The sequence below is a fragment of the Heterodontus francisci genome, unplaced genomic scaffold (genome assembly GCF_036365525.1).
Source record: "Heterodontus francisci isolate sHetFra1 unplaced genomic scaffold, sHetFra1.hap1 HAP1_SCAFFOLD_860, whole genome shotgun sequence".
Classification (NCBI taxonomy): domain Eukaryota; kingdom Metazoa; phylum Chordata; class Chondrichthyes; order Heterodontiformes; family Heterodontidae; genus Heterodontus; species Heterodontus francisci.
Genome location: NW_027142078.1, coordinates 6,495 through 78,583, shown reverse-complemented (window position 1 = coordinate 78,583; position 72,089 = coordinate 6,495). Strand labels below are relative to the sequence as shown.

The following is a 72,089-nucleotide window of genomic DNA, read 5'->3' as shown; positions in this document are numbered from 1 at the left end:
GAATCCAAGGGAAAAGTGACCCCATACTCCTTCAGTGAGGTAAGCAAGCCCTAGTCATACTCAGGGATAAAGGGGCCAACCAATCCCTTCTGCTGGGAAAAGGCATGACCTTTCTCGGGGAGTGCAGTGAATGCAGGAGTGTTAGCGAATGGTATTGGAAGACAGTATATGTCCATACCTTTATATTGGGTGCACTTGGAGTGCGACCTATTTTCAGGACCAGTAGCCATGGGGACCTGCTCCTGGGTATTGTTCTGGCAGGGAAAAGGTTGCAGCTTCCGCAAAGGTTCTGGAGAGACCACAAGAGATCAGGGACACAGAGCAGTTACAGGAGAAGGTCCCTGGCATTCGCCCTGATTCTGTGGTGACTCGGTCCATGGCTAAACAACCCCCATCAGAGGTGGCTGAACTGACACTGGAGACGATGACCCTACTGTCTGGTTGTCTGAAAACTTCTTTGGGAAGGTAGAGAACACAAAGGATGTGTTCAACAGATCTTCCTTAGTTGAGGCTCAACAACTCGACCCAGTGTTAAAATATAGCACAGACCGTCCAAACCAAAACTGAAGCAGAGGGAGTTGCAGAGTGCCACTATTTAAAGAATGAGGTGCTGGTGAGGAAGTGGAGACCTCCTTACAAACCTGCGGATGAAGAGTGGACAGTGCTTCACCAGATAGTGGTGCCGCTGAGGTCCCTTAAAGAAATATTAATGGCCCACGAACTTACAATGACTGGACATGTTCATGTATGAAAATTTAAAGCCCACATAAGACAGCATTTTGACTGACCACAACTGCACAAAGATGTGGAGGAGTTCTGTACAACTGGTCACACCTGCCATGTTGTGGGGAAGCCCCAACCTGCAATAAAACCTTCACCCTAACACCCATACCAGAATTTGTGGAACCCTTCAGCAGAATGCTGGTGGATTATGTGGGACACCTGCTGAAAACAAAACGGGACAACCAGTATCTTCTCACCATTATGAATGTGGTGACCCGATTCCCAGAGGCCATTCTCCCGAAGAACTATCTCTGCCATGGTAGTGGTGAAGGGGCTAACCCGTTATGGGCTGCCTGCTGAGATTCAGATGGATCAGGGCACACATTTTACGTCCAGTATTTCTGAAAAGGTCATGGGTATTCTAGACATAACCCAGCTAAAGCCTACCACCCACTGTCACAAGGGGCTTTGGAGCAGTACCACCAGACCCTAAAGACAATGATCAGGCCATACTGCTATGAGTAACCCCATGACTGGGACAAAGGGATGGCATTTCATCTGTTGGTTACCAGGGACTTATCCAGTGAGTCCACTGGCTTTAGTCTCTTTGAATTACGTTATGGACACGAGGTCATCTTAAACTAATCAAGGAGAAGTTTTTGGGACACAGGGATGAGTCCTCCATGTTAGACTACATCTCCATGCTCTGGGAGCGGCTCATGAGTGCCTGTGTAATGGCTCAGGAACACCTAAGGACCTCCCAGGCAGCTATGAAAATGTAATCAGGCAAAATTCCAAGGTCAGAACATTTCATCCCAGCGATCATGTATTGTTACTATTCCCACTGCAGGGTTAATCCCTGAAATCCCAGTCCAGAGTTCCATATCGAATGGCAAAAGGAACAGCCAGGTAAATTATTTAAATGACCCCCCAGACCAAAGGCAAAAAAATAAAGGCTGTGGAGGGGACAGACAAGTATAGATCTGGCAGACTGTCAGGAGGGAAGGATTGAAAAGGACAGTGAGGACAGGTTAGAGGAGGGCCAGGAGGATTCCCAACTGGAATCCCCTACTCTCCGATTAGCCAACCCTGAAATGTTAGATAAGTTAGACCACACACTCTCCTTCTTAAATGCAGGTCAATCAGGCAACCTAAAAAGTCTGCTAACAGCATTTACAGAAACATGCAATGACAAAAGAAAGTTCCCAAAAAGGCAAGCCAATAGTGAGGGAGATGCGTCACCGAGTCGAGGTGTCGCAGGAGAGTGCAGTGAAAGATGGACAGCCACCTGCGAGCCATAAAATCCCAGAGGACATGGGGCTGGTTAGAGAAATGAGTGTCCCCGTAGTAGGGGGAAAAGGGAAGGGAAAATACCCTAAAGTAAACAGCACTTGTGTACCTCACCAGAAAGCTAAAAGTAAGGTCAGTGTGGATCTACCCACTGAAGAACCCAATGATCAGGTCCCAAACCCAAATCTAATCAAACCCACCAATTTCAAAGCCGAACTCAGCAAGAACAAAGGCCCAGAGGAAATCTCAGACACCTCACAGGGGCTAAAAAAAAACAATTTATTACACACTGTCGGTTTAGGGAGAAAGATTATCAAGGTGAAGGAACCTGAATGGTTTAAGCTTCATTGCAGGAGAGAAAAAAAGATACAATGGAATCGCTGATGCAATGTCCAGGGTCGAACCCGACACATCACCATCCCAGACAAAACACCAAAACATTAAATCAGTACAACTTTAACAGACAATCTCAGCTGCAGTAATTCTAAGATTAATATGTCAGTTTGGGAAGTGATTATTGAGAATGAATGTGTGCTTTCTTCTTTTTATTCCCACAATCCTGCAATGAAATGTTCTTGTTATCAGATTTTTTCCACGTGTGCTGTGGCGGTATCAAGATCACACAATATGCCAAATTATAAAATTTAATTCATAGTTTGGAAACTTACAGTAAAAACAAAGAACAAAAGAACAAAGATAATTACAGCACAGGAACAGGCCCTTCGGCCCTCCAAGCCTGCGCCGATCCAGATCCTCTCTAAACATGTTGCCTATTTTCTAAGGTTCTGTATCTCTTTTCTTCCTGCCCATAAACCTTAAATAGAAAAAAAATCTTGCCGTTATCCTTGAAAAAACTGGCAGCCAAGATGGCCACCGCAATTGGCATCTGACACACCTTTTCACATTCTAAAGCCTACAACAGGAGACATATGTCTGATGAGCCTGGACCCAAATCATTGGCTTGCTCCAGTGATTGAATTACCTGAGATTATATTCATGAACACGGCATACAAGGCCATCCTGACACATTGACTTTGAAAGAGCAAACTCCTCCAAGAGTAAATACTGGTATCCTGAGCCCTGGGGAGATAGAAGGTCCTAACCTTGAATCTCATTGTAACAGTCCAGCGAATACACTGAGTCAGACTGGAGACTGTCTATCCCTGCGAAAGCTGAGAGTTTTCCCTGGACAAAAACAGACAAGTCAGTGATTCAAAATGAGCTGAAGCAGGAGGGCTGTGTTCCCCCCACACCCCTCCCTTTCTCTCCATCTCCCTCTCCACATAACATCCCAAATTTGAAAACCACATGCGAATATGGGCCCTCCAAGCCTACAGATTGCTACAGGCAGAGTAACCAGGGGAAGAAAGCCACCTACAAGTGTGCCTCAAAGAATTCCCAGAGCCATGTGGACCAGCCACAAACTGCACATTGACCAGAAAAAGACTTCAAGGATACAACTTCTGCAGGAAGACGACGGAATGGTCAAACCTCACAGAATGAGTTTTAAAAAATATATTTATTCTGGACTCCAATCCAACCACAAATTTACTTCTCACTCTGTAATGTATTTCTGTGTGATTCCTGTGTGAGTGTGCGCATAAATGTGTTCTATTTATTTTAATGATTTTATTTAGATAGGGTTTATATTGTTAAGTATAATAAACTCACCTCTTTCATGTTTAAACTCAAGAGAACCTGTCCAATCAATTCCTTCATCATCATACGAAAGGTAAAATGTAAAACACTCACTGAGACGTTAAGCATATTCACCGTTTATAAAGGACAAACACTGTTGTGATCAAATAAAGCCGAGCGACTTTGACCCCTCCTCACCTGACCATAACAATTGGCAGGGTTGGGGATGGAGAGAATATGGGGATGAACTCAGCTCAGCATTAAATAGATACCAGAGGTTGTAAACTTCCTGGTTCCAACTCAGACAATGGCCAGCGAGGGGGATGTAGATCATGGACAGGGAATGGAGTTTGTGACAGAAACTGAAGATAATGGTTTCAGTCTTCTCACGATTTAAATGACAAGAACACTAAATCAGTGAAATATGGTTTATGAATCCAATAGTTGGATACAGAGACTTACCAGGGACACCAATAATAGCGAGGATGGGATAGTAAATAAATTGAATCATCTTCAGAGCATAAACGATCCGCAATTCTAATGTTATCCAATAATAATCGGCAGTAACCAGGTCAAACCAATCGGATAAACTCCTGTCCATTGTTGTAACATTCCAATCTATTGTTCTCAGATTCTGACCCATTGTTGTAACATTCCAATCTATTGTTCAGATTCTGATCTATCCTCTCCCTCTCTCTGCAGCCGCTGATCTCTGTTAGTGCCGGGGTTGATGCTCCCGCTGACACTATAGGATAACACATTGAAAGGAGTCCCTTCTTAATAGAAGAGGGAAACCCTCCAGTGACACCATTAGGGTCCATGGAGACTGGCATTAATTACAGTCACTGAACAAACAGGTTCAGTTAACACCTTTCAATCCAACATATTTTGTATCGCAGTAAAGTAGAACATTTATCCAGTCTGGATGGGATGTATGATAGTTACTGAGGGAAGGAATGGTGAAAATAACAGAGGCACTGGACAGAATATTTCAATCCTCCTTGGATATGGGAGTGATGCCAGAGGACTGCAGGGTTGTAAATGTTACACTGTTTAAAAAGTAGAGGTTGGATAAACCCTGTAACTATCAGTCTAACGTTGGTGGTTGCAAAATTCTAGAGGTCATAACCCAGCACAAAAATATATCTTGCTTGTAAAAACATGGGTTAATAAATGACAAGTAGCATGGATAGGTTAATGGAAAATCATTTCTGATAATCTTGATCGAATTCGTTAAGGATGTAACTGTGAGTGTTACTGAGGATAGCGTGTTTCATGTAATATAATCATAAAAAGTTTAAGACACAGGAAGAGACCACTTGGCCCATTGTGTCTGTGCCGGCCGATACATGATCCACCTATTCTAATCCTACCTTCCAGCATTTGATCCATAGCCCTGAAGATTATGGCACTTGAGTTGAACATCCAGACTCCTTTTGAATGAGTGCAGGTATTCTGCCTCAACTATCCTTACAGGCAGTAAGTTCTAGAACTTCACTAAAAACAGGGGACCCAGGACTGAAACCTGTGGAATGCCAATGGAAGCAGTCCTCCGGTCAGTAAAATACCCGTCAACAATTACACTTTCATAAAAATAAGAAATGCTGGAAATACTCAGCAGGTCTGGCAGCATCTGTGGAGAGAGAAGCAGAGTTAGCGTTGCAGGTCACTGACCCTTCTTCACTGACCTGAAACATCATCTCTGCTTCTCCCTCCACATATGCTGCCAGACCTGCTGAGTATTTCCAGCATTTCTTGTTTTTACTTCAGATTTCCAGCATCTGCAGTATTTTGCTTTTATTATAACAATGACCCTTTGTTTCCTGCCACTGAGCCAATTTTGTATTTTTGGGTGAACAAGTTTTTCCTCAACTCCCCGCTAATCCTTCTGCCAATCACTTTAAGTCACTGCCCTCTAGTCACTGATCCCTCTGCTAAGGTGAATAGACTACTTCACCTCCACTCTATCCAGACCCCACAAAATTATGCCCATTTCAATCAGATCTCCCTTTACCTCCTCTGTTCCAAGTAGAACAACCCCAGCCTATCTAATCTTTCTTGATAGCTGCATTTTTCCAGTCCGGGCAACATCCTCATAAATCTCCTCCATACCCTCTCTAGTGTAATTACATCCTTTGTGTAATGAGGTGACCAAAACTGCACACAGTACTCAGGTGTGACCTAACCAATGATTTATACAGTTCCAGCATAACCTCCCTGCTCTTGTTTTCTATACCTCAGCTAATAAAGGAAAGGATTCCATATGCCTTCTTAACCACCTTATCGACCTGACCTGCTACCTTCAGGGATCAGTGGACATTGACTCCAAGGTCCCTCACTTCCTCTACACTTCTCAGTATTTTCCTATTAATCGTCTATCCCTTTGCCTTGTTTGACCTCCTCAATTGCATCACCTTACACTTATCCAGGTTGAATTCCATTTGTCACTTTTCTGTCATCAATATCTTCCTGCAGCCTACAGCTATCCTCCTCGCTATCTACCGCATGACCAATCTGTGTGCCATCTGCACACATCTTGATCATGCCCCCTACATTTACGTTCAAATCGTTAATATATAGTACAAAAAAGCAGGCGACCCAGTGCTGAGCCCTGTGGAACGCCACTGGAAACAGGCCTCAAGTCAGTGAAACACCCGTCAACAATCACCCTTTGTTTCCTATCACTGAGCCAATTTTGCATCCAACTTGCTGATTTTCCCTGGATTCCATGGGATTTTATTTTTTTAACTAGTATGCCACATGGGACCTTGACAAAAGCCTTGTCAAAATCCATGTAGACCATATCAACTGCACTACCCTCATCTATCATCCTTGCTACTTCTTCGCAAAATTCAATCAATTTAGTCAAACAATATCTTCACTTATCAAAACCAAGCTCACTATCCGTGATTAACCTGTGCTGTTCTACTTGACACTTTATCCTGTCTTTTAGAATAGATTCCAATAATGTGCCCACGACTGAGGTTAGACTGACTGGCATGCAATTATTTGGTCTATCCTTTGCTCCTTTTTTAAATAGGTACAATGTTAACAGTTCACCAATCCTCTGGCACTACACCTGTATCCAGTGATGACAGGAAAATGATGGTCAGACCCTCTGCTATTTCCACTGTCACCTCTTTTGACAGCCTAGGTTACATTTCAACCGGCCATGGTGATGGATCAACTTTCAAGGATGCTAATCCCATTAATACTTCCTCTCTCCCGATGTATATCACATCCAATAATTCACACTCCTCCTCCTTAAACACAATATCTGCATCGTCCCCCCCTTTTGTGAAGGATGATACAAAGTATTCATGAAGAACCATACCAACATGTTCCGCCCCTACTCGTGTATATCCATTTATGTATATAGACTTTCAAAAGGCCTGTGAACAAATAACATTTCATAGACTTGTTATGAGAAATGGAAGACATGGATTAATGTGACAGTGATGGTGTGGATATGACAGTGACTCAGGGACAGAAAGCAGAGAGAAGTGGTGAACAGTGATTGTTCAGACTGGAGGTGGAGGGGAGAATACAGTACTGTTTCTCAGGGTTCGATTCACTCCCCGTGATATCAAGAAACGACTGAAGGCACTGGATACTGCAAAGGCTATGGGCCCTGCCAATATTCCGGAAATAGCACTGAAGACCTGTGCTCCAGAAAGTGCCGCGCCCCAAGCCAAGCTGTTCCAGTACAGCTACAACACTGGCATCAACCTGGCAATGTGGAAAATTGCCCAGGTATGTCCTGTAGACAAAAAGCAGGACAAGTCCAACCCGGCCAATTACCGCCCCATCAGCCTACTCTCAATCATCAGTAAAGTGATGGAAGGTGTCACCGACAGTGCTATCAAACAGCACTTGCTTAGCAATAACCTGCTCAGTGACGCTCAGTTTAGGTTCCGCTACAGCCACTCAGCTCCTGATCTCATTACCTCATTATCTCAAACCCTCAGCTGGCTGGAGTCATACCTAGTGCAAAGGAGGATGGTTGTTGTTTATGGAGGACAATCATCTGAGCTCCAGGACATTACTGCAGGAGTTCCTCAGGGTAGTGTCCTAGACCCAATCATCTTCTGCTGCTTCATCAATGACCTACCTTCAATAATAAGGTCAGAAGTGGGGATGTTCGCTGATGATTGCACAATGTTCAGCACCATTCCTGACTCCTCAGATACTGAAGCAGTCCGTGCAGAAATTCAGCAAGATCTGGACAATATCCAGGCTTGGGCAGATAAGTGGCAAGTAACATTCGTGCCACACAAGTGCCAGGCAATGACCATCTCCAACAAGAGAGAATCTAACCATCTCCCCTTGATATTCAATGGCATTACCATCGCTACATCCCCCACGATCAACATCCTAGGGGCTACCATTGACCAGAAACTGAACTGGAGTAGCCATATAAATACCGTGGCTACAAGAGCATGTCAGAGGCTAGGAATCCTGAGGCGAGTAACTCACCTCCTGATTCTCCAAAGCCTGTCCACCATCTACAAGGCACAAGTCAGGGGTGTGGTGGAATACTGTCCACTCGCCTGAATGGGTGCAGCTCCAACAACACTCAAGGAGCTCGACACCATCCAGGACAAAGCAGCCCGCTTGATTGCCACCCCATCTACAAACATTCACTCCCTTCACCATCGACGCACAGTTGCAGCAGTGTGTACCATCTACAAGATGTACTGCAGCAATGCACCAAGGCTCCTTAGACAGCACCTTCCAAACCCGTGACCACTACCAACTAGAAGGAGAAGGGCAGGAAATACATGGGAACATCACCACCTTCAAGTTCCCTTTCAAGTCACACACCGTCCTGAATTGGAACGATATCGCCCTTCCTTCACTGTCGCTGTGTCAAAATCCCTTCCGAACAGCACTGTGGGTCCACCTACTCCAAATGGATTGTAGCGGTTGAAGAAGGCAGCTCACCACCACCTTCTCAAGGGCAACAAGGGCAATAAATGCTGGCCAAGCCAATGAGGCCCAAATCCCATGAATGAATTGAAAAAAGAGCCAGTGTGTGGGACTAACTGGAAGATCTTCAAAAGGGCCAGCACTGACATGTTGGACCGAATGGCCTTCTTCAGTGCAATGTTATTCTATGTTTCTATGATTGTTCTTGCCTCTACTTTCCTAATATTCCTATCCTTTAAACAGGCGTTTGATAAAGTACCACATAACAGCCGTGTTACCAAATTAGAAACACATAGGATTAAAGGACCAATGTCAGCAGTGGCTCAGTTTGTCGCTCTCTCCCCTTTCAGTCACAAGCTTCTCGGATCAAGTGTCACTGCAGGACTTGATCACAAGAATCAAGGCTGACACTGCAGTGACATTACTGAGGGAGTATTGCACCGTCAGATGTGCCGTCTATCGAATGAAACATTAAACCAACATCGGCCCTCCCAGGTGGATGTTAAAGATCTGATCATTATCACATTGCTGCTTGTGGGATCTTGCTGTGCGGAAATCTTCTGCCATCTTTCCTACATTACAATAGTGACTAGGGTTTAATAAGCACTCACTGATTGTAAATCGCTTTGGGACATGCAGTGGTCATGAAGGCGCTACATAAATTGAAGTTTTTTTTAAATTTACAATGGCAGCCTGCAGGGAATTAGTTATGTGACAGAAAGCAGAGAGTAGTGGAGAATGGTTGTTCTTCAGTCTGGAGGGAAGCACAGTGGGGTTCCCCAGGGTCACTGTTGGGATCACTGTTGCTGTATGTTAAAGCAATGGGCTTGTGTACAGAGGGGATAATGTCAAAGTTTTGAGATGGCACGAAACTCACAAATGTTAATAAGCAGTGTGAAGGAGAGTAACAGACTTCAGGAAGACAGAGACTGACTGGTAAAATGGGCAGGAACATGGCAGATGTAATTTAACTCAGTGAAGTGTGAAGTGAGACATTTGGGTAGGAAGTATGTGGAGGAACAATATAAACTAAATGGTACCATTATAAAGTAGGTGCAGGGTTAGAGAGAACGGGGGTCTACACACACAGATCTTTGAAGGTAACATATCGTGTCCTTGGCTTTATACACACAGCACAGAGTAATAAAATTCAGGAGGAAATGCTGATTTTTATAGATCATTGGTAAGGTCCCAGCTGGAGAATTGTGTCCAATTCTGATCACCACACTTTGATAAGGACGTCAAGGACTTAGTGAAGATACAGAGCTGATTTACTAGAATGGTACCATGGATCTGGGAATTTAGTTACGTGGAGAGATTGGAAAAGCTGGGATTGTTCTCTTTAGAGCAGTGAAAGGTAAGGGGAGATTTCAAATAGAATTCAAAATCATGAAGTGTTTTGATAGGGTAATTAATGTGAAACTGTTCCCAGTGTATGAAAGTTTAGTGTTAATAAGACACAGATTGAAGATAATTGACAAAGAACCAGAGGTGAAATGCGAAGATTTTTCTTACACAGCAAGTTGTTGGGATCTGGAATTCACTGCCTGAAAACATGGTGGAAGCAGATTCAATAATATCTTTCAAAAGGGAATTTAACAAATACTTGAAAAGGAAAAAGAAAATAAACAGGAATCTGGGGAAAGAGGAGGGGAGAGGAACGAATTAAACAGCTGTTTCAAAGAGACAGCACTGAGACAAAGGGCCGAATAACCTCCTTCTATGCTGCATCAATCTCTGATTCTATGAACAAGTGACAGAGAGTGAAGAGAGAGGGAGAAAGATAGAGAGAGAGAGAGAAACAGTGTGAAAGAGGGAAAGGGAAATAGAAAGAGCAAGAAAATCGGGTTTGCATCACTTTTTGGGCAGAGGGGTCATGATCTTCCCGTACCCGTTCCTATTCTGACAGGTGACATACAAACGTCCTGCTGCCTCCACATTTCCACGAATTCTACATGTCCCTGAGGGTGACTGCGCTGCTGTCTGTCTGCACGCTGAAGAGGGACCTGACTGTGTGTGGGTCTGGCAGATGTTTGCCAGGATTCCGCTCTTAAAGGTAGTCTGTCCCTCGAAAGGGAGGTGGCACTGAATCACAGGAGCCTGCTGCTGCTGACTGTGAATGCTGCAATTGTAGACAAGGTAAATGGGATACTAGGACAGAGAGAGGGCGCTGCGGCTCACGAATGTAGTGCTGGAGGCCTTAGTCATGGTGGGTGACAGGAGGAGAGAGGCCATGCTTCTGTGGGGTGGGGTGGAGACCCTCAAGGAACGCCCTCCGAAGGGAATGGGAGCAGGTGATCAGGGAGGTCAATGCAAGAAGCATGGCTCCGACGACCTGGCAGAAGACCCAGAAGACGTTTAATGAGCTCACACTGGCGGTCAATGTCAGTGGATTCATCTCCGAATGGCATCTCCTACCCCCAACATCACCAACCTCTCCCACTGCTCAATGTACCACACCCCCATCACTCACCCATCAGCAGTCCCTAACACTCAGGGCTCACACCTCACAATCACATACTCCACCTCACCCTCCACACATTCCACTGATACCAGATTCACACCCACCTCTCAGTGCCTCCACATACCTCCAGCTATTCAACTATGGCAGGCACATCACACAAACACAGTGCAACACAATCACTGGCATTTTGACCTCCCTCTTACTGGACAAGGTGGCCCATAATCACAGGGAGCAGCAGTGATCCAGCGAGGAGCAGACATTCCTTCACCCCTGAGCCTCAGGGAGGAGATGGTTCTCCACATCATGGGACCGGCTGTGACAGTTCCCGTAGCATCCGGCATCAGCGAGAGCATTCAGGATGATAGAACAAAGAACAAAGAACAAAGACAATTACAGCATAGGAACAGGCCCTTCGGCCCTCCAAGCCTGCGCCGATCCAGATCCTCTCTCTAAACATGTCGCCTATTTTCTAAGGTTCTGTATCTCTTTTCTTCCTGCCCATTCATGTATCTGTCTAGATACATCTTAAAAGACTCCATCGTGCCCGCATCTACCACCTCCGCTGGCAATGCGTTCCAGGTGCCCACCACCCTCTGCGTAAAGAACTTTCCACGCATATCCCCCCTAAACTTTTCCCCTTTCACTTTGAACTCGTGTCCTCTAGTAATTGAAACCCCCACTCTGGGAAAAAGCCTCTTGCTATCCACCCTGTCTATACCTCTCATGATTTTGTACACCTCAATCAGGTCCCCCCTCAACCTCCGTCTTTCTAATGAAAATAATCCTAATCTGCTCAACCTCTCTTCATAGCTAGCGCCCTCCATACCAGGCAACATCCTGGTGAACCTCCTCTGCACCCTCTCCAAAGCATCCACATCCTTTTGATAATGTGGCGACCAGAACTGTACGCAGTATTCCAAATGTGGCCGAACCAAAGTCCTATACAACTGTAACATGACCTGCCAACTCTTGTACTCAATGCCCCGTCCGATGAAGGAAAGCATGCCGTATGCCTTCTTGACCACTCTATTTACCTGCGTTGCCACCTTCAGGGAACAGTGGACCTGAACACCCAAATCTCTCTGGACATCAATTTTCCCCAGGACTTTTCCATTTACTGTATAGTTCACTCTTGAATTGGATCTTCCAAAATGCATCACCTCGCATTTGCCCTGATTGAACTCCATCTGCCATTTCTCTGCCCAACTCTCCAATCTATCTATATTCTGCTGTATTCTCTGACAGTCCCCTTCACTATCTGCTACTCCACCAATCTTAGTGTCGTCTGCAAATTTGCTAATCAGTCCACCTATACTTTCCTCCAAATCATTAATGTATATCACAAACAACAGTGGTCCCAGCACGGATCCCTGTGGAACACCACTGGTCACACGTCTCCATTTTGAGAAACTCCCTTCTACTGCTACTCTCTGTCTCCTGTTGCCCAGCCAGTTCTTTATCCATCTAGCTAGTACACCTTGGACCCCAAGCGCCTTCACTTTCTCCATCAGCCTGCCATGGGGAATTTTATCAAACGCCTTACTGAAGTCCATGTATATGACATCGACAGCCCTTCCCTCATCAATCAACTTTGTCACTTCCTCAAAGAATTCTATTAAGTTGGTAAGACATGACCTTCCCTGCACAAAACCATGTTGCCTATCACTGATGAGCCCATTTTCTTCCAAATGGGAATAGATCCTATCCCTCAGTATCTTCTCCAGCAGCTTCCCTACCACTGACGTCAGGCTCACCGGTCTATAATTACCTGGATTATCCCTGCTACCCTTCTTAAACAAGGGGACAACATTAGCAATTCTCCAGTCCTCCGGGACCTCACCCGTGTTTAAGGATGCTGCAAAGATATCTGTTAAGGCCCCAGCTATTTCCTCTCTCGCTTCCCTCAGTAACCTGGGATAGATCCCATCCGGACCTGGGGACTTGTCCACCTTAATGCCTTTTAGAATACCCAACACTTCCTCCCTCCTAATGCCGACTTGACCTAGAGTAATCAAACATCTGTTCCTAACCTCAACATCCGTCATGTCCCTCTCCTCGGTGAATACCGATGCAAAGTACTCGTTTAGAATCTCACCCATTTTCTCTGAGTCCAAGCATAACATTCCTCCTTTGTCCTTTAGTGGGCCAATCCTTTCTCTAGTTACCCTCTTTCTCCTTATATATGAATAAAAGGCTTTGGGATTTTCTTTAACCCTGTTTGCTAAAGATATTTCATGACCCCTTTTAGCCCTCTTAATTCCTCGTTTCAGATTGGTCCTACATTCCCGATATTCTTTCAAAGCTTCGTCTTTCATCAGCCGCCTAGACCTTATGTATGCTTCCTTTTTCCTCTTAGCTAGTCTCACAATTTCACCTGTCATCCATGGTTCCCTAATCTTGCCATTTCTATCCCTCATTTTCACAGGAACATGTCTCTCCTGCACGCTAATCAACCTCTCTTTAAAAGCCTCCCACATATCACATGTGGATTTACCTTCAAACAGCTGCTCCCAATCTACATTTCCCAGCTCCTGCTGAATTTTGGTGTAGTTGGCCTTCCCCCAATTTAGCACTCTCCCTTTTGGACCACTCTCGTCTTTGTCCATGAGTATTTTAAAGCTTACGGAATTGTGATCACTATTCCCAAAGTAGTCCCCTACTGAAACTTCAACAACCTGGCCGGGCTCATTCCCCAACACCAGGTCCAGTATGGCCCCTTCCCGAGTTGGACTATTTACATACTGCTCTAGAAAACCCTCCTGGATGCTCCTTACAAATTCTGCTCCATCTGGACCTCTAACACTAAGCGAATCCCAGTCAATGTTGGGAAAATTAAAATCTCCTATCACCACCACCCTGTTGCTCCTACATCTTTTCATAATCTGTTTACATATTTGTACCTCTATGTCCCTACTTAACTCTCACCTCCCCCTCATCCTGCTGTCTGGGATGATGTACAAGCTGCAGATGGTGGGACCATGGATGTCACTGTCGTGTATATGTGAGGTTGAGTACTTTGTGGAGAGCACGTCAAGAAGAATCAGCAGGTAGCACAGGAGACTCCTGACTGCATCTCATTCTCCAACCAGTATTCAATACTGATGGTTCATCTGGGGACTGCAGCCACAGGCAAGGCCATGGTACCAGGGCTGTCTCAGCTGTACTGGTGCCGGGGTGGGGGGGGGGGGGGGGGGTTACAGGGAAGACTGGAAAGTTGATAGTGATAGGAAATTCGATAGACAATGTTTTCTGAAACCGCAGATGTGTATCCAGGATGGTGTGTTCCCTCCCTGGGGTCAGGGTCAAGGATATCACTCCAGCGGCTACAGAGCATCCTGAAGGTGGAGGGTGAACAGCCAGCAGTCGTGGTCCACATCAGAAGCAACGACAGAGGCAGAAAGAGGGAGGTTGTCCTGCACTCAGAATTCAGGGAGCTGGGAAAGAAGTTAGCAAGCAGGACTTCAAAGTTGTAATCTCCGGATTACTCTCAGTACACCATGCGAGTGAGTAGAGACATAGGTGGATAGCACAGATGGATGTGTGGCTGGAAGGATGCTGCAGAAGCGGGGAGGTTGAGATTCCTGGACACTGGGACCAATTATGGAGAATGTGGGATCTGTACAGGTTGGACGATTTACACCTGAACAGAGCTGGAACTAATTCCCTTGTGGGGCGATTTGTTAGTGCTATTGGCGAGGGTTTAAACTACATTGTCAGGGGTGTGGGAACCAGGAGTAAACATCAGAGAGGAATTCCAAGGTGCACAGAATAGGGGAAGAGTTGGATAGCACTATAGCAGGGTTCAGAATGTTATTAGGTGGGATCAGAGAATGGGAGAAAGTAATAACATTTACGTGAAGGTTAATGTGCATGTATATGAAAGTATAGAGTGTGGTGAATAAGCTGTACTGCGGGAGGACACCTCGGAGGGGTCATGCAGCGAGGCAATATGGGTGGAGCTCAGGAATAGGAAGGGTGCATTCACGATGCTGGGGAATTACTACAAGCCTCCCAACAGCCAGCAGGCGATAGAGGAGCAGATAGGTAGACATATTTTGTAAAGGTGTAAAGGTGTAAAGGCAACAGGGTTGTTGTGGTGGATGATTTTAACTTTCCTTATGTTGACTGGGACTCACTTAGTGCTAGGGGCTTGGATGGGGCAGAGTTTGTAAGGGGCATCCAGGAGCGCTTCTTCAAACAATATCCAGATCGGCCAACGAGATTGGGACCGTACTGGACCTGGTATTGGGGAAAGAGCCCGGCCAGGTGATCGAAGTCTCCGTAGGGGAGTATTTCGGGATCAGTGATCATAATTCCATAAGGTTTAAGGTACTTGTAGATAAGGATAGGAGTAGTCCTCGGGTGAAGGTGCTAAATTGGGGGAAGGCTAATTATAACAATATTAGGGAGGATCTGAAGAATTAGAATGCGGGCGGCTGTTTGAGGGTAAATCAACATCTGACATGTGGGAATCTTTCAAACGTCAGTTGATTAGAATCCAGGACCGCCATGTTCCTGTGAGGAAGAAAGACATGCTTGGCAAGTTTCGGGAACCTTGGATAACGTGGGATATTGTGAGCCTAGTCAAAAAAAAGGAAGCATTCATAAGGGCTAGAAGGCTGGGAACAGACAAAGCCCTTGAGGAATATAAAGAAAGTCGGAAGGAACTTAAGCAAGGAGTCAGGAGGGCTAAAAGAGGTTATGAAAAGTCATTGGCAAACAGGATGAAGAAAAATCCCAAGGCTTTTTATCCGTATATAAAGAACAAGAGGGTAGCCAGGGAAAGGGTTGGCCCACTCAAGGACAGAGGAGGGAATCTATGCGTGGATCCAGAGGAAATGGGCGTGGTGCTAGATGAATACTTTGCCTCAGTATTCACCCAAGAGAAGGACTGGATAGATGATGAGTATAGAGAAGGGAGTGTACATAGTCTGGGTTATGTCGATATCTTAAAGGAGGAGGAGTTGGGCGTCTTGGAAAAGATTAAGGTAGATAAGTCCCCAGGGCCTGATGGGATCTACCCTAGAATACGTAGGGAGGCAAGGGAGGAAATTGCTGGGGCCTTGACAGGAATCTTTGTATCCTCATTGGCTACAGATGAGGTCCCAGAGGACTGGAGAATAGCCAATGATATTGCTTTGTTTAAGAAGGGTAGCAAGGATAATCCAGGAAATTATAGGCCGGTGAGCCTTACGTCAGTGGTAGGGAAATTATTGGAGAGGATTCTTCGGTACAGGATTTACTCCCATTTGGAAACAAATGGACTTTATTAGCGAGAGGCAGCATGGTCTTGTGAAGGGAAGGTCGTGCCTCACTAACTTGACTGAGTTTTTTGAGGAAGTGACAAAGATGATTGTTGAAGGAAGGGCAGTGGATGTTGTCTATATGGACTTCTGTAAAGCCTTTGAAAAGGTCCCTCATGGCAGACTGATACAAAAGGGATCAGAGGTAAGTTGGCAAGATGGATGCAGAACAGACTCGGTCATAGAGGACAGAGGGTAGCATTGGAAGGGTGCTTTTCTGAATGGAGGGCTGTGACAAGTGGTGTTCCGCAGGGATTAGTGCTAGGACCTTTGCTGTTTGTAGTATATATAAATGATTTGGAGGAAAATGTAGCTGGTCTGATTAGTAAGTTTGCGGATGACACAAAGATTGGTGGAGTTGCGGATAATGATGAGGATTGTCAGAGGATACAGCAGGATATAGATCAGTTGGAGACTCGGGCGGAGAAATGGCAGATGGAGTTTAATCCGGAGCAATATGAGGTAATGCATTTTGGAAGATCTAATACAGGTGGGAAGTATACAGTAAATTACAGAACCCTTAGGAGTATTGACAGGCAGAGAGATCTGGGTGTACAGGTCCACAGGACACTGAAAGTGGCAACGCAGTTGGATAAGGTAGTCAAGAAGGCATACGGCATACTTATCATCATCAGTCGGGGCGCAGAATATAAAAATTGGCAAGTCATGTTGCAGCTGTACAAAACCTTAGTTATGCCACACTTGGAATATTGCGTGCAATTCTGGTCGCCACACTACCAGAAGGATGTGGAGGCTTTGGAGAGGGTACAGAAAAGGTTTACCAGGATGTTGCCTGGTATGGCGGGTATTAGCTATGAGGAGAGGTTGGATAAACTCGGATTGTTTTCACAGGAACGACGGATGTGGAGGGGCGACATGATAGAGATTTACAAAGTTATAAGTGGCAAGGACAGAGTGGATAGTCAGAAGCTTTTTCCCAGGGTGAAAGAGTCAGTTACTAGGGGACATAGGTTTAAGGTACAAGGGGCAAAGTTTATAGGGGATGTGCGAGGCAGGTTTTTTACACAGAGGGTGGTGAGTGCCAGGAACGTGTTGCCGGGGGAGGTGGTGGAAGCAGGTACGATAGCGACGTTTAAGAGGCATCTTGACAAAGACATGAATAGGATGGGAATAGAGGGATACGGTCCACGGAAGTGAAGAAGGTTTTAGTTTAAACAGAGATCAAGATCGGCGCAGGCTTGGAGGGCCGAATGGCCCGTTTCTGTGCTGTACAGTTCTTTGTTGTTTGTTTTGGACAAGAGATGCAGGAGGAATATGTGGAAACTTCTATTACACAGCGGGTATTAATGATCTGGAACTCACTGATCACAAGTGTGGTGGAAGCAGAGACAACCAATGATTTCAAGAGAGAGTTCGTGGACACTTGACACAGTGGCGCAGTGGTTAGCACCGCAGCCTCACAGCTCCAGCGACCCGGGTTCAATTCTGGGTACTGCCTGTGTGGAGTTTGCAAGTTCTCCCTGTGTCTGCGTGGGTTTCCTCCGGGTGCTCCGGTTTCCTCCCACATGCCAAAGACTTGCAGGTTGGTAGGTAAATTGGCCATTATAAATTGCCCCTATACTAGGTAGGGAAATATAGGGACAGGTGGGGATGTGGTAGGAATAAGGGATTAGTGTAGGATTAGTATAAATGGGTGGTTGATGGTCGGCACAGACTCGGTGGGCCGAAGGGCCTGTTTCAGTGCTGTATCTCTAAACTAAACTAAATGAATTTACTACAGTGATTGAGAGGGGGAGTGGGACTGACTGGATTGCTCCATGGAGAGCCAGTATGGACTCGATGGGACAAATGGCCTCCTTCTGTTACATAAATGACTCTATCACTCTCTGTGAATCTATGTTTAATATGTCTCATCCTCCTGCCTATTTCAATGAAACTGAGACATTAACAGCCACTGACAACTCCGTCCTCACCCTGCTGTGAGGCTCCAGGTCGTGTTACAGGAGCTAACACGTCTCTATGACCACCTCCTTATTGAATCAGAGTCACTTCACACACTGCTCCTGAGTTAGGTTCCGGTAGGAATAGTGCTCTTGGAAAACCCGGGGTGGGTAGAGCAGAGCCCCCTCCTCCTCCCTCTTTACAGAGCTTCCCCTGGATGCCTGGTCCTTTTAAATAACACTGGAGGGGGTTCCTCGTGCTGCTGAATGTATGTTCAGCTGTGAGTGACTAATACAGACGGTCAGTGGACATGCACAGACCAAGTTTCAAAGATGTATATCAAGGCTGCTGGAATGGCTGATAGACACCATACTCAGGCCCCTCTTCACACTACCTGCACATGCTTGGTGAACCGGGGCTAGACCCCTGCCCAGCATGGAGCACTGGAATGACCGGCAGCTCTGCTGTTACCATTTTATGGATACAAGCTTTTATGGCGTTGGGCCTAGTGGTGCTCTACAGCTGAAAAGCATGGCTAGGGGTAGATACAGCGAGAACGACCAAAGGATTGTATGTATTAGGAGCAGAAGTAGGCCATTCAGCCCATTTATTAAGATCATGGCTGATATGTTTGTGTTTCCATCTACCCCTGATAACCTTTGATTCTCTTGCCTAACAAGAATCCATCTACCTCAATCTTAAAATTATTCAATGAACCCGCCTTCACCACCTTCAGAGGCAGAATGTTCCAAAGTCACCTGACCCTCTGAGAGAGAAAAATAAATCTCCTCATCTCTGCCCAAAAAGTGCGACCCTTAATTTTCAAACCGTGCCTTTTCAAGCAGTTATTTAAAGGGGGAAATGGAGAAATGACTTTCAGGCAAAAGACTTGTAGGAATGTAGGAATGTGTAGGGGAATGGGACTAATTGGAGGGGTGAGGCCATGGAGAGATTCAAACACAAGAATGAGAATATTAAACTTAAGGTGCTGCCAGCGTGGCAAAAAGGCAGGGCTGAAAGGAGTTTCTTAAAGGATAAAAGCGAGGTGGAGAGGTGGAGCTGTAAAGGGAGGATATTCCAGAGCTGGGGCCGAGGCAACTGAAGGTGTGGCCACCAATGGTAGAGTAATTAAAATCAGGGATGCACAAGAGCCCAGAATTAGAGGAGCAGAGATATCTCGGAGGACTGTGGGGCTGGAGGAGACTTCAGAGATAGTAGGGAGCAAGGCCATGAAGGGATTTGAAAACATGGTTGAGAATTTTAAAATCAAGACTGACTGCTTGACTGTGAACTGATGTAGGTCAGTGATTGGGGAATGGGACTTGTTTTGAGTTAAAACACAGGCAGCAGAGATTTAAATGACCTCAAGTTTACAGATAGTAGAATGTGGTAGAATGAATAGGAACAGTCTAGTCTACAGGTAATGAAAGAATGTGTGAGAGCTTCAGCAGCAGATGAGTTGAGACAGGGGTGAAGTCGGGAAATGTTATTGAGGTGGAAGTAGGTGGTCATAGTGATGGCACGAATATAAGGTTGGAAGCTCATTTTGTGGTCGAATGTCACAGAATCACAGAATTGTTACAGCACAGAAGGTGGCCATTCAGTCCATCGTGTCTGCACTAGCTCTCTAAAAGAGCAATTCCTCTAGTGTCGCTCCCCTGCCTTCTCCCTGTAACTCTGTACAATCTTCCTTTTCAGACAGCTATCCAATTTCTTCCTGAATGCCTCGATTGAATCTGCCTCCACCACACTCTCAGGCAGTGCATTCCAGACCTTAACCACTCGCTGTGTGAAAAAGTTTTCCTCATGTCAACTTCTGCTTCTTTTACCAATTACCTTCATTCTTTGCCTTCTCGTTGTCGATCCTTTCAGGAATGGGAACAGTTTTCCCTATCCACTCTGTCCAGACAGCTCATAATTTTGAATAGCTTTTCCAAATCTCCTCTCAGCCTTCTCTTCTCTAAGGAAAATGTTCCAACTTCTCCAGTCTATCTTCATAACTGATATTCTTCATCCCTGGAACCATTCTTCTGAATGTCTTTTCACACTCTCCAATGTCTTCACGTTCTCTGAAGTGTGGCGCCCAGAACTAGACGTAATACTGCAGCTGAGGCTGAACTAGTGTCTTATACAATTTCAAAATAACCTCCTTGCTCTTGTATTCCATGCCGCTGTTAATAAAGCCCAGGATTCTGTATGCTTTATTAACCGCTCTCTCTGAACCTGTTCTGCTACCTTCAATGACCTACGCACATATGCACCCAGGTCCCTCTGCTCCTGCACCGCCTTTAGAATTGTACCCTTTATTCTGTATTGTCTCTCCATGTTCTTCCTACCAAGATGAATCACTTCACATTTCTCCACATTGAACTTCATCTGCCACCTGTCTGCCCATTCAACCAGCTTGTCTATGTCTTTTTGAAGTTATACACTATCCTCCTCTCAGTTCACAATGCTTCCAAGTTTCGTATTATTTGCAAAATTTAAAAATGTTCCCTGTACACCAAGGTCTAGGTCATTAATATATATCAGGAAGAGAAAGAGTCCCAACACTGATTCCTGGGGAACTCCACTGCAAATCTTAAATAAAAACAAAAAGTGCTGGAAATACTCTGCAGGTCTGGCAGCATCTGGGGAGAGAGAAAAGCAGAGGTAATGTTTCACGTCTGTGACAGTTCATCAGAACTGCCAAGATTAGAAATGTAATAGTTTTTAATTAAATAAAGCAGGGGTGGGGAAAAAGAGAACTAAAGGGGTGTTGATGGAACAGAGGGTCTGAGAGATTTACTGACGTGGAGGTCATGGAGCAAAGGCAAAGAGAGTGTGCTTGTGGTGTGGTGAAAGACAAAGCTTTAGTGCAGAGAGGGTGTTAAATGATAGAATAAAGAACAGCCCTAGCTAAAAGCACCAACATAAAAAATCCCAGTTTAAGACTGGGACATGGTAAAAAAACTGATCAAACATTTAACAATAAAATGGGCCAGTCATGCTCTGAAATTATCGAACTCAATATTCAGTCCGGAAGTCTGTAGAGTGCCTAATCGGACAACGAGGTGCTGTTCCTCGAGCTGGCGTTGATGTTCACTGGAACACCACAGCAGGTCAAACACAGATTGGGTGAGCGCTTTGTGGAACACCTCCGCTCAGTCCCAAAGCAAGATCCCGAGCTTCCACTCGCTTGTCATTTCAACACCCTCCATCCCCACCACTGCTCTAATGCCCACATTTATGGCCTCGTGTTTACAGCCCCACACCTGCTTTACTTGCTTAAAACCTATTACATTTCTAACCTTTGCCAGTTCTGATGAAAAATCACAAACCTGGAACATTAACTCTGCTTCTCTCTCCATACATACTTCCTGACCTGCTGAGTATTTCCAGCACGTGCTGTTTTTATTAACTCTGCTTCTCTCTCCACAGATGCTGCCAGACTTGCTGAGTATTTCCAGTACTTTTTGCTTTTATTTCAGATTTCCAGCATCGGCAGCATTTTGTTTTGATTCCACTACAAACACTTCTCCAGCCCGAAAAGCATCCATTAATCACTTCTCTCTGTTCCCTGTCAGTCAACCAATTTAGTTTCATGTTGCTACTGTCATTTCTATTTGATTAGCCATAACTTTGCTCACAAGTCTGTTGTGTGACACTTTATCAAATGTCTTTTGGAATTCCACTTACACCGCATTAACAACATTGCCCTCATCAAGCTTCCTTTATACCTCTTCAAATAACTCCAGCAAGTTCGTTAAACACCATTTTCACTGAACCAATCCATGCTGATTTTCCTTAATTAACCCACATTTGTGCATCTGCCTATTACTGTTGTCCCAAACATGACACTAAGGTTGTAAACAGACTGTCTGAATCTCAGACTGTTACCAGGGAGAGAGATGGAAGTAAAAGCAAGGGAACAGAGTTGGAGTGGGGCAGTAAAAACAATAGTTTCAGTCTTCCTAATATTTAATTGGAGGAAATTTCTGCTCATCCAGTACTGGATGTCAGATAATCAGTCTGATAATTTAACAACAGTGGAGAAGTGGAGAGAGGTGGTGGTGAGGTAAACTTGATGGAGTTCTTTGATAAAACAATGGAGAGGGTTGATGAGGGTGGTGTGATTGAAGTTATATATATGGACTTTCACAAGGTGTTTGTTCAAGTGCCATTCAATAGACAGATTAGGAAAACTGAACCCATGGATTAATGGGACAGTCACTGTGTGGATATAACATTAGCTAATGAACAGTAAACAGAGAGAAGTGGTGAATGGTTGTTATTCAGACTGGATGGGAGTATACAGTGGTGTTCCCCAGGGCTTGGTATTGGGACCACTGCTCTTTTTGCTCTTGGAAAACCCGGGTTGGGTAGGACAGAGCCTTCTCCTCCTCCCTCTTTACAGAGCTTCCCCTCTCTGCAGCCTCTGCTCCATTTGTTGGTCGTGTTACAGGCCCAGAGACACTGTAACTACAGTCACCATACCTCGTCCAGAGTTGGGTCACCAAATCCTCTGTCCTCCCTGAATGTCTGCAGCAGCTCACAACACAACCTCCCGAAAACCATCCACAGCACCTCCACTAATTTTACAATAGCAGAAGTAAGTCAAAAGCCCCTCACCTGTAAGTTGGATGCCTGGGCATTTTAAATAACACTGGAGAGTTGCTGAATGTACGTGCAGCTCAGAGTGACTAACACAGGTGGACATGTGGACATGCACAGACCAAGTTTCCAAGAAGTACATCAAAGCTACCGGAATGGCTGATTGGCACCATATTCAGACCCCTCCTCACACTACAGACACACACACGTTACACCCAAACTAGCACCACGGCCAGCCTGGGTGTCCTGTGCAATGTACTGGATGTGACCGGCAGTGCAGCTCACACCATTTTATGGATCCTAATTTCCACAGCACAAGTGGAGCTGGAGAGATGAAATGTGTGGGCAGGGAGAGAGACAGAAGGAAAGCAAGTCACTTTAAAAAGGGAATTAGAAGGAGACTTTAAGATGAACAAGTTTCAGGAATATTGGAAATGGACAGGGGATTGAGATACTCAGAGGGGTGAGGGCATGAGGGATTTGATCATACGAGTGAGAATATTCAAATTGAGGTTTTACTGGACATAGGAACATGGGACGCAGGAGCACGTTTAGGCCATTCGGCCCTTTGAGCCTGCTCCACCATTCGATAAGATCATGGCTTAATATGGCTGAACTCTTATTGTTGTACTGTATCCCATAGTTCCAGTCTCCTCCACAAGAGGAAACATGTCCACTATCAAGTCCGCTCAGGATATTCCATGTTTCACTCAGATCACCTCTTATTATTTCATAATCCAATAGCACAACCTGTTCAACCCTTTTTCATAAAATAAACCCTTCAATCGCTCAATGAATCAAGTGAACTTTGTCTTACCGGCTTCTAACGCAATTGTATCATGTTTATCAAATAAAAAGACCCAAAACTGTACACAGTACACCTGATGAGTTCTCACTAAAGCCCTGCACAGCTGCAGTAAAACGTCCCCACTTTTATACATGATTCCCTTTGCAATAAACACTAACATTCCATTTGCCTTCCTAATCACTTGCTGTCCATGTATACTAACTCTTTCTGATTCATGTACCAGGACACTCAGATCCCACTGTACCACCGAGTTCTGCATTCTCTCGACATTTAAATAGTATATTGCTTTTCTAGTCTTCCTGCCAAAGTAGACAAGGTCACATTTTATCACATTATACCCCATCTGCCAAATTTTTGCCAATCTCACTTAACCTATTTATATGCATTTGTAAACTCTTTGCCTCCTCTTGACGACTTATTTTCCTTCCCATCTTGCTGTCATCGGCACATTTAGCTACCACACATCCTGTCCCTGCACCCAGGTCATTGATATGGATTGTAAATAGTTGATGCCCCAGCACTGATTCCTGTAGTTACTGATTTCCCACGCAGAAAAGACCCATTTATCCCTAGTCTCTGTTTCCTGTTGGCTATCCGATCCTTTATCCATGCCAATATGTTACCCCCTATACGTGCCTTTTGGAAATCCACGTACACCACATCTACAGGTGCCCCTTTATCCACCTTGCTTGTAACTTCCTCAAAGAGCTCTAATAAATAATTTACATATGATTTCCCTTTCACAAAACCATGTTGATTCTGTCTGGTTCCATAATGATTTTCTAGGTATGCTGTTATAACCTCCTTATTCATGGATTCCAGCAACTCCCTCTGACAAATATTAGGCTAACTGCCCTATAGGTTCCTGTTTTCTGTCTCCCTCCTTTGTTGAATAAATGTGTTACATTTTCTCCTTTCCAATCCGCTGGGATCCATCCAGAATCTAAGGAATTTTGGAAGATTATAATCAATGCCTCCACTATCTCTGCAGCCACATACTTTAAGGCCCTTGGATGCAGGCCATCTGATCCTGGGGACTTGTCATACGAGCATACAAACATACGAATTAGGAGCAGGAGTAAGCCACTTGGCCCCTCGAGCCTGCTCCGCCATTCAATAACTTCATGGCTGATCTGATTGTAACCTCAATCCACATTCCCGCCTTCCCCCAATAACCAATCACCCACTTGCTTATCAAGAATCTATCTACCTCTGCTTTAAAAATATTCAAAGACTCTGTTTAAACTGCCTTTTGAGGAAACGAGTTTCAAAGACTCACGACCCACTGAAAAAAAAAGTTCTCCTCATTTCTGTCTTAAATGGGCGACCCCTTACTTTTCAACAGTGGCCCATAGTTCTGGATTCTCCCACAAGGGGAAACATCCTTTCCACATCCACCCTGTCAAGAACCCTCAGTATCATATATGTTTCAATCAAGTCGCCTCTTGCTCTTCTAAACTCCAGTGGATACAAGCCTAGCCTTTCCGACCTTTTCTCATAAGACAACCTGCCCATTCAAGGAATTGGTCTGGACAACCTTCTCTGAATGCTTCCAATACATTTACATCCTTCCTTAAATAAGGAAACCAATACTTTACACAGTACTACATATATTGTCTCACCAATGTCCTGTATAACTGTAGCATAACCTCCCTACTTTTATGTTCAATTCCCATTCCAATAAATGATATCATTCTATTAGCTTTCCTAATTACTTGCTGAAACAGCATACTAACCTTTTGTTATTCATGCACTAGGGCACCCTGATCGCTCTGCATCTCAGAGCTCTGCAATCTCTCACGATAGAAATATGCTTCTTTTCTACCTGCCAAAACGGACAATTTCACATTTTCCCACATTATACTCCATTTATCAGATCTTTTCCCACTTACTTAACCGATCTATATCCCTTTGCAGCCTCCTTATGTCTTATTCACAAGTTACCTTCCTGTCTATCGTTGTGTCATCAGCAAATTTAGCAACCATACCTTCAATCCCTTCATCCAAGTCATTTATATAAATTGTAAAAAGTTGAGACCCCAGCACATCTTTCCAAGCAGAAAATGGCCCATTTATGCCTACTCTCCGTTTCCTGTTAGCTAGTCAATCCTCTATCCATGCCAATATTATTCTCCCTGCACCATGAGCTTTTATTTTGTGCAATAACCTTTGACGTGGCACCTTATTAATGGCCTTCTGAAAATCTAAGTACATTACATCCATCAATTGCCCCGTATCCACAGCACATGTTACTTCTTCAAAGACCTGCAATAAATTGTTTAAACATGATTTTCCTTTCACAAACTCATGTTGATTCTGCCGGATTACCTTGACCTTTCTAAAAGCCCTGCTACATCATCTTTAATAATAGCTTCCAACATTTTACCTAAGACAGATGTTAAACTAACTGGCCTGTAGTTTCCTGCTTTCTGTCTCCCTTACTTTTTGAATAAAGGAGTTACATTCACTATATTCAATCTAACAGAACCTTCCCCGAATCTAGAGAATTTTGGAAAATTAAAACTAATGCATCAACTATCTCACTCGCCACTATCTTTTAACACCCTACAATCAAGTCCATCGGGACCTGGGAACTTGTCAGCCCGCAGCTCCATCTACTTGCTCAGTACCACTTCCCTGGTTATTGGAATTTTCTTGAGTTCCTCCCTCCCTTCCATTTCCTAGCTCACAGCTAATACTGGGATGTTACTTGTGTTCTCTATAGTGAAGACTGAAGCAAAATTCATGTTCAATTCACCTGTTATCTCCTTATTATTCATTATTAATTCCCCAGACTCACTTTCTATAGGACCAACGCTCACGTTGTTAACTCTTCTTTAAATATTTAGAACCTCTTACTATCTGTCTTTTTTATTTCTTGCCTGTTTTCTCTCGTATTCTAATTTTTACCTCCTTATTAATCTTTAACTGTTCTTTGCTGCTGTTTATAATCTGCCCAATCTTCTGACCTGCCACTGATTTTTGCATAATTATATGCTTTTTCTTTAAGTTTAATACGATCTTTAACAATTTCAGTTCACCAAGGATGGCGGGTCCTGTCCTGCTTTCCAAGTACCTTTTCCCTGGTGAGGGTGATTATTTGAAGTTCCTATCTCCCTTTTTGCCTCTTGATTTAGTATCTTTGGAAGGTTTTCTAAGTTTTCTAAAGTGAAAACAGACACAGAATATCTGTTCAACCCCTCCTCCATGTCCTTGTTTCTTATGATTAATTCCCCAAACTCACTCTCTAGAAGACTAACACTAACTTTAGTTACTCTTTTCCTTTTTAAATACTTGTAGAAACTCTTACTCTCTGTTTATATTGCAAGGTAGCTTTCTTCCACACTATACTTTTACACTCTTATTTTCTTTTGTCATTCGTTGCTGGTTCTTAAAATCTGTCCAATCTTCTCACCTACCACTAATATTTGCAGAAATGTACAGTGTTTCTTTCAATTTAATATTGCCCTTTAACTTCCCTATTTAATCACGTATGATGCAACCTCCTCCAAGAGGCTTTCTTTCTCACTGAGATATATCTTTGCTGAGAGTTTTTAAGCATCTCCTTAAAAGTCAGCCACTGCATCTGTACTGTTCTAACTTTTACTCTAGTTTCCCAGTTTACTTTAGTTGAATATGCCTTCATATCCTTATAATTACCTTAATTTGGGTAAAGAAACACAGTCTTAGACCACAGTTTTCCCTTCAATCTGAACGTTGAAATTCTATCATGTTATGATCATTGTCGCCTAGAAGCTCCTTTACCATGAGGTTCTTGATTAATAATGTCTCACTGCACATTATCAGTTCCAGAACAGTCTGCTCCCGGTTGACTCTAGAACGTGTTGCTCGAAGGAATTTTCACGAATAAACTCTATGAACTAATTTTCCAGGCTACCTTTGCCAATCTGATTTGCCCAATCTACGTGTAGATTAACGTGACCCATGATTATTGTGGCACCTTTCTTACACACCCCATTTATTTCTTCCATTATACTTTATTCTACAGAAACCAATGTAGGTCACTGAGCACAGGGATGTTGGGTAAATGAGACTTTGTGCGAGTTTGGATATGGATAGCAGAGTTTTGGATAGACTGTTGTTTATGGCAGTTTCTAACAGGGATGGTAACCAGGACAGCATTGGTATAGTAGATTTGACAAAGGCACAGATCAGAGTTTATGCAGCAAATGGGCTTACATGGAGGACGATATTATGGAGATGTTCGTTCTTAAGAACAGTAAAACAGTTAATCATAGAAGTAATAGCTGGATAGAGAGACTTACCAGGGACACCAATAGCAGCGAGGATGGGATAATAAATGCATTGAGTCATCTTCAGTGCGAAATAGATCCGATCCGCTAATGTCATCCAAGAATAACCCGCAGTAACATTGCCAAACCAAAAGGATAAACTCCTGCCCATTGTTGCAACATTCCAATTTATTGTTCTCAGATTCTGACCCATTGTTGTAACATTCCAATCTATTGTTCTCAGATTCTGACCCACGGTTGTAACATTCCAATCTATTGTTCTCAGATTCTGACCCACGGTTGTAACATTCCAATCTATTGTTCTCAGATTCTCAGATTCTCATCTATCCTCTCCCTCGCTCTCGCTGGAGCTGCTTTTCCCTGTTACTGCCGGCGGTGATGCTGCTGCTGACACTCTGGGATAACACATTGAAAGCAGCCTCTTATCAATAGAAGCGGGAAGCCCTCCAGTGACACAATTAAGGTCCATAGAGAACGACATTAATTACAGTCACTGAACAAACAGGTTCAATTAACCCCTTTCAATCCAACACCTTTTGTACCACAATAAAGTAGAGTATTTACCCGGTCTGGATGGGATGCATAAGACTTGCTGAGAGAAGGAATGGTGGAAACAGCAGAGGCACTGGCCAGAATCTTCCAATCCTCCTTGGATATGGGAGTGGCGACAAGGGACTGGAGGGTTGTATGTATCACACTGAGCCATATATGGAGATATTGGGTCAGATGACCAACAGTTTGGTGAAAGAGGTAGGTTTAAGGAGTATCTTAAATAAGGAAAGTGAGTGGCGAGGCAGAGAGGCAGAGAGGTGGAGATCTGTAGGGAGAGTATTCCAGAGCTTGGCACCTAAACAACTGAAGGTGCAGCCTCCAATGGTGGAGTAATTCAAATCAGGTACACACAAGAGGCCAGAAAGAGAGGAATGCAGATATCTTTAAGGGTTGTGGGGTTGGAGGATATTACATATATAGGATGGAGGGCGATGCCATGGAGGGAAAACAAGGTGGAGAATTTTAAAATAAAGACATTGCTTAATCAGCAGTCAATGTCTGTCAGTGCTAGGTGAACAGGGAGTTAGGACATGGGCAGCAGAATTTGTGGAGCACCTCAAGTTTACAGAGAGTAGATGTGGGAGATCAGCCAGGAGTGAGTTGGAATAATCACATTGAGAGGTGATGAGGCATGAATGAGGTTTCAGCAGCAGATGGGCTGAGACAGGGTGAAGTCGGGCGATGTCACTGAGGTGAAAATATGTGGTTGTAATGATATCCTGAAAATGAGGTTAAATCTCATTTAGTGGTCAAATATGACACCAAGTTTGCAAACAAACTGTCTGAATCTTAGACTGTTACCAGGGAGAGGCATGGGATCAATAGCAAGGGAACAGAGTTGGAGTGGGGAGTTAAAACAATGGCTTCAGTCTTCCCAATATTTAATTGGAGGAAATTTCTGCTCATGCAGTACTGGGTGTCGGATAATCAGTCTGATAATTTAACAACAGTGAAGGAGTGGAGAGAGGTGGTGGTGAGGTAAACTTGATGGAGTTCTGTGATAAAACAATGGAGAGGGTTGATGAGGGTGGTGTGATTGAAGTTATACATATGGACTTTCAAAAGGTGTTTGATCAAGTGACCTTCAATAGACAGGTTAGGAAAACTGAACCCTATGGATTAAAGGTACAGTGACTGTGTGAATATAGCCTTCGCTAAGGAACAGTAAACAGAGAGAAGTGGTGAAAGGTTGCTGTTCAGACTAGATGTGAGTATACAGTGGTTTTCCCCAGGGCTCGGTATTAGGCCCAATGCTCTTTTTGCTCTTGGAAAACCCAGGGTGGGTAGGGCAGTGCCCCTTCCTCCTCATTCTGTACAAAGCTTTCCCGATTTGCAGACTCTGCTCCATTTGTTGATCATGTTACAGACACAGAGACACTGTAACTACCGTCCCCATACCTCGTCCAGAGTTGGGTCACCAAATCCTCTGTCGTCCCTGAATGTCTGCAGCAGCTCACAACACAACCTCCAGAAAACCATCTGCAGCACCTCCACTAACTTTACAATAGCAGAAGTAAGTCAAAACCCCCTCACCTGCAAGTTGGATGCCTGGTCCTTTTAAATAACACTAGAATGGGTTCCGTGTGTTGCTGAATGTATGTTCAGCTGAGAGTGACTAACACAGGCGGTCAGTGGACATGCACAGACCAAGTTTCAAAGACGTACATCAAAGCTGCTGGAATGGCTGATTGACACCAGATTCAGACCCTCCTCACACTACAGACACACACACGTTATACCCACACTAGCACCCCGGTCAGCCTCGGTGTCCTGTGCAATGTGCTGGATGTGACCGACAGTGCAGCTCACACTATTTTATGAATCCAAACTTCCACAGCACCAGGAATATTGGAAATTCACAGAGTATTGGGATAATCAGAGGGGTGAGGACATGGAGGGATTTGATCACAGGAGGGAGAATAATAAAAATGAGGCGTTACTGGACCAAGAGCCAATGTAGGTCAGTGAGCACAGGGATGTTGGGTGAACAGAATCTTGTGTAAATTAGAAGATGGCAGCAGTGTTTTGGATGACCACAAGGTTGCAGTTAGTAGAATGTGGGAGACCAGCCAGGAGTGTGTTAGAATAGTCAAGTCTCGAGGTAACAAAGGTATGGATGAGGGTTTCAGCAGCAGATGAGCTGAGCTCTATCTCTATCTCTCTCTTTCTCTCCCTCTACTTCTCTCTTTGTCGCCCTCACTTGCTCCGTCCCGCACTCAGAATCTTATATGTTTCGAACAGGCCGCCTCTTACTCATCCAAGCGCCAGTGAATATAAGCCTCGCCTGTCCGACCTTTCCTAATATGACAGCCCGCCCATATTAGTCCAGTAAACATTCTCTAAACTGCTTCCAACGCATTTACATCCTTCCTTAAATAAGAAGACAGCATGCACACAGCATGCCAGAAATGGTTTCAACAATGCCCTCCCTACTTCTGTATTCAATTCCGCTCACAATAAGTGATAACATTATATTAACTTTCCTAATTACTTGTTGAACCTGCAGAGTAACCTTATGTAATTCATGCACCAGGGCACCCAGATCCCTCTGCATCTCAGAGCTCTGCAATCGCTCACCATTCAGACAATATGCTTTTTTTATTATTCCTGCCATATGGACAATTTCATATTTTCCCACATTATACTCCATTTGCCAGATCTTTGCCCTCTCACTCAACCTATCTATGTCCCTTTGTAGCCTCCTTATGTCCTCTTCACAACGTTGTGTCATTAACAGATTTATTCAACAGACCTTCGGTCCCTTCATCCAAGTCATTTATTAAAATTGCAAAACTTTGAGGCCCCTGCACTGATTCCTGTGGCACACCACTCGTTACAACCTGTCAACCAGAAAATGACCCATCGATGCCTACTCCCTATTTGCCTTTTAGCTAGCCAATTTTCTATCCAAGCTAATATGTTACCCTGTATAACATGAGCTTTTATTTTCCGCAATAACTCTTGATGTGGCACCATATCGAATGTATTCTGGTAATCTATGTACATGCATCCACCGGTTCCCCGTTATCCACCTCATATGTTACTTCTTCAGAGAACTTCAGTAAATTGGTTAAACATGATTTCCCTTTCACAAAACCATGTTGACTCTGTCTGATCACTTTGATTTTTTCCACGTGCCCTGCTATAACATCTTTAATAATAGCTTCTAACATCCGATCCATAGCCAGAAAGCCTTTCTCACCTGTTACGGGTCGTATGTCTACTATGTCTATACAGATTTTAGAGAACATAGAACAAAGAACAGTACAGCACAGTACAGGCTCTTCAGCCCACGATGCAGTGCCGAAGCTTTAACCTACACCAAGATCAAACTAACTACCTACCCTTCATTCTGCTGTTGTAGGGTATTCCCAAGCACAGAGGCACCTGCAGTAAATATCATACTGTTCAAATGTTATTTGAGTAAGTAGATTAATATAATCCTAGTGAATATATATATATATATATATACTCTCATATATAAGTTGAAAGTATAGCTACATATTGTGTAACAATATGGAGTATTGACCCGAGGCATTGTGGGACAAGTTACTTAGCTTGCAGTTTGAGCCTGGTACAGCACAGCACAGACACCGAGGGAGCCCCTCTTATCAATGTAACTGCAGACTGCACAGCACCCTCAGGAATGCAGGCCCAATTACAAGTGACAATTGGAAGTCTCAAGGATAATTGATGGGGCCTGAGATGATCAATGGTGATCAGGGGGCTTGCACGAGCTGATCATGTAGCCACATGATGCCTAATGAGTAATCTAATTGGTAATATGTGTAATGTATGGAATCAATAACCGTTCTGATTGGACCATGTCCAGCCGGGATGGGCTGAGTAACTGTATATCTGTTGTGGATTTCCCTTTTTTCGGTGGAGAGGCATCTGGACAGCCCAGTGACCTTCTCCCTGCCGGTGTAATAATCTGTTTGACATTGGAGCAGACCTGAGTGCCGAGTGATTCTTCTAGATTCATTCCCACTAGCAATTGGCGTAGTTGGCAGGATCAGGTGTAAGTCAGCTCTTCTATAACCCCGAAGGGCCCAAGGGGGGGGTTGGCAGAAACCTGATCCCGAACTTGAGAACAGGATTCGGCGGTCGCTTGATGCCATCAGGAATACCGGGTGAGTATCCCGGTGCCGGGTGGTGTTTCGTGACCAACGAATGCCAAGTTTGTGAACAGGATCTGAACAATGGTCAAACGGTGGTAGGTAGTTCGTTAAGAGACGTAGGCACTGTCAAGGAGGGTTTGGAATATATGTATGCGTATATATATCATAAGCTTGTTGTATGACTTGTGACCCGACAGATAGCCAGGAGACGGTTTACTACAAGTTGTGCTAGGTTAAAAGCGGACCTCTGAGAGTAGATTCTAACGGTTCTACATAAGGATGGCCAGTGAAAAAAGATGACGCTCGAGTGGGGACCGGACGGGTCCATTAGCTGCCAGCTGGCAGTGAAAAAAAAAGGAAAAAAGGTATTCACTAAGTTTATGGCAGAGGACTATGTTTTAGAGTTAAAACAAGTTACTGTATCTTTGATTCGAATGTGTGATTGTTGGAAGCATCCATGAATGAATTGAATGTCTGGGATGTGCAGCTTGTGTTCTGTGAAACCTGTATTCTGTAGAACTGACTGTCGTTAACTCTTTGTTGTCTGACTTTAATGTTGAAAGCATGAGTCTATTAAGTTGTATGGAATTGAACGAGTGTGAAAAGTGATTGTTGAGGGTGTTCATTCCGATTTAAGATTGTGCACCCAGGAATGGCATGTAAACTTGAATTATATTTTAGGTTAAAATTATTTTATTTTGATTTTAAAAGTTAGTTTTGCAACTGTGAAAAGGCAATGAACAATTTTCTAAAAGATAAGCTTCAGCCTTGAAGGTCTGAAGATGTTTGGCAGAAATCCGATTTGAAGTTTACAACTCCTGCTTGAATTGGAGTTCCAGTTTAAAATCTGTTCCAGTTTTTTTTTTGGAGTTTAAATTAAAGACACGTTTTACTGACTGTTTTAAGTAGCAAATGTCAGGAATTGGATATTGGTTTTAAGGGAGAGAAGGATAAGCAAAGGAGATAATGGGAAAGATTAAAGTTTGTGTAAGGAGCTGGTGTTAAATCTTTTGTTGTAAGAATGTTAAATAACTTTTTCTTTAGTTTTTGGTTTTATTACAGACATTTGAAAAGGCGCCTGAAGAACAAGAAAAAGGACGTAATTTTTTTAAAAAGCACGTGCTATTCTGTTCTGTGTGTAGTTAATAAGTATTATAAGTTAATAAGTCTGAATTAAATTAATAATGTTAAGGGTAATTAACCTGTTAAATTGAAAACAAAAAACTGGAAATGTCATTTGCAACCACAATGAACTTTCAAGTTTAGCATGTCGAGTTTTGGGGGAGTCTTAATTTCCGGACATAGGACTCACTCATATAACATGGGCAGTTTTGATTTTTAAATATTTATTGCAGTCAATTGGAATTTGGAATCATCTTTGTTTTATTTAAAAAATCCTTGGATTAGAAACCTCTTACAAAAGATGCTAAAAGTTTGGAAACAATTCGAGTTTGATCTAAAATGCTGTCTTTCCTGATGGAGATGGTTTCCTTCGAAGTTGATAATGTTACTAAAGATTTTGTTGTTTGAAAATCCTAAGGATACCAAAAAACATTGAAAAGGGAGTTTAGTTCCTTTCCATTAAAACAAAAGGGTTACGTTAAGCGGCGCAGCGGAGAATGCTTTGCTCCGCCCCCTTGGAGACAAGCAAGATATTAACCTTGCTGCAACAATCTTTAGCAGTTTGGCGTGACATTCGACAACTCCTCCTGGTATTAATGCATGCAATGTACACTCGGGCTAGAGCTCTGCACAGCATGAGGCAGTGTGCTGGCCATGCCGGAAGTGGCTGATAGCTCAGCTCATACATTTTATGGATCTAAACTTTCTTAGTGTGGGCAACAGTGGTGTTGTAAGAGCTGAAAATCAACACCACGGAGTGATAGAGAGGGAAGGAAATTCACTTTGAAAGGAGACATGGAATTAGACTTGATTGTAAAAGATTTGCAGGAATATGGGAATATGGGATCTCGATGTTGTGGCCATTTCGGAGACATGGGTAGAGCAGGGACAGGAAGTGAATGTTGCAGGTTCCGGGATTTCGATGTTTCAGAAAGAACAGAGAAGATGGTAAAAGTGCGGGGGGGGGGGGTGGCATTTTTAATCAAGGAGAGTATTACGGCGGCAGAAAGGACGTTTGAGGACTCGTCTACTGAGGTAGTATGGGCCGAGTTTAGAAACAGGAGAGGAGAGGTCAACCTGTTGGGAGTTTTCTATAGAACTCCGAATAGTTTCAGAGATGTAGAGGAAAGGATAGCGAAGATGATTCTCGACAGGGACGAGAGTAACAGGGTAGTGGTTATGGGGGACTTTAACTTTCCAAATATTGACTGGAAATACTATAGTTCGAGTACTTTAGATGGGTCAGTTTTTGTCCAGTGTGTGCAGGAGGGTTTTCTGACACAGTATGTAGACAGGCCAACCAGGGGCGATGCCACATTGCATTTGGTACTGGGTAATGAACCCGGCCAGGTGTTAGATTTAGATGTAGGTGAGCACTTTGGTGATAGTGATCACAATTCGGTTAGGTTTACCTTAGCGATGGGCAGGGACAGGTATATACCGCAGGGCAAGAATTATAGCTGGGGGAAAGGAAATTATGATGCGATTAGGCAAGATTTAGTCTGCGTAGGATGGGGAAGAAAACTGCAGGGGATGGGAACAATCGAAATGTGGAGCTTATTCAAGGAGCAGCTACTGTGTGTCCTTGATACGTATGCACCTGTCAGGCAGGGAGGAAGTTGTCGAGCGAGGGAGCCGTGGTTTACTAAAGAAGTTGAAGTGCTTGTCAAGAGGAAGAAGAAGGCTTATGTTAGGATGAGACGTGAAGGCTAGCCAGGAATGATCTAAAGGGATGGCTCAGAAGAGCGAGGAGAGGACACGAGAAGTCATTGGCGATAGGATCAAGGAAAACCCTAAGGCATTCTATAGGTATATCAGGAATAAAAGAATGACTAGAGTTAGATTAGGGCCAATCAAGGATAGTAGTGGGGAGTTGTGTGCGGAATCAGAGGAGATAGGGGAAGTGTTAAATGAATAGTTTTCGTCAGTATTTACAGTAGAGAAAGAAAATGTTGTCGAAGAGAATACTGAGATACAGACTACTATGCTAGATGGGATTGAGGTTCACAAGGAGGAGGTGTTAGCAATTTTAGAAAGTGTGAAAATAGATAAGTCCCCTGGGACAGATGGGATTTATTTTAGGATTCTCTGGGAAGCCAGGGAGGAGATTGCAGAGCCTTTGCCCTTGATCTTTATGTCGTCATTGTAGACAGGAATAGTGCCGGAAGACTGGAGGATAGCAAATGGTGTCCCCTTGTTCAAGAAGGGGAGTAGAGACAGCCCTGGTAATAATAGACCTGCGAGCCTTACTTCGGTTGTGGGTAAAATGTTGGAAAAGGTTATAAGAGACAGGATTTATAATCATCTTGAAAAGAATAAGTTCATTCGCGATAGTCAGCACGGTTTTGTGAAGGGTAAGTCGTGCCTCACAAACCTTATTGAGTTTTTGAGAAGGTGACCAAACAGGTGGATGAAGGTAAAGCCGTGGATGTGGTGTATATGGATTTCAGTAAGGCGTTTGATAAGGTTCCCCACGGTAGGCTATTGCAGAAATACGGAAGTATGGGATTGAAGGTGATTTAGTACTTTGGATCAGAAATTGGCTAGCTGAAAGAAGACAGAGGGTGGTGGTTGATGGCAAATATTCATCCTGGAGCTTAGTTTCTAGTGGTGTACCGCAAGGATCTGTTTTGGGGCCACTGCTGTTTGTCATTTTTATAAATGACCTGGATGAGGGTGTAGAAGGGTGGGTTAGTAAATTTGCGGATGACACGAAGGTCGGTGGAGTTGTGGATAGTGCCGAAGGATGTTGTAGGTTACAGAGGGACATAGATAGGCTGCAGAGCTGGGCTGAGAGATGGCAAATGGAGTTTAATGCGGAAACTTGTGAGGTGATTCACTTTGGAAGGAGTAACAGGAATGCAGAGTACTGGGCTAATGGGAAGATTCTTGGTAGTGTAGATGAGCAGAGAGATCTTGGTGTCCAGGTACATAAATCCCTGAAAGTTGCCACCCAGGTTAATAGGGCTGTTAAGAAGGCATATGGTGTGTTAGCTTTTATTAGTAGGGGGATCGAGTTTCGGAGCCAAGAGGTCATGATGCAGCTTTACAAAACTCTGGTGAGACCGCACCTGGAGTATTGCGTGCAGTTCTGGTCACCGCATTATAGGAAGGATGTGGAAGCTATGGAAAGGGTGCAGAGGAGATTTACTAGGATGTGTCCTGGTATGGAGGGAAGGTCTTACGAGGAAAGGCTGAGGGACTTGAGGTTGTTTTCGTTGGAGAGAAGGAGGAGGAGAGATGACTTAATAGAGACATATAAGATAATCAGAGGGTTAGATAGGGTGGATAGTGAGAGTCTTTTTCCTCAGATGGTGATGGCAAACACGAGGGGACGTAACTTTAAGTTGAGGGGTGATAGATCTAGGACGGATGTCAGAGGTAGTTTCTTTACTCAGAGAGTAGTAGGGGCGTGGAACGCCCTGCCTGCAACAGTATTAGACTCGCCAACATTAAGGGCATTTAAGTGGTCATTGGATAGACATATGGATGAAAATGGAATAGTGTAGGTCAGATGGTTTTACAGATCGGCGCAACATCGAGGGCCGAAGGGCCTGTACTGCGCTGTACTGTTCTCTGAGAGGGGAATTGGGACTAATTGGAAGGGTGAGACCATGGAGGGATTCAAACAAAAGAATGAGAAGATTAAAATTAAGGTGCTGCCAGACCGGGAGCCAATGTAGATTAGTGAGCACAGGTGTGATGGGTGATCGGGATTTGGTGTGCGTTAGAACACAGGCAGCAGAGTTCTGGATGGGTTGTGGTTGATTGAGGTTTATACCTGGGAACGTGACCAGGATAGAATTGCAATAGTCAAGTGCGGATTTAACAAAGGCACAGATGAGGATTTATGCAGCAGATAGAGTGAGGCAGAGGTGGAGACGGGTGATATTTCAGAGGTGGTAGTAGGCAGGGTTGTTGATGGAGAGAATATGGAGATGAATTCAGCTTAGGTTTAAATAGAACACAGTGGCTGTAAACAGTCTGTTTCAGCCTCCTAAATTGTCCAGGGAGGGGTATGTGTTTCACAGATAGGAGATGGAGTTTGTGATGGATACCAATGGCACTGGCTTCAGTCTTCCAAAAAATTAATTTACAGAACATTTTGATTCATCGTTAGCCGCGGGTGACGTACCAGAAGACTGAAGGATAGCTAATGTTGTGCCTTTATTTAAGAAGGGCAGCAGGGATAAACCAGGGAACTACAAGCCTTACATCAGTGGTGGGAAGGTTATTGGAAGGGATTCTGAGAGACAGGATTTATATGCATTTGGAAAGGCAAAGTATGATTAGGGATAGTCAGCATGGCTTCGTGTGTGGGAAATCATGTCTCGAATTTGATTGAGTTTTTTGAGGAGGTGACAAAGATGATTGACGAGGGCAGGCCGATGGATGTTGTCGACATGAACTTTAGCAACACCTTTGACAAGGTCCCGCATGGTTGGTTGGTCCATAAGGTTAGAACACATGGGATCCAGAGTGAGCTGGCCAACTGGATACAAAATTGACTTAGTGACAGAAGGAAGAGACTGGTAGTGGAGTGTTGTTTTTCAGATTGGAGGCCGGTGACCAGTAGTGTGCCGCAGGGATCGGTGCTGGGCCCTCTGTTGTTTGTCATGTATATTAATGACTTGGATGTGATAGTAAGGGGCATGATTAGTAAGTTTGCAGATGACACCAAAATTGGTGGTATAGTGGACAGTGAAGAAGGTTGTCTAAGGTTACAACAGGAGAAAGATCAACTGGGGAGGTGGTCAAGGGATTTGAAAATGGAATATAATGCAGACAAGTGTGAAGTGATGCATTTTGGGAGGTCAAACAAGGGCAGGATATATACAGTGAATGGCAGGGCCCTGGGGAGTGTTACTGAGCAGAGAGACCTTGGGGTGCAAGGACATAGTTCCCTGAAAGTGGCAACACAGGTAGACAGGGTGGTGAAGAAGGTGTATGGCATGCTTGCCTTCATCGGCCGAGGCATTGAGTACAAGAGTTGGGACGTCACGTTACAGTTGTCCATTACATTGGTTAGGCCGCACTTGGAGTACTGTGCGCAGTTCTGGTCGCCATACTACAGGAAAGATGTGATTAAGCTAGAGAGGGTTCAGAAATGATTCACAAGGATGTTGCCTTGTTTGGAGGGCTTGAGTTAATGATATAGATTGGATAGGCTGGGTCTGTTTTCCCTGGAACGAAGAAGGCTGAGAGGGGAAATGGTCGAGGTATATAAAATTATGAGAGGCATAGATAGGGTAGATAGCCATAGTCTGTTTCCCATAGTAGGGGTGACTAAAATTACATATATTTAAGGTGAGAGGGAGGAGGTTTAAAGGGGCGCAAAGGGGTAAATTTTTCACACAAAGAATATCTCGAATGAGCTGCCTGAGGACGTGGTGGAGGCAGGACCAGTAGCAACATTTAAGAGGCATTTGGACAGGTACTTGAACGAGCAAGGCATAGAGGGATATGGCATTAACTCAGGCAGGTGGGATTAGTATGCATAGGCATTATGGTCGGCATGGACGCGGTGGGCCGAAGGGCCTGTTTCTATGCTGTACGACTGTATGACTCTATCACAGTATTTCAGTGAATCAGTGTTTACAGATCTCCGAGTGGAAAATAGAGACAGCAGCAACAGCAAAGATGAGAGAGTTAATTACAAGAACTGTAATAACATTAGCAATGGTTTGACAGTTAATAGCTGGAGATAGAGATTCACCAGGAATAACAACAGCAGCAAGGAGGGAAGAGTCAATGGCAAGAACAGTAGTATAGGTAAAAATGGATTAGAGAATTAAATCTTTATAGAGTGACTTACCAGGGCACCAACAATAGCGAGGTTGTAAACGTAAATATATTGAATTATCTCAAGTGGATATAGGATTCGAATGGACAAAAAACGACAAGCAGCAAGGATATAGTAAGACAAGCCATGTCTGGTAAATGTCAACAACAACCTATATTTACATAATGCCTTTAATGTAATAGAACATCACAAGGTGCTTTGCAGGAGCATTATAAAGGAAAGTATGACACGTGAAACAACAGGAGATTATGAGGTCAGATGACGAACAGATTGGTCATAGAGGAAGGTTTTCAGTAGTGTCTTCTGGGAGGAACGTGAGGTGGAGAGGCAGTGACAGCTGGTGGAATTTAATTAATACATTCAATTAATAAATAAAATAAAATCTGGAATTGAAAGCTGAACTCAGTAATGTTGCATGAAACTATAATTGATTTTTATAACAATCTATCTGATTCACTAATGTCTTTTAGGGAAGGAGATCTGCCATCCTTACCTAATCTGGTCTACATGTAACTCAATGTGATTCACTGTTAACTGTCCTCTGCAATAGCCTAGCAAGTCACTCAGTTGTTAAGGATAATTATGAATGGACAACAAAGAGGCAGGAATTGTATTCCAGAGTTTTTCATAGGGGTTGTTAACTAGTCAAGGACATAACTCTGGACACAGGTCTTTGTGTCGATATTCCTGGGAATGAAAATGTGAAGCCTCATATCCACATATCTAAACAATTGTTGTTTATAAATTGTGATTTTTTGATTGGTTACTCTGTGGTTCGAACATGATAATGACAGGAAGTAACGGTACAGCACTCAAAGCTCAAATTGAGCACCAATGACTCTACGAGATTGAGTAGGAATACTACTAGTTAACAATTATACAAAATATCCATTCGCAATGCAACTGTTAGCAATACACTCATTAGTCACAAACATGTTACAAGGATTTGTGCTATTCGTTCAGTAACTGACCAAGCTCCTCGACCTTATCACTGAATCACCATTTACAATAATCTTTACACCTTTCATACCAAGGTGGGCTGGATGTTAAATTGATAAGATCACACTGCCCTATTAAAATCCACCGTAAGCTACAGTTGTCCAATGAGATGTCTAATTCTTTGTTCAAACTGTGATACAAGAGACTGCCTTGATGGTGAGCACGTGTTTACATTTCCTTCAGTAATTTCATTACCACTTGTGGATGTTACAGATGCCCCGGGACTGATATCAGTAAAACCAATAGCAGCTTTCCTTCCTGGTTACATACATATTTTAAACCACAGGACAATGAAAGAATCCAAATCCCTTGCATTCCTGATGTCTTACAAACTGTTTCTTAGAGAATTTCTAGTTTATTCTCATTTCTAAGAAGACAGACACTGGCATCATCAATCAATGACAGTTTGTGTCACTCTCGTAGTCTTTCAAGACAGTTTGTAAAACTTAGACCAGCTGAATTAGCATTTTAAAACATATTCAGTCACGCCAATCTCTTTTCTTTGTGTTTCCAGACAACATGTCCAACATGGGGTGGCGCAGTGGTTCGCACCGCAGCCTCACAGCTCCTGGGGCTCCTGTTCGATTCTGGGTACTGCCTGTGCGGAGTTTGCAAGTTCTCCCTGTGTCTGTGTGGGCTTTCGCTGGGTGCTCTGGTTTCCTCCCACATCCAAAGACATGCAGGTGATAGGTAAATTGGCCATTGTAAATTGCCCCTAGTGTAGCGAGGTGATAGGGAATATGGGATTACTGTAGGGTTAGTATAAATGGGTGGTTGTTGGTCGGCACAGACGCGGTGGGCCGAAGGGCCTGTTTCGGTGCTGTATCTCTACACAAAGATAAAATAAAAAAGTAAAATACATGTCTGCAGGGTTTTGTGTATGCAAAACCTTTGTGAAGTTCTAAATTGGCATCAAAGTGAAATAGAACTTTGAAGTAGGTCTCTTAATTAGTTTTGATGTGATATGTATGACCGTTCTGTTTATTTTTCAAACATCACTCAGACTAAAAGTGTTTTCTTCCACGAGTAACTCTGTTAATCTGTAAAGCAGCTTGTAGCTGTTAACAGGTTACTTTATCTCAGTTACACCCTTTTGGCCTGCACAATGCATGCTGGTCAGGTCCAGTCAGTTTTTGGTACACCTGTAAAAAAGCAAAGGGCAACTCAAGGGCAATTTGGGATGGGGACCGAATGCTGGCCTTCTCAGTGATACTCACATCCCCTGAATAGAATACAATAATATGATAATATACGTTCCACCCATCCAATCCAGGATAAAAAATCATTCTCACCTGTCACAGGTCAGACAGCAGAGATCATGCCATTCCATCTATCCAATCGAGGATAATAAGCCATTCTCACCTGTCACAGGTCAGATGCCTACACTATCTGTTCTGATTTTGTTTTGTATTTGAACTGTCAATCCGCAATAAACTGCTTGTGTCTCCTCGACCTACTTTTGGATGATCTGTGACACATGATCTGATCTTACAGAGGTCTAGGAGAGGGATCACAGAGATTGGGTTCAGAGGCCTGGTTTACTTGGGTTTGTGAGAAATTATAATCTCAGTTGGGCATGAGTGATCATCACTGGGACCGAGTAGGAAACTTTGAGACAGAGAGAGAGGGAGAGAGTTTATACTCGGTGAAATGTGTGTGATCATTGCGAACAGCGAGGATGGAACCTTGAGAGAACTTGGAAGAAATAAAGTCAGATGCATAATGTTGTTGGTATATCACAGGGAATAGTTGATCAGTTTCATGACAGAGAAAAACAGTCGCACCTGGAATAACTGACTTCCTAAGAATTTTGGAGAAGTCCAGTGTGGTTTACGATTTCATCCTCAGGAGAATTTATGAGAACATCCAGAAATGCAACTTTTTGCTAAAATAAAGTGCTGGGATAAGTTGGACAATGGGGATCATCTGTGCACATCACAGTTCAATAAAACAAACACAACCAATTGAAGGAACAGATAGATAGGTTACAGAAGGAAATTGAAGTTTGTCAGGAGAACAGTTGCATCCTGTACAATCAGTTACTCTGGGAACAGGAGGCATTGACACTGTACATTAGATGTAGAGAAAATTATAACAAATCCTGGATCAAAACGAGTTACCGTCAGGAAATACCAGAATTAGTGAAGGGTTAGAAGCTGTGAAGAGGGGCTTTGAGGGAATTATACCAGTGTTAAAGCTCTGCCCCACCCCCGAAACTGAACCACAGGGAGGTGACGGTGGAGTAGCAATGCCACTGGACTAGTGGCCCAGACGCCCAGGCTAATGCTCTGGGGACATGGGTTCAAGTCCCACCACGGCAGATGGTGAAATTTTAATTCAATTAATAAAATTCTGAAATTAAAATATCTATTCTAATGGTGACCATGAAACCATTGTCAATTGTTGTAAAAATTCATCTGGTTCACTCATGTCCCTTATGGAAGAAAATCTGCAATCCTAATCTGGTCTGGCCTACATGTGACTCAAGACCCACGGCAATGTGGTTGTTTATGAAATGGAGGAGTAAGCTTCTCGGTTGTAGAAAAGCCAAATAAAGCAATGAAACTGGATGGACCACCTGGTATCGACATGGGCACCAAAAACGACAAAGGCAAACTCAGCCCTGTCGACCCTGCAAAGTCTTCCTTGGTAACAACTGGAGGCTTGTGCAAAAATTGGCAGAACAGTCGCATAGACTTGTCAAGTTGCAGAAAACAAATTCATCCTCACCGAATTATATCTTATAATGTCCCAGACACAAGCATTCCCATTCCAAGGTATGTCTACCCCCCAGAGACAGGACAGACCCTTGATTCAGGACCCCATGAAGTCTCATGGCATCAGGTCAAACATGGGGAAGGAAACCTCCTGCTGATATCGAACTACCGCCCTCCCTCAGCTGATGTGTCAGTACTCCTCCATGTTGAACACCATTTGGAGGAAGTACTAAGGGTAGCAGGGACACTGAATGTACTCTGGGTAAGGGAATTTAATATCCATCACCAAGAGTGACTCGGTAGCATCACTACTGACTGAGTTGGCAGAGTCCTAAAGGATGCGGCTGCTAGACTGAGTCTGGAGCAGGCGGTGAGGTAACCAACCAGAGTGAAAAATATATTTGACCTCGTCCTCACCAATCTGCCTGTCATTGAAGTTATAGATATGGACTTTCAAAAGGTGTTTCATGAAGTCACATTCAATAGACATGTTAGGAAAATTGAACCCTATGGATTAAAGGGACTGTGACAGTTTGGATATAACATTGTCTAATGCACAGTAAACAGAGAGAAGTGGTGAAAGGTTGTTGTTCAGACTCGATGGGAGTATGCAGTGGTGTTCCCCAGGGCTCGGTATTAGGACCACTGCTCTTTAGTGCTTGGAAAACCCGGGCTGGGTAGGGAAGAGACCCCTCCTCCTCCCTCTTTACAGAGCTTCCCCTCTCTGCAGCCTCTGCTCCATTTGTTGCAGAGACACAGTAGCTACAGTAGACCCAGAGACACAGTAACTACAGTCCCCATACCTGGTCCAGTGTTGGGTCACCAAATCCTCTGTCCTCCCTGAATGCCTGCAGCAGCTCACAACACAACCTCCAGACAATCATCCACAGCACCTCCACCAACTTTATACGAGCAGAAGTAAGTCAAAAGCCCCTCACCTGTAAGTTGGATGCCTGGTCCTTTGAAATAACATTATAGGGATTTCCTCGTGCTGCTGAATGCATGTTCAGCTGAGAGTGACTAACACAGGTGGTCAGTGGACATGTCCAGGTCAAGTTTCAAAGACGTACGTCACAGTTGTGGGAATGGCTGATGAACACCATATTCATACCCTCCTCATACTACAGACACACACACGTTACACCCACGCTATCACCCCGGCCAGCATGGGTGTCCTGTGCAATGTACTGGATGTGACCGGCACTGCAGCCCACACTATTCTATGGATCCAAACTTCCACAGCACCAGTAGAGCTGGAGAGATGAAATGTGTGGTCAGGGAGAGAGACAGAGGGAAAGAAACTCTGTTTAAAAAGGGAATTATAAAAAGACTTTAAGATGAACAAGTTTCAGGAATATTGGAAATGGACAGGGGATTGGGATAATCAGAGGGGTGAGGACATGGAGGGATTTGATCACAAGAGTGAGAATATTAAAATTGAGGTGTTTTTGGACATATGAAGATAGAACTGAGGAGCAGGAGGAGTCCATTAGACCCGTTGAGCCTGCTCCACCATTCGAATAAGGACATGACTGATCTGTTATTTTTAAACTTTATCCCCTTGTTCCAGTCTCCCCCACAATGGAAACATCCTCCCGGTATCCACTCTATCAAGTCCCCTCAGGATCTGATAAGCTTCAATAAGACACATCTCATTCTTCTAAACTCCAAACCGTTAAAAAATGTCTTCATAATATAACCCCTTCATTCAGGGAATGAGTCAAGTTAACTTTTGCTGACCTGCTTCTTATGCAATAATTTCATTTTGATCAAATAAGGAGACCAAAACTGTACACAATATTCCAGATGTGGTCTCACCAAGACCCTGCACAGCTGCAGTAAAACTTCCCCACTTTGATACTCGATTCCCTTTGCAATAAACGTTAACATTCCGTTTGCCTTCCGAATCACTTGCTGTCCCTGTATACTAACTCTTTCAGATTCATGTACCCAGACACCCAGATCCCTCTGTACCACCGAGTTCTTCAATCTCTCTACATTTAAATAGTATACTGCTTTTCTATTCTTCCGGCCAAAGTGAACAAGTTCACATCTTACCACATTGTACTCCATCCGCCAAAGTTTTGCGACCTCACTGAACCTATTTGTATCCCTTTGCAAACACTTTACCTCATCTTGACCACGTACTTTCCGTCCCATCTTGATGTCGTCAGCACATTTATCGACCATACTTACCTTAGGACCCCTGGACGCAGGCCTTCTGGTCCTGGGGACTGGACTGGACAGACAAATATGCAAGGTAGGAGCTGGAGTAGGTCACACGGGCCCTCGAGCCTGCTACGCCATTAAATAAGATCATGGTTGATCTGATTGTAACCTCGGCTGCACAATCCCAGCTTCTCCCACTAACCTTCCACCTCCTTGCTTATCAACAATCTATCTACCTCTGATTTAAAAATATTCAAAGACTCTGCTTCCACCGCCTTTTGAGGAAAAGTGTTCCAAAGATTCATGACCCTCAGAAAAAAAATCTCCTCATCTCTGTCTTAAATGGGCAACCCTTATTTTTAAACAGTGACCCCGAGTTCTAGATTCTCCAACAAGAACAAACATCATTTCCACATCCACCCTGTCAAGACCCCTCAGGATCTTTTATGTGCCAATCAAGTCGCCTCTTACTCTTCTAAACTCCAGCAGGTACAACCCTGGCCTGCCCACCCTTTCTTCATATGACAACTCGCCCATGCCAGGTATTAGTCTCGCAAACCTTCCCTGAACTGCTTCCAACGCATTTACATCCTTCCCTAACTAAGGAGATCAATACAATAGTCGGTCCTCCAGATGTGGTCTCACCAATTACCTGTATAACTGTAGCAAGACCTCCTTACTTTTGTATTCAATTCCCCTTGCAATAAATGGTAACATTCTATTAGCTTTCCTAATTACGTGCTGTACCTGCATACTAACCTTTTTTGATTTATGCACTAGGACACCCAGATCCCTGTGCATCTCAGAGTTCTGCAATCTCACCATTTATATAATACACTTCTTTTTTATTCTTCCTGCCAAAATGGGAAATTTCACGATTCCCACATGATACTCCGTTTTCCAGATCTTTGCCCACTCACATAACCTATCTATATCCCTTTGTAGCCTCCTTATATCCTCTTCACAACTTACCTTCCGACCTCTCTTTGTTTCATCAGCAAATTTAGCAACCATACCTTCAGTCCCTTCATCCAAGTCATTTATATAAATTATAAAACGTTGTGTCACCAGCATTGATCCCTGTGGCACACCACTCATTACATCTTACCAACCAGAAAATGACCCATTTATGCCTACTCTCTATTTCCTGTTAGCTAGCCAATCTTCTATCTATGACAATATACTACTCCCTACACCATGATATTTTCTTTTTCACAATAACCTTTGATGTGGCACTCTATCAAATTCCTTCTGGAAATCTAAGTACAGTACATCCACCAGTTCCCCATTATCCACAGCACATGTTACTTCTTCAAAGAACTCCAATAAATTGGTTAAACATGATTTCCCCTTTCAGAAAACCATGTTGATTCTGCCTGATTACCTTGACTTTTTCTAAATGCTCTATTACATATCTAATAATAGCTTCTAACATTGTTCCTAAGAGAGATGTTAAGCTAACTGGCCTGTAGTTTCCTGCTTTCTGTCTCTCTCCCTTTTTGAATAAAGGAGTTCGTTATTTACCAATCGAATTAAACCTTCTCTGAATCTAGGGATTTTTGAAAAATCAAAACCAGCGCATCGACTATCTCACTAGTCACTCTTCAGGATCAGGGGACTGTCATTCCACAGCTCCAACAATTTGTTCAGTATCACTTCCCTGGTGATTGTAATTTTCTTGGGTTTCTCCCTCCCTCCCTTCCATTTCCTGAATTACAGCTAATACTGGGATGTTACTTGCATCCTCAATAGTGACGATTAATGCAAAATATCTGCTCAATTCATCTGCTATCTCCTTGTTTTCCATTATTAATTTCGCTGACTCACTTTCTGTAGGACTAATGCTCACTTTGTTAACTCTTTTCTTCTTTAAATATCTATAGAGACTCTTCCTATCTGTCTTTATATTTCTAGCCAGCTTTCCCTCGTACTCTAATGTTTCCTTCCTTATCAATCTTTAGTTGTTCTTTGCTGATTTTTATATTCTGTCTAATCTTCTGCCCTGCCACCCATCTTTGCACCGCTAAATGCTTTATCTTTAAGTTTGATACTATCTTTAGCTGTTTTCGTTATCCACGGATGGTGGGTCCTATCAGCCTTTAGGTGTGATAGTTTTCCCAGTATCCTCTTTTCTCTGGTCATAGTGATTGTTTTAAGTTCCTCACTTCCTTTTGCCTCTTGATTTAGGTATATTTGGAAGGTTTGCTATGTCTTCTACAATGAAAACAGACAGAAAATAGCTGTTCAACACCTCCACCATGTCCTTGTTTCTCATTATTAATTCTGCAAACTCACATTCTAGAGGACTAACACTAATTTTAGTTTCTATTTTCCTATTTAAATACTTGTATAAACTCTTATCCTCTATTTTTATATTACTAGTTGGCTTTCTCCCACACTCTACCTTTCCCTCTTTTTTATCATTGATTGCTGGTTCTTAAAATCTGTCCAATCTTCTCACCCACCAACAATCTTTGCAGATTTGTCGTGTTTCTTTCAATTCAATATTATCCTTAACTTCATTATTTTGCGGCGTATGATGCAACCTTCTGCAAGAGCCTTTCTTTCTCATTGAGATACATCTTTGCTGAGAGTTAGTAAGTATCTCCTTAAAAATCTGCCACTGCATCTCTACTGTACTACCTTTTAACCTAGTTTCCAAGTTCACTTTTGCCACCTATGCCTTCATATCCTTATAATTACCTTTATTTAGGTTTTTTTTTTAAAAACTAGTCTTAGACCCACAGTTTTCCCTTCAATCTGAACATTGAAATGCTATCATGTTATGATAATTGTCGTCTAAAGACTCCTTTTTTAGGAGGTTCTTCATTAATCCTGTCTCATTGAACATTATCCTCTCTGGTTGACTGCAGAACGTGCTGCTCTAAGGAACTGTCCTGAATACACTCAATGTGATAATTGTTTAGGCTACCTTTGCCAATCTGATTTGCCCAATCTACATGTAGATTAAACTCACCCATAATTATTGTGGTACCTTTCATCCACACCCCATTTATTTCTTTTTGTATACTATCCTACAAAAAACAATGTAGGTCACTGAGTTCAGGGATGTTGCGTGAATGAGATTTAGTATGAATTAGGATATAGACAGCAGAGTTTTGTACAGACTGTGGTTTATGGTGGTTTGTAACAGGGAGAGTAACCAGGACAGCATTGGAATAGTAGATTTGACAAAGACACAGACCAGAGTTTATGCAGCAAATGGGCTCACATGGAGGACGATATTTTGAAGGTGGTCGTTGTTAAGAACAGTAAAACAGTTAATCATGGTTTCTAGAATTAATAGCTGGATAGAGAGACTTACCAGGGACACCAACAATAGCGAGGATGGGATAATAAATGTGTTGAATCAGCATCAGTGCCCAGTGGATCCGATGCGCCAATGTTATCCAATAATCATCCGCAGTAAGATAATCAAACCAATGGGATAAACTCCTGTCCATTTTTGTAACATTCCAATCTATTGTTCTCAGATTCTGATCTATCCTCTCCATCTCACTGGAGCCACTGATCCCTGTTAGTGCGGGGGTGATGCTCCTGCAGACATGGTGGAAGAACACATTAAAAGGAGTCCTGTATTAATAGAAGAAGGAAACCCTCCAGTGACGCAATTAGAGTCCATGGATTACATTAATTACAGTCACTGAACAAACAGGTTCAGTTAACCCCTTTCAATCCAACACTTTTTGTACCACAATAAAGCAGAACATTTACATGGTCTGCATGGGAGGTATGAGAGTTGTTGAGGGAAGGAAAGGTGCAAATAACAGAGGCACTGGCCAGGAGCTTCCAATACTTCTTGGATATTGGAGTGATGACAGGAGACTGGATGGTTGTAAATGTTAGACATTGTTTAAAAAAAGGAGATATGGACTAAGCCCTGTATTTACTGACCAGTCAGTTTAACGTCCCTGGTGGGGAAATTTCAACCATCAACCAGGATACAGATACCTGCTGTTTTGAAAAACAAGGGTTTATAAATGTCAACTACCATGAACATGTTAAAGGCAAATTGTATCTAACAAGCTTGAAGGATTTATTTGATGGAGTAATATAGGGGATTGATGAGGGTTGTACAGCTGGTGTTATGTATATAAACTTTCAAAAGGCGTTTGATCAAGTGCGATTTAATCGACTTCTTCGGAAAACTGAACCCAATGATCAAAGTGGTTGTGTGAACATCCAATTGGCTAAGGCACAGAAAATAGATTGTTTTTCAGGCTGGGGTGAGTATACAGAGCTGTTCCAAAGCCATCAATAACAACAACAACATATATTTATATATGAACACACGAAGTAGGAGCAGGAGTAGGCCACTCGGCCCTTCGAGCCTGCTCCACCATTCAATAGGTTCCTGGCTGAACTGATTATTTCACATTTCCATCTACCCCCGGTAACCTTTCACTCCCTTGCTGATCAAAAATCTATCCAGTTCTGCATTAAAAAATTTCAAATTCTCTGCTTCCACTGCCGTTTGAGGAAGAGAATTCCAAAGACTCTCGACCCTTTGAGATGAAACAATGTCTCCTCATCGCTGTATTAAATGGGTGATCCCTTATTCTTAAACAGGTGCACCTCCCCCCCTCTGTCACCGAATGATCTGTACCTAGCAAAGGACTCAGTTATATCCCCTTACACTCCCACCTTAATTAAATTCACGCTCGGCATGCTGTTGATCTCTTTTCCATCATATCACCTCCTGCCTCACTTCCTTGACCAGGAGTCCTACACCCACCCCGACTAGTGGACCCACTCACCCAGCTCAAGTATATTCCCTCCACCTGGACCCCTCCCTCTGGCCTCTTAACCACTTTTGATCGTTTCATTGAGAAATGTCGGTGAAACATCGGCCATCACAATTTCTCTGCTCCCCTCACTCACTCTAGTCTGTCCCCCTCTGAACTTGCTGCACTCCGTTCTCTCAAGTCTAATCCCGACATTGTGATCAAACCTGCAGACAAGGATGGTGCTGTTGTTGTCCGGCGTACCGACTGCTACCTTGCAGAGGCTCAGCATCAACTCTCAGACACTTCTTCCAACTTCCCTCTCGACCATGAACCCACCAGCGAACATCAAGCTGCTGTCCACAGGACTGTAACTGACCTCATCTCCTCTGGAGATCTTCCCGCTACAGCTTCCAACCTCACAGTCCCACAACCACGGGCAACTCACTTCTACCTCCTTCCTAAAATCCACAAACAGGACAATCCCAGCAGACTCATTGTTTCAGCCTGTTCCTGCCCCACTTGAACTTATTACTTCCTATCTTGAGTCGATTTTTTCTCCCCTCGTCCAGTTTCTTTCCACCTACATCCGTGACTCTTCGGACGCACTACGTCATTTTGACAATTTCCAGTTCCTCTTCATGATGGACGTCCAATGTATCTGCACCTTCCATCCCCCACCAGGACGGTCTTAGGGTTCTCTGTTTCTTCCTTGAACAGAGGCCCATCCAGTCCCCATCCACTACCACCCTCCTCCGCCAGGCTGAAATTGTTTTCACATTGATCAACTTCTCCTTCAACTCCACTCATTTTGTACAGCCATAGAGTTATACAGACTATAGACAGACCCTTCGGCCCATCATATCCATGCTGGCCATCAAGCACCTATCCATTCTAATCACATTTTCTGGCACTTGGCCCATAGCCTTGTATGCTATGGTATTTCAAGTGCTTCTCCAAATACTTTTTAAATGTTATGAGGGTTCCTGCCTCTACCATCCCTTCAGGCAGTGTGGTCCAGATTCCAACCACCCTCTGGGTGAATTTGTTTTACTCAATTCCCCTCTAAATCTCCTGCCCCTTCCTGTAAATCTCTACCCCCTGGCTATTGACACTTGCGCCAAGGGGGAACAAAAAAGTTTCTTCCTATCTATGCACCTCATAATTTTTTATACTTCTATCAGCTCCCCCCTCAGATTTAGTCACCCCATGATGCCTATCTATACTAATTCCACCTGCCTGCATTAATTCCATATCTTACTATGCCTTGCTCATTCAAGTACCTGTCCAGATGCCTCTTAACTGTCGCTACTGTTCCTGCCTCCACCACCTCCTCAGGCAGCTCATTCCAGATACCCACTATTCTTTGTGTGAAAAATTTACCCCTTTGATCCCCTTTAAACCTCGTCCCTCTCACCTTAATTCTATGCCGTCTAGATTTAGTCGCCCCCACCATGGAAGCAGACTCTGGCCAATTACTTTATCTATGCCTCTCAGAATTTTATATACCTCTAACATGTCCCCTCTCAGCCTCCTTCGCTCCAGGGAAAACAGACCCAGCCTATCCAATCTCTATCTATAACTCAAGCCCTCCAAACAAGGCAACATCCTTGTGAATCATTTCTGAACCCTCTCTAGCTTCATCACATCTTTACTGTAGTGCAGCGACCAGAACTGCACACAGTACTCCAAATGCGGCCCAACCAACGTTATGTATAACTGTAACATAACGTCCCAACTCTTGTACTCAATGCCTCGACCGATGAAGGCAAGCCAAATGGCTTCTTCACCACGCTGTCTACCTGTGTTGCCACTTCCAAGGAACTACGTACTTGCAAACCAAGATGCACCCAAAACTGATATGTGGCAAGTCGCATTCATGCTGCAAAAGTGCCAGGACACGAACATTTCCAATAAGAGAGAATCTAACCATCTCCCCTTGACAGTCAATGGCGTTATCATCACTGAATCCTCTACTATCAACATTCTAGGGGTTATTATTGAACAGAAGCTGAATTGCAGCTACAACAGGTCAGAGGCTAGGAATCCTGAGGCGAGTAACTCATTTCCTGACTCCCCAAAGCCTTTCCACCATCTATAAGGCACAAATCAGGAGTGCGATGGAATACTCTCCACTTGCCTGGATGGGTGAAGCTCCAACAGCATTCCAGGAACTCAACACCATCCAGGACAAAGCAGCCCTGCTTGATTGATTGATTGTGTACGTAGTGTCATTGACTCCCTCCAGCACCAGCACACAGGGGCAGCAGTGTGTACCATCTACAAGGTGCACTGCAGCAACGCACCAAGGCTCCTTAAACAGTACCTTCCAAACCCGCGACCTCTACCACAAAGAAGGACAAGGGCAGTGATGCATGGGAACACCACCACTGCAAGTTCCCCTCCAAGTCACACATCATCCGGACTTGGAACTATATCGCTGTTCCTTCACTCTCACTGGGTCAAAATCCTGGAAATCCCTTCCTAACAGCACTGTGGGTGTACCTGCACCAGTTGGATCAAGAAGGCAGCTCACCACCACCTTCTCAAGAGCAATTAGCGATGGGCAATGAATGCTGGCCCAGGCAGCGGCGCCCACTTACCATGAAATAATAAGAAGGTAATAGTAGTTCCTTCTGGCTGGACGACTGTGGAGAGGTGTGGGAGGAAGACACCAACATTGTAACAGGCTCCAGTACGTCTGTGAAAGACAAGGAGGGATAGTTTGTCTTTGTAACAGTCACACAGCATGTCATTTTTAACAATCTTATCTGCATGCCCTGCCATAGAATTATTCACATGCATCCAAACTGCTGCTGCACCCCCATTAAAATTACACCCTTTATTTTCCATTGCCTCTCCTGTCCATCCTATGAAAAATGTATCATTTTGCGTTTCTGTTAATGTTTATCTACCATGTGTACGTCCATTCCATCAGTCTGTCTATATCCACTTGATGTCTGTCAATATCATCCTCATTGTGCAATACACTTCCAGGTTTTGTGGCAAGTGTAAAATTTACAATTGTGCTATTTACAGGGCGGCACAGTGGCGCAGTGGTTGGCACCGCAGCCTCACAGCTCCAGCAACCCGGGTTCAATTCTAGGTATTGCCTGTGTGGAGTTTGCAAGTTCTCCCTGTGTCTGCGTGGGTTTCCTCCGTGTGCTCTGGTTTCCTCCCACATGCCAAAGACTTGCAGGTTGATAGGTATATTGGCCATTAGCAATTGCCCCTAGTATAGGTAGGTGGTAGGGAAATATAGGGACAGGTGGGGATGTGGTCGGAATATGGGATTAGTGTAGGATTAGTATAAATGGGTGGTTGATGGTCGGCACAGACTCGGTGGGCCGAAGGGCCTGTTTCAGTGCTGTATCTCTAATCTACACTCAAGTCCAAGTGGCTAAAATAGATCATGAAAAGTTACAGACCTAGTAACGACCCCTGGGGGAAACTTCCTCCAGTTCTAACAACAACCTTTCACCCCCTCTCTCTGCTTCCTGTCATGCAGACAACTTTGTCCCTTTTATTCCATGGGCTTTATCTTTATCGACAAGCCTGTTAAGTGACACTTCATCAAATGCTGTTTGGAAGTAATAGGGAACAAAGAAATGGCAGAACAATTAAATACATACTTTGGTTCTTTCTTCTCAAATGAGGACACAAATCAGTATTAATAGGGAAATGGTGTTGGGTAAATTGATGGGATTGAAGGCTGATAAATCCCCAGGGCCTGATAATCTACATTCCAAAGTACTTAAGCAAGTTCTTTCTTTTTCTTTTGGGCCTCCTTATCTCGAGAGACAATGGATACGCGCCTGGAGGTGGTCAGTGGTTTGTGAAGCAGCGCCTGGAGTGGCTATAAAGGCCAATTCTGGAGTGACAGGCTCTTCCACAGGTGCTGCAGAGAAATTTGTTTGTTGGGGCTGTTGCACAGTTGGCTCTCCCCTTGCGCCTCTGTCTTTTTTCCTGCCAACTACTAAGTCTCTTCGACTCGCCACAATTTAGCCCTGTCTTTATGGCTGCCCGCCAGCTCTGGCGAATGCTGGCAACTGACTCCCACGACTTGTGATCAATGTCACACGATTTCATGTCGCGTTTGCAGACGTCTTTATAACGGAGACATGGACGGCCGGTGGGTCTGATCACTTAAGCAAGTGACTCCAGAAATAGTAGATGCATTGCTGGTCAGTCTTCAAAATTCTATCCTGGAACAGTTACAATGGATTGGAGGGTAGACAATGTAACCTCACTATTTTAAAAAAAGAGGTAAAGAGACAACAGTGAATTATAGAGGGGTTATCCTGACATCAGTAGTGGGGAAAATGCTAGAGTCCATTATAAAATATGTAATAACAGAGCACTTGGGAAACAGTGACAGGATCGGACACAGTCAGCATGGATTTAGGAAAGGGAAATCATGCTTGGCAAATCTACTGGAATTTTTGAGGATGTAACTAATAGAATAGATAAGAGGGAACGAGTGGATGTGTTGTATTTGGATTTTAATAAGGCTTTCAATAAGGTCCCACACAGGAGATTAGCGTGCAAAGGTTAAATCCCATGGGATTGGGGGTATGGTACTGACATGGATAGAGAACTAGTTGGCAGACAGGAAACAAACAGTAAGAGCAAATGTAATATATCCAAGTTTGCAGATGACACAAAGCTGGGTGGGAGGGTGAGCTGTGAGGAGGATGCAGAGAAGCTCCAGTGTGATGTGGACAGGTTGAGTGAGTGGGAAATACATGGTAGATGCAGTATCATGTGGATAAATGTGAAGTTATCCACTTTGGTGTCAAAAACAGAAAGGCAGATTGTCTGAACGACGATAACTTTGGAGAGGGGGAGGTGCAGTGAGACCTGGGTGTCCTTGTGCACCAGTTGCTGAAAGTAAACATGCAGGTTCAGCAGGCAGTTAAGGAGGAAAATGGTATTCGAATTAGAATTAGAATTAGAATATTACAGCGCAGTACAGGCCCTTCGGCCCTCGATGTTGCGCCGATCATCTGACCTACACTATTCCATTTACATCCATATGTCTATCCAATGACCACTTAAATGCCCTTAAAGTTGGCGAGTCTACTACTGTTGCAGGCAGGGCGTTCCACGCCCCTACTACTCTCTGCGTAAAGAAACTACCTCTGACATCTGTCCTATATCTTTCACCCCTCAACTTAAAGCTATGTCCCCTCGTGTTTGCCATCCTCATCCGAGGAAAAGACTCTCACTATCCACCCTATCTAACCCTCTGATTATCTTGTATGTCTCTATTAAGTCACCTCTCCTCCTCCTTCTCTCTAACGAAAACAACCCCAAGTCCCTCAGCCTTTCCTCGTAAGATCTTCCTTCCATACCAGGCAACATCCTAGTAAATCTCCTCTGCACCCTCTCCAAAGCCTCGACATCCTTCCTATAATGCGGTGACCAGAACTGCACGCAATACTCCAGGTGCGGCCTCACCAGAGTTTTGTACAGCTGCATCATGACCCCGTGGCTCTGAAACTCGATCCCCCTACTATTAAAGGCTAACACACCATATGCCTTCTTAACAGCCCTATTAACCTGGGTAGCAACTTTCAGGGATTTATGTACCTGGATACCAAGATCTCTCTGCTCATCTACACTACCAAGAATCTTCCCATTAGCCCAGTACTCTGCATTGCTGTTACTCCTTCCAAAGTGAATCACCTCACACTTCTCCGCATTAAACTCCATTTGCCATCTCTCAGCCCAGCTCTGCAGCCTATCTATGTCCCTCTGTACCCTACAACACCCTTCGACACTATCCACAAATCCACCGACCTTCGTGTCATCCGCAAATTTACTAACCCACCCTTCTGCACCCTCATCCAGGTCGTTTATAAAAATGACAAACAGCAGTGGCCCCAAAACAGAACCTTGCGGTACACCACTAGTAACTAAACTCCAGGATGAACATTTGCCATCAACCACCACCCTCTGTCTTCTTTCAGCTAGCCAATTTCTGATCCAAAGCTCTAAATCACCTTCAACCCCATACTTGCGTATTTTCTGCAATAGCCTACCGTGGGGATCCTTATCAAACGCCTTACTGAAATCCATATACACCACATCCACGGCTTTACCCTCATCCACCTGTTTGGTCACCTTCTCGAAAAACTCAATAAGGTTTGTGAGGCACGACCTACCTTTCACAAAACCGTGCTGACTATCGCAAATGAACTTATTCTTTTCAAGATGATTATAAATCCTGTCTCTTATAACCTTTTCCAACATTTTACCCACAACCGAAGTAAGGCTCACAGGTCTATAATTACCAGGGCTGTCTCTACTCCCCTTCTTGAACAAGGGGACAACATTTGCTATCCTCCAGTCCTCCGGCACTACTCCTGTCGACAATGACGACTTGAAGATCAACAACAACGGCTCTGCAATCTCCTCCCTGGCTTCCCAGAGAATCCTAGGATAAATCCCATCTGGCCCAGGGGACTTATCTATTTTCACTCTTTCCAAAATTGCTAACACCTCCTCCTTGTGAATCTCAATCCCATCTAGCCTAGTAGGCTGTATCTCAGTAATCTCCTCGGCAACATTTTCTTTCTCTACTGTAAATACTGACGAAAAATATTCATTTAACGCTTCCCCTATCTCCTCTGATTCCGCACACAACTTCCCACTACTATCCTTGATTGGCCCTGTTCTAACTCTTATCATTCGTTTATTCCTGATATACCTATAGAAAGCCTTAGGGTTTTCTTTGATCCTATCCGCCAATGACTTCTCGTGGCCTCTCCTTGCTCTTCTTAGCCCTCCCTTTAGATCCTTCCTGGCTAGCTTGTAACTCTCAAGCGCCCTAACTGAGCCTTCACGTCTCATCCTAACATAAGCCGCCCTCTTCCTCTTGACAAGCGCTTCAACTTCTTGAGTAAACCACGGCTCCCTTGCTCGACAACTTCCTCCCTGCCTGACAGGTACATACTTATCAAGGACACGCATTAGCTGCTCCTTGAATAAGCTCCACATTTCGTTTGTGCCCATCCCCTGCAGTTTCCTTCCCCATCCTACACATCCTAAATCTTGCCTAATCGCGTCATAATTTCCTTTCCCCCAGCTATAATTCTTGCCCTGCGGTATATACCTGTCCCTGCCCATCGCTAAGGTAAACCTAACCGAATTGTGATCACTATCGCCAAAGTGCTCACCTACATCTAAATCGAACACCTGGCCGGGTTCATTACCCAGTACCAAATCCAATGTGGCATCGCCCCTGGTTGGCCTGTCCACATACTGTGTCAGAAAACCCTCCTGCACACACTGGACAAAAACTGACCCATCTAAAGTACTCGAACTATAGTATTTCCAGTCAATATTTGGAAAGTTAAAGTCCCCCATAACCACTACCCTGTTACTCTCGCTCCTGTCGAGAATCATCTTCGCTATCCTTTCCTCTACATCTCTGGAACTATTCGGAGGTCTATAGAAAACTCCCAACAGGGTGACCTCTCCTCTCCTGTTTCTAACCTCGGCCCATACTACCTCAGTAGACGAGTCCTCAAACGTCCTTTCTGCCGCTGTAATACTTTCCTTGATTAACAATGCCACACCCCCCCCCCCCCTCTTTTACCCTCTTCTCTGTTCTTTCTGAAACATCTAAATCCCGGAACCTGCAACATCCATTCCTGCCCCTGCTCTACCCATGTCTCCGAAATGGCCACAACATCAGGATCCCAGGTACCAACCCATGCTGCAAGCTCACCCACCTTATTCCGGATGCTCCTGGCGTTGAAGTAGACACACTTTAAACCAAGTTCTTGCTTGCCAGTGCCCTCTTGCGTCCCTGTAACCTTATCCCCTACCTCACTACTCTCAACAGCCTGTACACTGGCACTGCAATTTAGGTTCCCATTCCCCTGCTGATTTAGTTTAAACCCCCCCGAAGAGCACTAACAAATCTCCCCCCCAGGATATTGGTACCCCTCTGGTTCAGGTGAAGACCATCCTGTTTGTAGAGGTCCCACCTACCCCAGAAAGAGCCCCAATTATCCAGGAAACCAAAACCCTCCCTCCTACACCATCCCTGCAGCCACGTGTTCAATTCCTCTCTCTCCCTATTCCTCTCTTCGCTAGCACGTGGCACAGGCAACAACCCAGAGATAACAACTCTGGTTGTTCTCGCTCTAAGCTTCCACCCTAGCTCCCTGAATTTCTGCCTTAAATCCCCATCTCTCTTCCTACCTATGTCGTTGGTGCCTATGTGGACCACGACTTGGGGGTGCTCCCCCTCCCCATTAAGGATCCCAAAAACACGATCGGAGACATCACGTACCCTGGCACCTGGGAGGCAACACACCAACCGTGAGTCTCTCTCGTTCCCACAGAACCTCCTATCTGTTCCCCTAACTATGGAGTCCCCAATGACTAATGCTCTGCTCCTCTTCCCTTTTCCCTTCTGAGCAACAGGGACAGACTCTGTGCCAGAGACCTGCACCCCATTGCTTACCCCTGGTAAGTCGTCCCCCCCAACAGTATCCAAAACGGTATACCTGTTGTTGAGGGAAACGGCCACAGGGGATCCCTGCACTGCCTGCTGGTTCCCTTTCCTTCCCCTGACGGTAACCCATCTACCTACTTCTTTTACCTGAGGTGTGACTGCCTCCCTATAACTCCTGTCAATAATCCCCTCCGCCTCCCGAATGATCCGAAGTTCATCCAGCTCCAGCTCCAGTTCCCTAACACGGTCTGCGAGGAGCTGGAGTTGGGTGCACTTCCCACAGATGCAGTCAGCAGGGACACTCTTGGCGACCCCTACCTCCCACATTCTGCAGGAGGAACATACAACTGCCTTTACCTCCATTCCCACTATTCTAGATTCCCAATAAATCTACTGAAAAACCAAACGAAAAAAAAAAAGTCAAAACTTGTTCGCTTAGCAATCCGACGGACTGAAGTTTTAAATAAAAAGCTTACCTTATCAACACCCTAGAGTCCTTTTTTTTTTGGTTAGAGGAGGAGGGTGGGTGGGAGACACTACACGTGTAGTGTCTCGGGTACTGCCACTGCCCAAATAAATAGTTTTCCCCTACCCAGCAGTCCCCGGTCCTCCGAAACAAAAAAGGGATTAACTTGTAACTTACTGAAATTGACCGCTCAGCTGAAAGTCCGCTCCGCACCCGTTCTATCAAGGCTGCTCCTCGCAAAAGACAAAGATTTTAAAACTGCCCAAATAAATAGTTTTCCCCTACCCAGCAGTCCCCGGTCCTCCGAAACAAAAAAGGGATTAACTTGTAACTTACTGAAATTGACCGCTCAGCTGAAAGTCCGCTCCGCACCCCGTTCTATCAAGGCTGCTCCTCGCAAAAGACAAAGATTTTAAAACTGCCCAAATAAATAGTTTTCCCCTACCCAGCAGTCCCCGGTCCTCCGAAACAAAAAAGGGATTAACTTGTAACTTACTGAAATTGACCGCTCAGCTGAAAGTCCGCTCCGCACCCCGTTCTATCAAGGCTGCTCCTCGCAAAAGACAAAGATTTTAAAACTGCCCAAATAAATAGTTTTCCCCTACCCAGCAGTCCCCGGGTATGTTGGCCTTCATAGCGAGAGGATTGAAATACAGGAGAAAGGGTGTCTTGCTGCATTGAAACAAGGCTTTGGTGAGGCTAAATTCATCCACATTTGTCCCAGTCAGTTAATTTTGTTTTGGATTATTGTTTTAAAAGCTTTCCCAGCACCGTGGTTTAACTGGCTGTCCTCTATTTGCTGGGCTTGTCCTTACACTCTTTTTAGGACAATGGTGTAACATTTACAATTCTCCAGTCTTTTGGCACCATCCCTGTGTGTAAGGAAAACTATGGTTCGTTCCTTCACAATTTCCACTCTTATTTCCCACAGCAACCAGGATTCTTTTTGTATTAACATCTTGAAGTGCAGCACGCCTTTCTAATACCTCCTGCCAAGAAAACATGCTATGCTGAATGAGAATTTTTAATTCACTGGTTGGAAACCAACATTAAACTTTGAAATTGGAAAGCTGGAATCCTGCATTTAACATTTAAAAAGCTGGTAGTCAAGATGGCCACCACAATTTGCATTGAAATACCTCACATTCCAGGACATCGAAGTGGAGATGTATGTCTTCAAAGCTCCCACCCACGACAATGTTTTGAACAATTGAGTAGATTATCTGGGATCACCCTCATTAGCAAGACATTCAAAGCCATCTTGCAGCATTTACTCGCGGAGACGTACCTGCAGGAGAAACATTTACAATATAATTTGAGAGAGACTTGGGATTCTTAGACTTTGAAACTCATTAAAGGAAGAAAGGTACTGATAGACCATGTGACAGCCTCCCTCCCCCCTACCCCAGTCTATGTAAACTTGTAACTTTTTGTTACACACAGCAGACAAGCTTTGCAAGCTAACCCATGCAAGACCCTGGTTGGGCTGTCTTACGCTCTCTTTCTCTCCCCAGGTAACATTGTAAATGTTGTAATCTGTCTGTGACTGCAGAACATCCAAGTCCACCATTGCTACAGAGACCGAGGAAGAAAGCCACTGAGCATTACTGTCTCCAAGAAACCCCTGAACCAGGCGGACCAGCTGCATGTCCACTTCTACCAGGCAGAGACTTTGGAACCATGAATTCAGTCAGAGGAAAAATGAATTACAAGACCCCACAAACTGTACATTAGTTTTATTTCTTCTGGACTCTAATCCAACCCAAACTATTCTCCATCACTCTGTAACCTATTTGTGTGTCCGTGTGATTCGTGTGTGTGTGTGTGTGTGTGTGTGTGTGTGTGTGTGTGTGTGTGTGTGTGTGTGTGTGTGTGTGTGTGTGTGTGTGTGTGTGTGTGTGTGTGTGTGTGTGTGAAAGTTGAAGCAGAGTTTACTATTTTACTTCAATCGGTATTTGATTTTCAGTACAATAAAATAACCTCTTTCTTGTTTAAACTAAAGAAAACCTGCCTGATTGATTCTTTTATGATCCTAGCACTTGAAGTATTAAACACTCACTGAATTGGTAAACACATGCACTATTTAAAAAGGAATAAAGCCTGTGGCATCGAACAAGGAGAGCGACAAGACGGGAGCCTTTCGACCCCTCCTCACCTGAAGTGTAACATAAATTTGGGGCTCGCATCTGGGATCAAAAACCAAAGACAGTTGGGAAATTGGGAATGGGGAACCAAATGGTTCCCTAGCAAAACTTCAAAAACTTCAATAAAGTTTTAATGGGTTTTTCACTGCTGGAGTATTAAAATGTCCACATTTGAGGCAGTACCTTCCTAACCCAGAGTGAAGTAACTTGGGGCAGGTTAAATGCCCTATTCGTTGAAGAGTTGAGGATTGTACAAAATACAGTATAGCACAGGAACAGGCGATTCGGCCCTCCAACCCTGCGCCGATCTTGATGCCTGCCTAAACTAAAACCTTCTGCACTTCCAGGGACCATATCCCTCTATTCCCATCCCATTCATGTATTTGTCAAGATGCCTCTTAAACGTCGCTATCGTACCTGCTTCCACCACCTCCCCCGGCAGCAAGTTCCAGACACTCACCACCCTCTGTGTAAAGAACTTGCCTCGCACATCCCCTCTAAACTTTGCCCCACTCACCTTAAACCTATGTCCCCTAGTAACTGACTCTTCCACCCTGGGAAAAAGCTTCTGACTATCCACTCTGTCCATGCCACTCATAACTTTGAAAACATCTATCATGTCGCCCCTCCACCTCCGTCGTTCCAGTGAAAACAATCCGAGTTTATCCAACCTCTCTTCATAGCTAATGCCCTCCAGACCAGGCAACATCCTGGTAAACCTCATCTGTACCCTCTCCAAAGCCTCCACGTCCTTCTGGTAGTGTGGCGACCAGAATTGCACGCAATATTGTAAGTGTGGCCTAACTACATTTCTGTACAGAACTGAGCAGTAAGGGATTACTATCCATCCAAAAGCTAGGAAAGCCGAAATCCTAAACCATGTGCCAACCATTTTGCACGTGAACCTGAAAAATATAACAGGATTAGAGTTGGAGGTCAATCATCTGAGCTCCAGGACATCACTGCAGGAGTTCCTCAGGGTAGTGTCCTTGGCCCAACCGTCTTCAGCTGCTTCATCAATGACCTTCCTTCAATCATAAGGTCAGAAGTGGGGATGTTCGCTGATTATTGCACAATGTTCAGCACCATTGGTGACTCCTCAAATACTGAAGCAGTCCGTGTAGAAAACAAGCAACACTAGGACAATATCCAGGCTTGAGCTGCTAAGTGGCAAGTAACATTCGCGCCACACAAGTGCTGGGCAATGATCATCTCCAACAAGAGAGAATCTAACCATCTCCCCTTGACATACATTTGCATTACCATCACTGAATCCCCCACTATCAACATCCTGGGGTTACCACGGACCAGCAACTGAACTCCTTCTTTGGCCTCCTTGTCTCTGAGACAATGGATAAGTGCCTGGAGGTGGTCAGTGGTTTGTGAAACAACGCCTGGAATGGCTATAAAGGCCAATTCTAGAGTGACAAACTCTTCCACAGGTGCAGCAGATAAAATTGGTTGTCGGTGCTGTTACATAGTTGGCCCTCTCCTTGCACTTCTGTCTTTTTTCCTGCCAACTGCTAAGTCTCTTCGACTCACCACACTTTAGCCGCGCCTTTATGGCTGCCCACCAGCTCTGGCGATCGCTGGCAACTGACTCCCACGACCTGTGATCAATGTCACAGGACGTCATGTCGCGTTTGCAGACGTCTTTAAAGTGGAGACATGAACGGCCGGTGGGTCTGGTACCAGTGACGAGTTTGCTGCACAATGTGTCCTTGGGAATCCTGCCATCTTCCATGTGGGTCACAGGGCCAAGCCATCTCAGGCGCCGCTGGCTTAGTATATGCTGGGGATGTTGGCCGCCTCGAGGACTTCTGTGGTGGAGATACGGTCCTGCCACCTGATGCCAAGGATTCTCCGGAGGCAGTGAAGATGGAATGAATTGAGACGTCGCTCTTGACAGACATACATTGTCCAGGTCTCGCTGCCATAGAGCAAGGTACTGACGACACAGGCCTGATACACTTGGACTTTTGTGTTCCGTGTCAGTGCGCCATTTTCCCACACTCTCTTGGCCAGTCTGGACATAGCAGTGGATGCCTTTCCCATGCGCTTGTTTAATTCTGCATCGAGAGACAGGTTACTGGTGATAGTTGAGCCTAGTTAGGTGAACTCTTGAACCACTTCCAGAGTATGGTCGCCGATATTGATGGATGGAGCATTTCTGACGTCCTGTCCCATTATATTCGTTTTCTTGAGGCTGATGATTGGGCCAAATTCATTGCAGACAGCTGCAAACCTGTCGATGAGTCTCTGCAGACACTCTTCAATATAAGATGTTAATGCAGCGTCTTCAGGAAAGAGGAGTTCCCTGATGAGGACTTTTCGGACTTTGGACTTCGCTCTAAGACGGGCAAGGTTTAACAACCTGCCCCCTGATCTTGTGTGGAGGAAAATTCCTTCTTCTGAAGACTTGAACGCATGTGAGAGCAGCAGGGAGAAGAAAATCCCAAACAGTGTAGGTGCGAGAACACAGCCTTGTTTCACGCCATTCAGGAAAGTAAAGGGTTCTAATGAGGCCCCGCTATGCTGAATTTTACCTTTCATATTGTCATGGAATGAGGTGATGATACTTAGTAGCTTTGGTGGGCATCCAATCTTTTCTAATAGTCTGAAGAGACCACGTCTGCTGACGAGGTCAAAGGCTTTGGTGAGATCAATGAAAACACCGTAGAGGGGCATCTGTTGTTCACGGCATTCCTGCTGTAGCTGGCGAAGGGAGAATAGCATGTTAATGTTGGATCTCTTTGCTGGAAAGCCACACTGTGCCTCAGGATAGACACGCTCAGCCAGCATCTGGAGCCTGTTTAAGGCGACACGAGCGAAGACGTTCCCCACTATGCTCAGCAAGGAGATTCCACGGTAGTTGCTGCTGTCACCGTGGTCACATTTGTTCTTTTAGAGGGTGATGATATTGGCATCGCGCACGTCCTGTGGGACTGCTACCTCATCTCAGCAGAGGCAAAGCAGTTCGTAGAGTGCTGAAAGTATAGCAGGCTTGGCAGTCTTGATGATTTCAGGGGTAATTCCGTCCTTCCCGTCCTTTTCCGCTGGCTAGAGAATCAATGGCATCACTGAGTTCCGATTTTGTTGGCTGTACGTCCAGCTCAACCATGACTGGCAGAGACTGGGCTGCATTGAAGGCAGTCTCAGTGACAACATTCTCCCTGGAGTACAGTTCTAGGTAGTGCTACACCCAGCGGTCCATTTGCTTGTGGAGTAACCATATAAATACAGTGGTGACAAGAACAGGTCAGAGGCTTGGAGTTCTGCAGCGAGTAACTCACCTCCTGACTCTCCAAAGCCTGTCCACCATCTACAAGGCACAAGTCAGGAGTGTGATGGAATACTCTCCACTTGCCTGGATGTGTGCAGCTCCAACAACATTCAAGAAGCTCGACACCATCCAGGACAAAGCAACGCTCCAGATTGTCACACCCCATCTACAAACATTTACTCCCTCCACCATAAATGCACAGAGGCAGCAGTATGTACCATCTACAAGATTCACTGCAGCAACGCACCAAGGCTCCTTAGACAGCACCTTCCAACCCGCGATCTCCACCACCTAGAAGGACAGGGCAGCAAATTCATAGGAACAGTACCATCTGCAAGTTCCCCTCCAAGTCACACACCATCCTGACTTAGAACTATATTGCTGTTCCTTCACTGTCGCTGGATCAAAATCCTGGAACTCCCTTCCTGACAGCACTGTGGGTGTACCTACCCCACATGGACTGCAGCGGTTCAAGAAGACAGATCACCAACTCCTTCTCCAGGGCAATTACAGATGGGTAATAAATGCTGGCCTAGCCAGCGTCGCCCACATCTCATGAACGAATAAAGTAAAACAGCCATGAGCAAGAAGGGAGAGGTGGAAACACAACGGGTCCTCCTTAGGCCAGAGCAGACAATGCTGAGAACAGGAGTGACGCCCAAAAGCCTGTGTGTTTCCACTGTAACAATCACCTCCGAGCTGACTGCTGGACGTTACAGTGAAAATCTGTCGGATTAATCAGGATACACCAGACCAGTTCAGGAAATGGGGCCCTGATGGGAAACACAGAAGACCAGGCTGTGACTTTAACTGTGGCAGTAAGACCCAGTATGCCCAACACAGAGAGTGCTGGAAAATTTAAGAAAATCCCTGCGAGATAGCAGGATTTTGTATCCTAAGGAAAAGTCACCAAATACCCCTCGAATGCAGCAAGTAAGCCCAAAGCCATACTTGGGATAAAGGGGCCACCCATTCCCTCCTGCTGGGAAAATGCATGAACTCTCCCCCAGAGAGGGCATCGAACGCTCAAGTATTAGTCATCAGTATTGGGGAAGGTAAATGCCCAGGACTCCATATCGAATATACCTAGAGTGCAGCTTTGTTTCAGGACTGGTAACCCTGGGGATTGTCCCTAATTTACCTGTAGACAGGGTGGTCCTGTTCCTGGGTAATGATCTGGTCAGGGTGAAGGTGCTAGCTTCTCCAGTGGTTTTCAAGAGACTGAAATAGATGAGATAGACAGAGCAGTTACAGGAGAAGGCCACTGACATTTTTCCTGCCTTTGTGTTGTGATGGTCCATGGTCAAACAAGCTCCATCAGAGGAGGATGAACTGACACTGCAGACTGATGACCCTCCTATCTAGTTATCTGAAACCTTCTTTGGGAATTCAGAGGACAAAAAGGATGTGTTAAACAGATCTTCCTTGGTCGAGGCTGAGCAAGCTGACCCAATGTTTAAAAAGTTAGCAAAGACAGTCTAAAGTTAAACAGAAGCAGAGGGAGTTCCAGAGTGTGACTATTTAAAGAATGAGGTGACGATGAGGAAGTGGAGACCTCCTTAGAGACCTGCGGATGAAGAGTGGACAGTGGTACACCAGATAGTGGTTCTGCCCAGGTACCATAAGGAAGTACTGAGAATAACCCAGGAATTCCAATGGCTGGACATGTCGGCATCAGAAAAACCCAAGCCTGCATAAGACAGCAGTTTGACTGGCCACAACTCTACAAAGATGTGGTGGAGTTCTGTAAAACTGTTCACATGTGCCAGGTTGTGGGGAAGCCCCAACTTGCAATAAAAAGTGTACCCCTAATTCCCAAACCAGCTTTTGGGGAACTCTTGTGGATTAGGGATGACATGTAACGTCAAAATTAAGTGGGATATTTTAGACACTGTTTTAGTTATCATGTCCAATTTAACAATTAAATAGATAATACACTGTGTATTAGTGATGATATCTAATTTAACAATTAACTGGAATATTATCACCTGTGTATTAGTGATGATATCTAATTTAACAATTAACTGGAATATTATCACCTGTGTATTAGTGATGATATCTAATTTAACAATTAACTGGAATATTATCACCTGTGTATTAGTGATGATATCTAATTTAACAATTAACTGGAATATTATCACCTGTGTATTAGTGATGATATCTAATTTAACAATTAACTGGAATATTATCACCTGTGTATTAGTGATGACATCTAATTTAACAATTAACTGGAATATTATCACCTGTGTATTAGTGATGATATCTAATTTAACAATTAACTGGAATATTATCACCTGTGTATTAGTGATGATATCTAATTTAACAATTAACTGGAATATTATCACCTGTGTATTAGTGATGACATCTAATTTAACAATTAACTGGAATATTATCACCTGTGTATTAGTGATGATATCTAATTTAACAATTAACTGGAATATTATCACCTGTGTATTAGTGATGATATCTAATTTAACAATTAACTGGAATATTATCACCTGTGTATTAGTGATGATATCTAATTTAACAATTAACTGGAATATTATCACCTGTGTATTAGTGATGATATCTAATTTAACAATTAACTGGAATATTATCACCTGTGTATTAGTGATGATATCTAATTTAACAATTAACTGGAATATTATCACCTGTGTATTAGTGATGATATCTAATTTAACAATTAACTGGAATATTATCACCTGTGTATTAGTGATGACATCTAATTTAACAATTAACTGGAATATTATCCCCTGTGTATTAGTGATGATATCTAATTTAACAATTAACTGGAATATTATCACCTGTGTATTAGTGATGATATCTAATTTAACAATTAACTGGAATATTATCCCCTGTGTATTAGTGATGATATCTAATTTAACAATTAACTGGAATATTATCCCCTGTGTATTAGTGATGATATCTAATTTAACAATTAACTGGAATATTATCACCTGTGTATTAGTGATGATATCTAATTTAACAATTAACTGGAATATTATCACCTGTGTATTAGTGATGATATCTAATTTAACAATTAACTGGAATATTATCACCTGTGTATTAGTGATGATATCTAATTTAACAATTAACTGGAATATTATCACCTGTGTATTAGTGATGATATCTAATTTAACAATTAACTGGAATATTATCACCTGTGTATTAGTGATGATATCTAATTTAACAATTAACTGGAATATTATCACCTGTGTATTAGTGATGATATCTAATTTAACAATTAACTGGAATATTATCACCTGTGTATTAGTGATGACATCTAATTTAACAATTAACTGGAATATTATCACCTGTGTATTAGTGATGATATCTAATTTAACAATTAACTGGAATATTATCACCTGTGTATTAGTGATGACATCTAATTTAACAATTAACTGGAATATTATCACCTGTGTATTAGTGATGATATCTAATTTAACAATTAACTGGAATATTATCACCTGTGTATTAGTGATGACATCTAATTTAACAATTAACTGGAATATTATCCCCTGTGTATTAGTGATGATATCTAATTTAACAATTAACTGGAATATTATCACCTGTGTATTAGTGATGATATCTAATTTAACAATTAACTGGAATATTATCACCTGTGCATTAGTGATGACATCTAATTTAACAATTAACTGGAATATTATCCCCTGTGTATTAGTGATGATATCTAATTTAACAATTAACTGGAATATTATCACCTGTGTATTAGTGATGATATCTAATTTAACAATTAACTGGAATATTATCACCTGTGTATTAGTGATGATATCTAATTTAACAATTAACTGGAATATTATCACCTGTGTATTAGTGATGATATCTAATTTAACAATTAACTGGAATATTATCACCTGTGTATTAGTGATGATATCTAATTTAACAATTAACTGGAATATTATCCCCTGTGTATTGGTGATGATATCTAATTTAACAATTAACTGGAATATTATCACCTGTGCATTAGTGATGACATCTAATTTAACAATTAACTGGAATATTATCACCTGTGTATTAGTGATGATATCTAATTTAACAATTAACTGGAATATTATCACCTGTGTATTAGTGATGATATCTAATTTAACAATTAACTGGAATATTATCACCTGTGTATTAGTGATGATATCTAATTTAACAATTAACTGGAATATTATCACCTGTGTATTAGTGATGATATCTAATTTAACAATTAACTGGAATATTATCACCTGTGTATTAGTGATGATATCTAATTTAACAATTAACTGGAATATTATCACCTGTGTGTTAGTGATGATATCTAATTTAACAATTAACTGGAATATTATCCCCTGTGTATTAGTGATGACATCTAATTTAACAATTAACTGGAATATTATCCCCTGTGTATTAGTGATGATATCTAATTTAACAATTAACTGGAATATTATCACCTGTGTATTAGTGATGATATCTAATTTAACAATTAACTGGAATATTATCACCTGTGTATTAGTGATGATATCTAATTTAACAATTAACTGGAATATTATCACCTGTGTATTAGTGATGACATCTAATTTAACAATTAACTGGAATATTATCACCTGTGTATTAGTGATGATATCTAATTTAACAATTAACTGGAATATTATCACCTGTGTATTAGTGATGACATCTAATTTAACAATTAACTGGAATATTATCCCCTGTGTATTAGTGATGATATCTAATTTAACAATTAACTGGAATATTATCACCTGTGTATTAGTGATGATATCTAATTTAACAATTAACTGGAATATTATCACCTGTGCATTAGTGATGACATCTAATTTAACAATTAACTGGAATATTATCCCCTGTGTATTAGTGATGATATCTAATTTAACAATTAACTGGAATATTATCCCCTGTGTATTAGTGATGATATCTAATTTAACAATTAACTGGAATATTATCACCTGTGTATTAGTGATGATATCTAATTTAACAATTAACTCGAATATTATCACCTGTGTATCAGTGATGATATCTAATTTAACAATTAACTGGAATATTATCACCTGTGTATTAGTGATGACATCTAATTTAACAATTAACTGGAATATTATCCCCTGTGTATTAGTGATGATATCTAATTTAACAATTAACTCGAATATTATCACCTGTGTATCAGTGATGATATCTAATTTAACAATTAACTGGAATATTATCCCCTGTGTATTAGTGATGATATCTAATTTAACAATTAACTGGAATATTATCACCTGTGTATTAGTGATGATATCTAATTTAACAATTAACTCGAATATTATCACCTGTGTATCAGTGATGATATCTAATTTAACAATTAACTGGAATATTATCACCTGTGTATTAGTGATGACATCTAATTTAACAATTAACTGGAATATTATCCCCTGTGTATTAGTGATGATATCTAATTTAACAATTAACTCGAATATTATCACCTGTGTATCAGTGATGATATCTAATTTAACAATTAACTGGAATATTATCCCCTGTGTATTAGTGATGATATCTAATTTAACAATTAACTCGAATATTATCACCTGTGTATCAGTGATGATATCTAATTTAACAATTAACTGGAATATTATCACCTGTGTATTAGTGATGATATCTAATTTAACAATTAACTGGAATATTATCACCTGTGTATTAGTGATGATATCTAATTTAACAATTAACTGGAATATTATCACCTGTGTATTAGTGATGATATCTAATTTAACAATTAACTGGAATATTATCACCTGTGTATTAGTGATGATATCTAATTAAACAATTAACTGGAATATTATCACCTGTGTATTAGTGATGATATCTAATTTAACAATTAACTGGAATATTATCACCTGTGTATTAGTGATGATATCTAATTTAACAATTAACTGGAATATTATCCCCTGTGTATTAGTGATGATATCTAATTTAACAATTAACTGGAATATTATCACCTGTGTATTAGTGATGATATCTAATTTAACAATTAACTGGAATATTATCACCTGTGTATTAGTGATGATATCTAATTTAACAATTAACTGGAATATTATCACCTGTGTAATAGTGATGATATCTAATTTAACAATTAACTGGAATATTATCACCTGTGTATTAGTGATGATATCTAATTTAACAATTAACTGGAATATTATCACCTGTGTATTAGTGATGACATCTAATTTAACAATTAACTGGAATATTATCACCTGTGTATTAGTGATGATATCTAATTTAACAATTAACTGGAATATTATCACCTGTGTATTAGTGATGATATCTAATTTAACAATTAACTGGAATATTATCACCTGTGTATTAGTGATGATATCTAATTTAACAATTAACTGGAATATTATCCCCTGTGTATTAGTGATGATATCTAATTTAACAATTAACTGGAATATTATCACCTGTGTATTAGTGATGATATCTAATTTAACAATTAACTGGAATATTATCACCTGTGTATTAGTGATGATATCTAATTTAACAATTAACTGGAATATTATCACCTGTGTATTAGTGATGATATCTAATTTAACAATTAACTGGAATATTATCACCTGTGTATTAGTGATGATATCTAATTTAACAATTAACTGGAATATTATCACCTGTGTATTAGTGATGATATCTAATTTAACAATTAACTGGAATATTATCACCTGTGTATTAGTGATGTTATCTAATTTAACAATTAACTGGAATATTATCACCTGTGTATTAGTGATGATATCTAATTTAACAATTAACTGGAATATTATCCCCTGTGTATTAGTGATGATATCTAATTTAACAATTAACTGGAATATTATCACCTGTGTATTAGTGATGATATCTAATTTAACAATTAACTGGAATATTATCACCTGTGTATTAGTGATGATATCTAATTTAACAATTAACTGGAATATTATCACCTGTGTATTAGTGATGATATCTAATTTAACAATTAACTGGAATATTATCCCCTGTGTATTAGTGATGATATCTAATTTAACAATTAACTGGAATATTATCACCTGTGTATTAGTGATGATATCTAATTTAACAATTAACTGGAATATTATCACCTGTGTATTAGTGATGACATCTAATTTAACAATTAACTGGAATATTATCACCTGTGTATTAGTGATGACATCTAATTTAACAATTAACTGGAATATTATCACCTGTGTATTAGTGATGATATCTAATTTAACAATTAACTGGAATATTATCACCTGTGTATTAGTGATGATATCTAATTTAACAATTAACTGGAATATTATCACCTGTGTATTAGTGATGATATCTAATTTAACAATTAACTGGAATATTATCACCTGTGTATTAGTGATGATATCTAATTTAACAATTAACTGGAATATTATCACCTGTGTATTAGTGATGATATCTAATTTAACAATTAACTGGAATATTATCACCTGTGTATTAGTGATGATATCTAATTTAACAATTAACTGGAATATTATCACCTGTGTATTAGTGATGATATCTAATTTAACAATTAACTGGAATATTATCACCTGTGTATTAGTGATGATATCTAATTT

General features: G+C 42.9%; 1 long non-coding RNA gene across 1 annotated transcript; it reads right to left on the bottom strand.

The window, feature by feature from the left end:
• Window positions 1-39,795: 39,795 nt before the first annotated feature.
• LOC137366486 (uncharacterized) lies at window positions 39,796-65,738 on the bottom strand. The gene is made up of 5 exons (XR_010973384.1): window positions 65,657-65,738; window positions 60,228-60,376; window positions 52,756-52,853; window positions 48,733-48,965; window positions 39,796-39,859 (listed from the first exon to the last, which is right to left on the bottom strand). It is a non-coding gene; the product is annotated as an uncharacterized lncRNA (long non-coding RNA).
• Window positions 65,739-72,089: the final 6,351 nt, after the last annotated feature.